The sequence below is a fragment of the Bos taurus genome, chromosome 7 (assembly GCF_002263795.3).
Source record: "Bos taurus isolate L1 Dominette 01449 registration number 42190680 breed Hereford chromosome 7, ARS-UCD2.0, whole genome shotgun sequence".
Taxonomy (NCBI): Eukaryota; Metazoa; Chordata; class Mammalia; order Artiodactyla; family Bovidae; genus Bos; species Bos taurus.
The window spans coordinates 99,060,886-99,132,974 of NC_037334.1; positions in this window are offsets into that span (position 1 = coordinate 99,060,886).

Sequence of the window (72,089 nt, forward strand, 5' to 3'; positions counted from 1 at the left end):
GACACGACTGAAGCGACTTAGCAGCAGCAGCCCTCTGATGCCCTCTTGCAACACCTACCGTCTTACTTGGGTTTCTCTTAACCTTGGCTGTGGGATATCTCTTCACGGCTGCTCCAGCAAAGCGAAGCCACTGCTCCTTACCTTGGAAGAGGGGTATCTCCTCACTGCCGAGCTTCCTGACCTTCAACCTGTGATAGCTCCTCTAGGCCCTCCTGCGCCCACGGAGCCACGGCTCCTTGGATGTGGGATTGCTCCTCCCGGTTACCGCCCCTGTCCTCAGCCATGGGGGCATGGGGTAGCTCCTCCCGGCCGCTGCCCCTGACCTTGGACTTGGGTAGCTCCTCTCAGCCGTTCCTGCGCTGTGGCAGTCTGGCACTCTCGGCCACTGCCCCTGACTTCGGACGTGGGGTAACTCCTCTTGGCCGCCGGCCTTCGGGCATGGGGTCCTCCCAGCTTCTGCCCCTGACCTCGGACGTGGGGTAGCTCCTCTCGGCCGTGCTTAGTGCGCCGGTTGTGGCACTAATGCATGCTTTTGAACTGTGGTGTTGGAGAAGACTCTTGAGAGTCTCTTGGACTGCAAGGAGATCCAACCAGTCCATTCTGAAGGAGATCAGTCCTGGGTGTTCTTTGGAAGGACTGATGCTAAAGCTGAAACTCCAGTACTCTGGCCACTTCATACAAGGAGTTGACTCATTGGAAAAGACTCTGATGCTGGGAGGAATTGGGGGCAGGTGGAGAAGGGGACAACAGAGGATGAGATGGCTGGATGGCATCACGGACTCGATGGACATGAGTTTGGGTGAGTTCCTGGAGTTGGTGATGGACAGGGAGGCCTGGCGTGCTGTGAATCATGGGGTTGCAAAGAGTCGGACACAACTGAGTGACTGAACTGAACTGAATCTTTATTTGGGAAAGACATATTTAGAACCAATAGATATTTACATGATTCAAGAAAAGATAAATATCTTCTTTTCAATGACTTGCAAATACATAAATAAGAGTTACCTTTTAATTCAATATTAACATTACAATTTATGAGGTTTACCTAAAGCATAATTATTGCTGGTAATTAGGACACATGAGATTTCAGTTTTGTAGAAAAATTCATTTCTTGGAAATGTAATGCAATCTGTTGTTTACTCATCATTAAGCATATGTTGTTTTGGTTAATTCAAAGCAAAAATAAAGGCCTGATCTCAAGTATACTTAATTTATTTGCCAAGTTTTAAATATATTTCCCACTTATCTTAGCATGACATTTATTTGTGCATGCTCCTTTTAGCTTATTTTTAGAAGAGGAATAAAGGCCTTAAGCAACTACCTGTGCTTTATATTCCTCTATTTCTTTCAAGATTTTCTTTTTGCTTGAAGCAAGAGGTGATATATTAAGCATTCAACAAAAGAAAGTTAGAAAAAGATAATATCTGTGGAAGGAAGTTGAGCTTGATGATGTTTCATTAAGATTTCTCATTTACATGGGACTCTTTAAAGATGTATATATATATTTTTTAAAATTGCAGAAGAAATTTTAACTGCAATCAATTATAATCATTGTCCCATTTAAGCCCTGTTACCCTTTATGAGGTATTCCCTTCTAAACACAGATATACATAAGCTTGCTTTGATGCTATGCTTTTTACAATTTTAAAAATATTTTTAAAATTGTATTTTAACATGTTAAAAATTCTAAAGTGAAAGTCACTCAGTTGTGTCCAACTCATTGTGACCCGATAGTCCATGGAATTTCCAGGCCAGAATACTGGAGTGGGTAGCCTTTCCCTTCTCCGGGGGATTTCCTAACCCGGGGATCAAACCCAGATCTCGCTCATTGCAGGCAGATTCTTTACCAGCTGAGCCACCAGGGAAGCCCAAGAATAGTGGAGTGGGTAGCCTTTCCCTTCTCCAGGGGATTTCCCAACCCAGGAATTGAACCGGGGTCTCCTGCATTGCAGGCAGATTCTTCACTGAGTTATCAGGGAAGCCCCAATCCTTAGAAATAATTGCACTGTTTCAGGAAAAGGTAAACTTCTCATCAATTAAATCAGAGAATATTCCCAGACTCTGCAGTTTTGCCTCCAGCCTTCATTAGGGGCCCCTTGTTATTACATGCTTTTAGATAAACTACAAGTTGTTAGTTCATCTACAGATCTTTATGCATTGTGATTACAGCTTCAGTATTGCATACGTGTTCCTGCTGAGTTTTTAGATGTCTTTCCACGTGGAAACTCCAGTAGAGATGTTTCTGTATAGCAGATGCTTTTAAGCATCATGGGGGTTGTAACAGAGAGTGACCTAAGTTTTTGAGCTTAACTGGGGTTCTCATTCAGTGAAATATGTTCTTCGTACCTTCCTTTGAGAGATAAGGGGCTGGTCAGGATTATTTGAAAGAAGAGGAGTCTATTTTACTTTCCATGAAATAAGTTCATCTTGGTAGATGAAAACTCTTCCAAAGAAAATGACTGCCGGGAGATTTTCTGGAAACCATTGATTTGCTCTATTTGTGTCGCCTTTCAAGTTGCCTCCTGCTGTTTGGATGATTTCACACACTCTTTTCAATCTGGTAACAGGGATCTGCATATTCGTGATTCTCAGGTCTCAACCCAAGATATTTATCACAGGACGAAACTAGATGAAATTGGAACAAAACTGATACAAAAACTAACTCAAATGTTCATATCTGTTACATTTTTAATCTCATTCATCAAAAATATTCAGGTAATATGCTATTAAAATATCTTGATGTGCAACTGTCTCATTTCATTGGGTCATTAGCAATAAGAAAATGTTTGTTAAATGAATCAAAAACATTCTTATCATCCTGGATAGGAACAGAGGGAAGGTTGTTGGGTTCCTAGTTTCTGTCAGTCTTTTCAATTTTAGCCAATTGAATGGTATAAAATGGTATCTCGTGGAGATTTTCATTAATGTTTTCCTTATGACTAATATTATTAAGAACCTTTTCACGTGTTTATTGACTATTCCTTATTTTCTGTTATACATTGTTTCTTCTAGTCTTTTCTCATATTTAAAACTGGCTGTTTTCTTTGGTTGTGAGATTTCATTATATATTCAGGATAATAACCCTTTTTTAGATATACATATTGCAAAAGTATTCCTTATCTGTGATTCATAACAGGGATTTCTGATGAGTAGAAATTTTAAATTTGAAGAAGTCCAATATATAATTATCTTTTGAGTTTTATAGTTAATGCTTTTTTATCCTTTCTTAAGAAATAGTTACCATTCAAGCTTTTAAAAGACATATTACCTATTCAAGAAATATTTACCTATTCAAGGTCTTCTTCTGTGTTGTCTTCTCAAGCTTTATTTTTTTTAATTTTAAGTTCAGGTGTATAAATCAGTTTTGACATTAAGGTGGGAGGCAGGGGTTGAGATTCAACTTTTCCCACCTATATATCCAAAGAATGTATCTCATTTTTCTCCTGGACTCTCAATTCTGTTCAGTTTATCAAAATATCTAGACTTATGCCAATATCACACTTTCTTGATTATATAGTTTTATAATAAGTCTTTCAAACAGTTAGCTTAAGTCCTCCAATTTTGTTCTTTTTTCTGTAACCTTGCTAAGGCTATTATTTCTCAGCATGCTGGGTGGGTTATTAAGTTCTTGTCTTTTAATTAAGTACTGACCCTTCTCTATCTTTTCTGTGATACTGAAGATTTGATTCTGCAAAAATACATTTCTCCTTTACCTGATAGGTCCCTGTTAAGCTCTGCCAACAGGGTGCTCTAGAGGGAGACTGCAAGGTCAGAGAGGCTATGCATAACTTTGCTTTTGTTTTGATCTCTAAAAAACTTCCTGAAAGCCTGCAGTTCTAGACAGAGCACTGGAGAATCTCCACAGGGGCAGCAGAGGCACTTCGTACCCTTCTCTTTCTGTTCACAGCTCCCTTTCAATTGTGGAGGTCTCACATCCAAGTTTTCCACATCTTATTCTTTGTGGCAACCTCTGCAAAATAGATGTGCCCTTACTTGTGGCACAGCCTGTCTTTAGTATTGTCTGGAGGAGAGATCTGCTTAGATCTTGAAAGTGGGCTTGGGGCAATTTGGACAGAGAACACAGGATCACAGATGATCAGAGCAGAGTCTAGAAGGAGATCTTGGGCTCAGGTCCAGCACTTAACTTCATCACACTTAGTCACATAGATCCCTCACTCCAGGAAGGATTCAGCTAAAAGACAGCAATAGTGAGGCTCCCAGCCACAGAGTTCATAACATTAAAACTCCTGCCTGCATCTAAAGTGATTCTGCTTGCAGTTCATATTAATATATTCAAAGCATGTGGGATAGATTATATATTTTGTCCCTGGCTTTGTATAATATCCTGAGTATTCAATAACCAATAAGAAATAGCCCTATTTTTGAATAAATAGTCAGGAAGAGGCAATTACTTCTTCTCACATTGCTCTATTGTTTGGATTTGTTGTAATGAGTATATACAAGCTGTATAAAAATAGACTGAGAAAAAATATTTGCAATGTCTAAAACTGACAACAGAATACTATAGAGAAAATCCAAAAAACTCCTGTGATTTAACATGAAAAATAGAACTATCACAAAAGAAGTTGGCAAGGGAGATGAGCAATTTAGAGAAGAAAATCAGAGGACTAAAAAACACAGGGAGAAAAATCTCACTATTCTGCATTCAGATCAATGCAAGTTGAAACAAAATTAGCTGTCACTATTTATGATTAGAACACCAAAGTTGAGATTAGTGTTTCCATTTAAACAAACAAAAAGGAAGTCTATATGCTCCATGCTAGATTACAAAAGTATCTCTGAATCATAAACTTCAGGTAATGAATAGAAAATTGATCACTAAATCATAAACTATAAATTTTAAACAAATAACAATCAGTTAACAGTGCTGCATGGAACATATTAATAAAAGAGGGCAAAACTTTGGACATGTCTTATAGGTGTTTACAGATTCATTAAAGAAATATTTAGAAACCATGTAATATGAAAGGAGATATGTGCTAGGATAAAAGTTGTTGTTGTTCAGTGGCTATGTCCTGTCTGACTCTTTATAACCCCACGACTGCAGCACATCAAGCTCCTCTGTTCTCCACCATCTCCCAGAGTTTGCTAAAATTCATATCTGGTGCGTTGGTGATTCTGTCTAACCATCTCATCTTCTGCCACTCCCTTAACCTCTTGTCCTCAATCTTTCCCAGCATCAGGGTCTTTTCTAGTCATCTAGTATAAGGTGTCCAAAGTACTGGAGATTCAGCTTCACCAACAGTATTTCCAATGAATATTCATGATTGATTTCCTTTAAGACTGACTGGTTTGATCTCCTTGCTGTCCAAGGGACTCTTAAGAGTCTTCTCCAAACCACAATTCAAAAATATCAAGTATTCTGTGCTCAGGCTTCTTTATGGTCCAGCTCTCACATCCATACATGACTACTGGAAAAACCATAGCTTTTGCTACATGGACCTTTGTTGGCAAAGTGATATCTCTTCTTTTTTATATCCTGTCTAGGTTTGTCATAGCTTTCCTTTCAGGGAACAAGCATCTTTTGACTTCATGGTGGCAGTCAATGTCTGAAGTGATTTTGGAGCCCAAGAAAATAAAGTCTGTCACTACTTCCATTCTTTCTCCTCCTATTTGCCTGAACCGATGAGACCAGATGCCATGATCTTAGTTTTTTGAACGTTGAGTTTTCAGCCAGCTTTTTCACTGTCCTCTTTCACTTTCATCAAAATGTCTTTGGCTCCTCTTCACTTTCTGCCATTAGAGTGGTATCATCTGCATATCTGAGGTTATTGATATTCTCCCGGTAATCTTGATTCCAGCTTGTGCTTCATCCAGTCTGGCATTCCTCATGATGTACTCTATATATGAGTTAAATAAGCACGATGACTATATACAACTTTGACATACTCCTTTCCCAATTTGGAAGCAGTCTATTGTTCCATGTCTGGTTCTAACTAACTGCTGCTTCTTGACCTGTATACAGGTTACTCAGGAGGCAAGTAAGGTGGCCTGGTACTCTTGTCTCTTTAAGAATTTTCCAGTTTGTTGTGATTCACAGTCAAAGGCTTTAGGCTAGTAAATGAAAGTGAAAGTGAAGTCCTATCCAACTCTTTGCAACCCCGTGGGCTGTAGCCCACCAAGCTCCTCTGTCCATGGGATTCTCCAGGCAAGAATAGTGTAGTGGGTTGCCATTTCCTTCTCCAGGGGATCTTCCTGACCCAGGGATCGAACCCAGGTCTCCCGGATTGCAGGCAGATGCTTTAACCTCTGAGCCACCAGAGAAGCCCCAGGCTAATAAATGAAGCAGAACTAAATGTTTTTTTGGAACCCATTTTGCTTTGCTCCATGAGAACTGGACTGTGAAGAAAGCTGAGTGCCAAAGAATTGATGCTTTTGAACTGTGGTGTTGAAGACTCTTGAGAGTCCCTTGGACTGCAAGGAGATCCAACCAGTCCATTCTGAAGGAGATCAGCCTTGGGATTTCTTTGGAATGATGTTAAAGCTGAAACTCCATTACTTTGGCCACCTCATGCGAAGAGTTGACTCATTGGAAAAGACTCTGATGCTGGGAGGGATTGGTGGCTGGAGGAGAAGGGGACGACAGAGGATGAGATGGCTGGATGGCATCACTGACTCGATGGACGTGAGTCTGAGTGAACTCCAGGAGTTGGTGATGGACCGGGAGGCCTGGCCTGCTGGGATTCATGGGGTCGCAAAGAATGGGACACGACTGAGCGACTGAACTGAACTGAACTGATGATACAACAAATGATCTTTGGTTCCTCTGCCTCTTTGAAACCCAGCTTGTACATCTGGAGATTTTTGGTTCATGTACTACTGAAGCCTAGCTTGAAGGATTTTGAGCATAACCTTGCTAACATGTGAAATGAACACAATTGTACAGTAGTTTGAACATTCTTTGGCATTGCCCTTCTTTAGGGATGGAATGAAAACTGACATTTTCTGGTCCTGTGGCCACTGCTGAGTTTTCCAAATTTGTTGGCATACTGAGTGCAGCACTTTCACAGCATCATCTTTTAGGATTTGAAACAGCTCAGTTGGAATTCCATCACCTCCACTAGCTTTGTTCATAATAATGCTCCCTAAGGTCCTTTTGGGAGAAGGCAATGGCACCCCACTCCAGTACTCTTGCCTGGAAAATCCCATGGGTGGAGGAGCCCGGTAGGCTGCAGTCCATGGGGTCACTAAGAGTCAGACACAACTGAAGTGACTTAGCAGCAGCAGCAAGGCCCTTTTGACTTCACACTGGAGGATGTCTGACTCTAGGTGAGTGACCACAGCATTGTCGTTATCTGAATTATTAAGACTTTTTTTTTTTTTTGTATAATCTTCTGTGTATTCTTGCCACCTCTTCTTAATCTTTCCTGCTTCTGTTAGGTCCCCACCTATCACTTCTGTCTTTATCATGATCAACATTGAATATAACCTTGAAGGAATCTCTAGTCTTTCCCATTCTATTGTTTTCCTCGATTTCTTGGCATTGTTCATTTAAGAAGCCTTTCTTATCTCTCCTTGCTATTCTCTGGAACTCTGCATTCAGTTGGGTATATCTTTCCCTTTTCTCCCTTGTGTTTGGCTTCTCTTCCATCCTCAGCTATCTGTAAAGGCCTCCTCAGGCAACCATTTTGCCTTTTGGCATTCCGTTTTTGGGGGGATAGTATTGGTACTGCCTCCTGTACAACCTTAGGAACCTCCATCCATACTTCTTGAGGCACTCTGTCTACCAGATCTAATCTTTTAAATGCATTGGTCACCTCTACTATATAGTCATAAGGGATTTGATTTAGGTCATATCTGAATGGACTAGTAGTTTTCCATACTTCCCTCAATTTAAGCCTGAATTTTGCTATAAGGAGCTCATGATCTGAGTCACAGTTAACTCTAGGTCTTGTTTTTGCTTACTGTATAGAATCTCCACACAATTGCTCTCATCTCACATGCTAGTAAAGAAATATTCAAAATTCTCCAAGCCAGGCTTCAGCACTACATGAATCGTGAACTTCCAGATGTTCAAGCTGGTTTTAGAAAAGGCAGAGGAACCACAGATCAAATTGCCATCATCTGCTGGATCATCAAAAAAGCAAGAGAGTTCCAGAAAAACATCTATTTCTGCTTTATTGACTATGCCAAAGCCTTTGACTGTGTGCATCAAAATAAACTGTGGAAAAATCTGAAAGAGATGGGAATACCAGACCATCTGACCTGCCTCTTGAGAAATCTATATGCAGGTTAGGAAGCAACAGTTAGAACTGGACATGGAACAACAGACTGGTTCCAAAAAGGAAAAGGAATACATCAAGACTATATATTGTCACCCTGCTTATTTAACTTATATGCAGAGTACATCATGAGAAACGCTGGACTGGAAGAAACACAAGCTGGAATCAAGATTGCCAGGAGAAATATCAATAACCTCAGATATGCAGATGACACCACCCTTATGGCAGAAAGTGAAGAGGAACTAAAAGGCCTCTTCATGAAAGTGAAAGTGGAGAGTGAAAAAGTTGGCTTAAAGCTCAACATTCAGAAAACGAAGATCATGGCATCTGGTCCCATCACTTCATGGGAAATAGATGGGAAAACAGTGGAAACAGTGTCAGACATTTTTTTCCTGGGCTCCAAAATCACTGCAGGTGGTGACTGCAGCCATGAAATTAAAAGACACTTACTCCTTGGAAGGAAAATTATGACCAACCTAGATAGCATATTCAAAAGCAGAGATATTACTTTGCCAACAAAGGCCCATCTAGTCAAGGCTATGGTTTTTCCAGTGGTCATGTATGGATATAAGAGTTGGACTGTGAAGAAAGCTGAGCACTGAAGAATTGATGCTTTTGAACTGTGGTGTTGGAGAAGATTCTTGAGAGTCCCTTGGACTGCAAGGAGATCCAACCAGTCCATTCTAAAGGAGATCAGTCCTGGGTGTTGGAAGGACTGATGCTAAAGCTGAAACTCCAGTCCTTTGGCTACCTCATGCGAAGAGTTGACTCATTGGAAAAGACTCTGATGCTGGGAGGGATTGGGGGCAGGAGGAGAAGGGGATGACAGAGGATGAGATGGCTGGATGGCATCACTGACTTGATGGACGTGAGTTTGAGTGAACTCCAGGAGTTGGTGGTGGACAGGGAGGCCTGGTGTTTTGCGATTCATGGGGTCAGAAAAAGTTGGACACGACTGAGCGACTGAACTGACTGACTGACTGATAGACTTTCCATCTTTGGATGCAATGAACATAATCAGTCTAATTTTAGTGATGACCATCTGGTGGTGAATTTAACTCAGATGATCATTATATTTATTACTGTGGGTAGGAATCCCTTAGAAGAAATGGAGTAGCCATCATGGTCAACAAAAGAGTCTGAAATGCAGTACTTGGATGCAGTCTCAAAAGTGACAGAATGATCTCTATTCATTTCCAAGGCAAACCATTCAATATCACAGTTATCCAAGTCTATGCCCCAACCAGTAACGCTGAAGAAGCTGAAGTTGAATGGTTCTATGAAGACCTACAAGACCTTTTAGAATTAACACACAAAAAAGATGTCCTTTCCATTATAGGGGACTGGAATGCAAAAGTAAGAAGTCAAGAAACACCTGGAATAACAGGCAAATTTGGCCTTGGAATACAAAATGAAGCAGGGCAAAGACTAATAGAGTTTTACCAAGAAAATGCACTGGTCATAACAAACACCCTCTTCCAACAACACAAGAGAAGACTTTACACATGGACATCACCAGATGGTGAACATTGAAATCAGATTGACTATATTCTTTGCAGCCAAAGATGGAGAAGCTCTATACATTCAGCAAAAACAAGACCAGGAGCTGACAGTGGCTCAGACCATGAACTCCTTATTACCACATTCAGACTTAAATTGGGGAAGGTAGGGAAAACCCATAGACCATTCAGGTATGACCTAAATCAAATCCCTTATGATTATACAGTGGAAGTGAGAAATAGATTTAAGGGCCTAGATATGATAGATAGAGTGCCTGATGAACTATGGACGGAGGTTCGTGACATTGTACAGGAGACAGGGATCAAGACAATCCCCATGGAAAAGAAATGCAAAAAAGCAAAATGGCTGTCTGGGGAGGCTTTACAAATAGCTGTGAAAAGAAGAGAAGTGAAAAGCAAAGGAGAAAAGGAAAGATATAAGCATCTGAATACAGAGTTCCTAAGAATAACAAGGAGAGATAAGAAAGCCTTCTTCAGTGATCAATGCAAATAAATAGAGGAAAACGACAGAATGGAAAGACTAGAGATCTCTTCAAGAAAATTAGAGATACCAAGGGAACATTTCATGCAAGATGGGCTTGATAAAGGACAGAAATGGTATGGACCTAACAGAAGCAGAAGATATTAAGAAGAGGAGGCAAGAATACACAGAAGAACTGCACAAAAAAAATCTTCACGACCAAGATAATAATAATGGTGTGATCACTCACCTAGAGCCAGACATCCTGGAATGTGAAGTCAAGTGGGCCTTAGAAAGCATCACTATGAACAAAGCTAGTGGAGGTGATGGAATTCCAGTTGAGCTATTTCAAATCCTGAAAGATGATGCTGTGAAAGTTCTGTACTCAATATGCCAGCAAATTTGGAAAACTCAGCAGTGGCCACAGGATTTGAAAAGGTGCATTTTCATTCCAAACCCAAAGAAAGGCAATGCCAAAGAATGCTCAAACTACTGCACAATTGCACTCATCTGACATGCTAGTAAAGTAATGCTCAAAATTCTCCAAGCCAGGCTTCAGCAATACATGTTCAGCAATACCAGATGTTCAAGCTGGTTTTATAAAAGGCAGAGGAACCAGAGATCAAATTGCCGACATCAACTGGATCATGGAAAAAGCAAGAGACTTCCAGAAAAACATCTATTTCTGCTTTATTTACTATGCCAAAGCCTTTGACTGTGTGCATCACAATAAACTGTGGAAAATTCTGAAAGAGATGGGAATACCAGACCACCTGATCTGCCTCTTGAGAAACCTATATGCAGGTCAGGAAGCAACAGTTGGAACTGGACATGGAACAACAGACTGGTTCCAAACAGGAAAAGGAGTACGTCAAGGCTGTATATTGTCACCCAGCTTCTTTAACTTATATGCAGAGTACATCATGAGAAATGCAGGCTGGAAGAAGCACCAGCTAGAATCAAGATTTCTGGGAGAGATATCAATAACCTCAGATATGCAGATGACACCACCCTTATGGCAGAAAGTGAAGAGGAACTCAAAAGCCTCTTGATGGAAGTGAAAGTGGAGAGTGAAAAAGGTGGCTTAAAGCTCAAAGTTCAGAAAACGAAGATCATGGCATGTGGTTCCATCACTTTATAGGAAATAGATGGGGAAACAGTGGAAACAGTGTCAGACTTTATTTTTGGGGCTCCAAAATCCCTGCAGATGGTGACTGCAGCCATGAAATTAAAAGACACTTACTCCTTGGAAGAAAAGTTATGACCAACCTAGGTAGCATATAGAAAAGCAGAGACATTACTTTGCCAACTAAGATCCGTCTAGTCAAGGCTATGGTTTTTCCAATGGTCATGTATGGATGTGAGAGTTGGACTGTGAAGAAGACTGAGCACCAAAAAATTGATGCTTTTGAACTGTGGTGTTGGAGAAGACTCTTGAGAGTCCCTTGGACTACAAGGAGATCCAACCAGTCCATTCTGAAGGAGATCAGCCCTGGGATTTCTTTGGAAGGAATGATGCTAAAGCTGAAACTCCAGTACTTTGGCCACCTCATGTGAAGAGTTGACTCATTGGAAAAGACTCATTGGAAATCCCTCTGCTGGGAGGGATTGGGGGGTGGACGAGAAGGGGACTACAGAGAATGAGATGGCTGGATGGCATCACTGACTCGATGAATGTGAGTCTGAGTGAACTCTGGGAGTTGGTGATGGACAGGGAGGCCTGGTGTGCTGTGATTCATGCAGTCTCAAAGAGTGGGACACAACTGAGCAACTGAACTGAACTGAACTGAAATGGTGATGTCCATGTGTAGACTCATCTCTTGGGTGGTTGGAAAGGGCTGTTTGCTATGACCAGTCTTTTTCTTGGCAAAACCCTGTTAGCCTTTTCCCTGCTTAATTTTGTACCCCAAGGCCAAACTTGTCTGTTACTACAGGTATCGCTTGACTTTCTACCTTTACATTTCAATCGCCTATAATGTATAGGACACATTTTGGTGTTAATTCTAGAACGTGTTGTAGGTCTTCATAGATATGGTCAACTTCAGCTTTTTCAGTATTAGTGGTTGTGGCATAGACTTTGATTATTGTGAAGTTGAAATGTTTGCCTTGGAAACAAACTGAGATTATTCTATTTTTTTTTTTTTAAGATGGCACCCAAGTACTGCATTTTGCTTTCTTTTGCTGACTATAAGGACTACTCTGTTTCTTCTAAGGGAGTCTTGCCCACAGCAGTAGTTAAAATGATCTTCTGAGCTAAATCCTCCCATTTCCATCCATTTTAGTTCACTGATTCCTAAGATGTTGATGTTCACTCTTGCCATCTCCTGCTTGACCACTTGCAATTTACCTTGATTCATGACCTAACCCTCTAGGTTCTTAGGCACTATTGTTCTTTACAGCATTGGACTTTACTTTCACCACCAGACACATTCACAACTGAGTGTCATTTCTGCTTTAGTTCAGTTGCTTCACTCTTACTGGACCGATTATTAATTACCCTCCACTCCCCAAGTAGCATATTGGACACCTTCCCAGTGGATGACTCATCTTCTGGTGTGATATCTTTTTGCTTTTCATACTATCTATGGGGTTCTCCAGACAAGAATACTGGAGTGGGTTGCCATTTCCTTCTCCAGTGGACCATATATTGTCAGAACTCTTAACTATGACCAGTCTGTCTTTGGTGGCCCTGACTGCATGGCTTAGAGCTTCATTGAGTTATGCAGGCCCATTCATAATGAAGGTTAGGAGAAGAGTAGGTTTTTTTTCAATTTGAGCTGTATCATGAAGAAAAGGGAAGGGAGTCAAGATCAAGGAATGGGGCACACTCAGAAGCCAAGAAAATAGGACCAGATGAGACCAGAGGGAGATGAATGATTCAAGTTAAATACTGGAATCAGTATTTTTTAGTATATTAATAGATTGATATTAAAAAAATATTAATAGATTTGATAATGTTATGGTTAGATTCTAGGATGAGATGCTCTAGATGAGAATGGAGGACAAACTCCAGACATACAGTGAAGTCTTGTAATTACTTAGGAGAACTGTGAATGTCCATTAGCTAATTATAGTCATTTATTTACACAGATTTGGGGAATCCTTTCATTCTTTGAACATTCCTTTGTCTCTTGCTTGGTTCATGTCTGAAGCTTCACTGAGTTAGCTTCACTAACTCTTCACTATGTTGGAGTTAGTCTTACCAACACAGCAGCTGATGCTATATCAAATGAATAAAATATGAGGACACATTATACACAAGACTTTAGGAAGAAAAAATATTAATCCATGCCTATAATATTCAAATCCCTAACAGAAGCATTTGTTTTTCTTTGCTTATTCTTCCTCATATTTCTCTGTTTTATAGGATTGTTTTATACATCCACCATTTGACACACATACACTCTTTCTAAACAAATGTAAATGGATTATCCATTTAAATAGTTTACCTTCTAGAACTCATCAGTTCAGTCACTCAGTCGAGTCCAACTCTGTGAGCCCATGGACTGTAGCATGCCAGACTTCCCTGTCCATCACCAAATCCCGGACCTTACTCAAACTCAGGTCCATTGAGTTGGTGATGCCATCCAACCATCTCATCCTCTGTCGTCCCCTTCTCCTCCTGCTTTCAATCTTTCCCAGCATCAGGGTCTTTTCCAGTGAGTCAGCTCTTTGCATCAGGTGGCCAAAGTATCAGAGGTTCAGCTTCAGCATCAGTCCTTCCAATGAATATTTAGGACAGATTTCTTTTAGGATGGACTGGTTGGATCCCTTTGCAGTCCAAGGGACTCTCAAGAGTCTTATCCAGCGCCACAGTTCAAAAGCATCAATTCTTCGGCACTCAGCTTTCTTTATAGTCCAACTCTCACATCCATACATGACTACTGGAAAAACCATAGCTTTGACAAGATGGACCTTTATCAACAAAGTAACATCTCTGCTTTTCAATATGCTGTCTAGGTTTGTCATAGCTTTTCTTCCAAGGAGAAAGTGTCTTTTATTTTCATGACTGCATCCACAATCAGCAATGATTTTGGAGCCCAAAGAAATAAACTTTTTCACTGTTTCCATTGTTTCCCCATCTATTTGCCATGAAGTGATGGAACTGAGTGCCATGATCTTCATTTTTTGAATTTTGAGTTTTAAGCCAACTTTTTCACTCTTATCTTTCACTTTCAAGAGGCTCTTTCATCAAGAGGCTTTGCTTATCATAAGGGTGTTGTCATCTGCATTTCTGAGGTTACTGATATTTTTCCTGCAATCTTGATTCCAGCTTATCCTTCATCCAGCCTGGCATTTTGCATGATGTACTCTGCATGTAATTTAAATAAGCAGGGTAACAATATACAGCCTTGACCTACTCCTTTCCCAGTTTGGAACCAGTCTGTTGTTCCATGGCTGGTTCTGACAAACTGTTGCTTCTTGACCTGTCTACAGGTTTCTCAGGAGCCAGGTCAGGTGGTCTGATATTCCAATCCCTTTAAGAATTTTCCACTAGACTAGAACTCATAGTTTATTGATTACACACTTTCTATGGGTAGAGTCCTCAAATGTCATTTTATAAAATGACATTTATAAATTTAATAGTCCATATCGTTGGCTCTCGAATTTTATTAGTTCAGTATCAGTTGTTCATGTCTGTCTTCGTTGCTCTGGGAATAAGATGAATAGTACCTTCTATGCTTCTAGAACTTCTCTGAAGCTCTAGAGTATGTATAGATTGGTTTTGCATAGAAATATCTCAGTGTTAATTATGTACATCAAAAATGAGGACGGAGTTGACTATTTGAAGACTTTGATTGACAAGTGGAGATTTACTTAATAGTTTTATAGTTTTCCTAATTTGGGATTAGTTTCCCATTTACTATATCACATATATCTACTTTTAAAATTATGTAACATATGTCAGAGATGCCCAAAGATATTGAAGAGTAGGTTCAGTTATAGGAAATTATTTGAATGAATTATTAATATAGCAAAGGCAAAGCCATCATGACAAGAATCTTTTTGCATTATATTGTCAGTAAGACAATAAAAACAGAAATACAAAATACAAAAAATACAAGAATAAAAATGGAAAGTAATTTTAGGAAAAAAATGAGTATAATCAAACTATGCTTAGAGTCAGTTAGTCAGCAAATAGTGATTTACACTGTATCCAGCAGTGCTTTGCTTGCCAGGGTTTGTGTAGCAAGCACATATGTTTCTAATTATTGTCTTAACATATTACTTGTCTTAAACTGGAGGCAAAATTCTTGATATTAGTCAATATTTCAGGTAACATTTAACCTAGATACTTAATATTATCTTAATTTGTTAACATTTCCAATTGACCAAGAAAAAAAACCTTTCACCTGATTATATTTCACTTAAAGTTATTTTTATCTATATGTTCAGAAAATATTTTCAATTCCATTTCATAACATATATTAAAATTTCAAATATATGTGTGGTAAAGTACAAGTGTGTGTGCTCAGTTGCTCAGTTGGGTCCAACTCTGTGACTCTATGGACTGTAGCCCGCCAGGCTCCTCTGTCCATGGAATTTTCCAGGCAAGAATACTGGAATGGGTTGACATTTCCTTCTTATATGTGTGCTAAAATTGCTCACATAGTAATAATGTCCTTTGGTTAGAAAACTCAGTTCACATTTATTGCATTCATTTTAGTCTCTTGATTGGATCTTAATTGAAACACTTTGAGTTGCTCCAGGCAGAATACTTGGAATGGAAACAATGTCTATAACTTATTTCTCTTTCCATCGTACAACTGGAGAAATACCTAGTTGGATTCGTGTTTCTTGGTACCCGTGGGCAAAACCATACTGGGGACCCTGGGAATTTTGTTGCCCATGAGTCGGTCACCAGCACCAAGTGTGTAAGGTGAAGTCGCTCAGTCGTGTCTGACTCTTTGCGACCCCGTGGACTATAGCCCACCAGGCTTCTCCATCCATGGGATTCTCCAGGCAAGAGTACTGGAGTGGGTTACCATTTCCTTCTCCGGGGGATCTTCCCAAGTGTGTAAACTCTATGACAAAACTGACACTAAGCTTGTCATTCCTCTCTCTCATTTTCTTTTAAATGCTAAAATATGTATCAGTTTTGGTTGTTATTAGCCTTTGAGTTCTTTTACCAACAAAAAAGGACCACTTGGCAAAAATGTTTGGAGTTAGTCCTGTCCCAGATGGTACATTCAACCCAGATTTTGGGCATGAGAAACTTAAGGAATTGTAGTGTAAAACTGTGGATATCAGCTTGAAACGGTTGCCACTGACCACCTATCTCTAACCTTGTGCTGTAGTGATACTTGGCCACCTCTCTTTTTCTGTTATGTCTTCACGGATATGTGCTGATTTCACCTACTGAGCATCACTTTTGTTCTTGGTAGAGATATCCCTGCTTACTTTTGGAAAAAATCTCTTTCCACATTGTTTGCAGTCTCAGTCGACTATATTGATCCCTTATATCTGATCCGTAAGCAAATTCTGTAGGCCTGGTCTTCAAGTTATATCCAGAATTGATCCTTTCTTATTATCTCTACAGCTACCATTGCTTTTTATCTAAATTATTACAAGAAGGTCTGAACTGGTCTCTGGGTTTCTCCGTTTAGCTCTCTACATTCTTTTCTCAATATAGCAGTGAAAATGAATTTATTAAAACTCAAACTAAACTGTCTTACTCCTCTTCAAAATTCTCAACGCTTTCCCCATCCTATTCACAATGAAAATCAAAGTTTCTGCTGGAACTACCATAGTCAGGTCCCCTATTTTTTCTTTGCACTCATCTCTCAATACCCCACCCCACTGTCACCCCGAGCCAGTCACACTGAGCCCTTGCCCTTTGTTCCTTCTGCCTGAAAACCTTCACCTAGATATATCCATGACTTGCTCCCTTAATTTCTTCAAGCATTTAGCCAAATATTTGAACAGTGATCCATACAGAGTAGGAAATCATTAAATATTTGTTGACTGTCTGAATGACTGTCAGTCAGTTTCCCTGCCCTCCTCTGACAGGATTAGTCACCTGTTAAGTCACATTTTTAAACATACTCTAAGAATACCTTTATCAGTCTCTCCTATCCATTCCTCTCACTTGTCTCTTTTTCCTTAAGGAAACCGATTGTGGAGTGTAGTGGATAAAGGTTTAAAAAAAAAAAAAAAAGAAGTAAAACTCATTGTTAATGATAGAAATTCTAAGTTACTTAAAGACTAGAGTCCTAAGCAAGAGCCTCAGTCCTTTCTAGCACAGGGGCCGAGTTTTTAACTGTCACTTACTTGCCTTCAGTATCATCTCCTTTCTAATCCTGGTTACTCACCCAGCTGTGTGAAGAATCCTAGTGTTAGAATCTGTTCTTTCATATTACATTAATTAATGCTCCCTGGACTCTTTAAACCATAAAGACTGTAGCACACCAGTAGCAGAGACAAGCACGCTATATAAAGACACAGTTCACACTAGAACAAACATTTTATCATCGGTTGCATCATATATACAATATGAGTCCTGACAGACTATAAGGAGTAAAAATATGAAAAATATCAAAGACTTAGAAAGCATGTGAAGTTCTTCTGTTATAAATGTACACAGATTTTTTAACCAAACATATTTTTCTGATTGATATTCTTTCTAGTATAAATTGCAATGCAAGGTAGTTACTAACATGATTTACCCCTTCCCCTCCTCAAAACCCCACATTAGAAAATGTGAACTCTTTTTTCATTTTAGTTCACCATTTTAGATGGTCCAAAAGTTCTATAAATAATCTGCAAAACCTCTATCAAGTGAATATTGGCTGCAAGTGAGACATATGATCTTGCAACTCAGAAAAACCAAAGGGCACATATTCATCAGTTCATTAATTTAACAGTTATCTAATAGACCTCTACTATATGCCAGGTACTCTTACAGATGACAAAGTGCAATGATGACTAAGACAGAAATAGTCCATGCTACCATACTGCTTGTTCAGCATTTGCCCATGTGGAATAAAATATCAATTTTCATGACAACTATCTTCAGAGAGATTTTTATATGCTCAATATTTTTACCCACAAATTAAATATTCTCTTGCAATTTATTGTTGCTTCCATATTTTCTATATTCTACCTGAAATAAGTAAATGAATTATATCCTCTTTCAAAATATATATTTGATAAGATAAAAGGGCTGCTTTTGAATCTTATTCCTTTATTTTTTTCCAGAAGAAATATCTGTACTTATTTAAGGGATGTAGAGGAGTTAAATAAATATACACTATTTCTAAAAATAGATGCTCATCTTAGCAGAGGATAATTAAACTGGAATAAATATATTTTAAAAAGAATTTAAATGCAGTGATGGATTATCTGAATTTTTAATGAGTATATATTTATGCATTTTCAATGAACTATGCTACTTATAAACTGACAATACCTTAAACTTAAGACTTATACTCCATAGTAGTTACTAAGTAGAAATCATATACAATAACATGATTCTGCACATAAATATTAAAACTGCTGTATTTAATAACTAAAATACAGCATCCATATTTCCTTAGTTACTATTGCTTTAATTTAGTACGGTGCTTAGTTGACTTTGCCAAAATTTACAATATAATATACTATGAATATCAGTAAATACAATTTGCTTTCAGAAGTCCACTATTATCCAAAGGGAAAACCTTTTTCTTTTTTTAACCCCAAGCAGAGTGTACCCATTTCTAACTGAGTTCACTCCTGAGTCAGAGCTTGCTTTTCCACTAAAAGCAATTCCAACTTCCCCTAACGGCAGCATGAAAATAGTATAGGAACTTGAATAGATTGAATAAGAGAGTTACATGCAACCAGACACAAGTATCATCATGGCCAATCTACCATCCAAAAATAATATTTTCAAGAGATTTAAAATTGCACATCTTGATTCAAAAATTCTTTCATCTCAGAGAAAATAACCACATTTATTTCTCTTAAACTACTTTAAAACTTTTTCTTCAAAAATATATTTTCCAAGTGTAAGTGATTTAAAATGTCAAAAATTTCAAAGTTTCTATAGGTAAAAGTTATGACAAACTAAAAAATGAACTCAGCAGATTAAACAATAAAAAGAAATTAGTTTTTTCTAAGAGGCTAGGTTAATGTTTAACTGATACAATGCATTTTCATGTTTCTCCCCTCCACATTTTTACCACAGGATGTTGATTTGGAATTTTCCCTGATTATTAGCAAACCCATTTGGCTCCTTTTTGCCAATGTAGAAGTATTCCTAATTCTGAAATCTTCAGCATTTTTAATATATCTGTTTCAAGTGAATCTAACTACAACTTTTTTTTTTTGAAGGTAGTTCAACAGCCAATATCCTTTGTGAAATTTTCTTATCGTTCTTTCATTTTCATAGGTATCATCAGCCCTCGTAGTTTCTGATAGACTGGAAAACTCTTATCACATGTGTATTTGAGTCTTTGGAAATTCACCGCACATAAATAACAAAACTAGCCACAACTAACAGCCAAGACTACAGAATTGGCCCCACCATTGGCTTGCTCTTTAACTGTCAGTAACTTGTCTCATCTGTCTTTTAATATATTTCTGGCATTTTGTTGTTCACTCGCTCAGTTGTGTCTGACTCTTTGCTACCCCATGGACTGCAGAAGACTAGGCTTCCCTGTCCTTCTCTATCTCCTGGAGTTTGCTCAAACTCATGTCCATTGAGTCAGTGATGCCATAGAAAGTCATACAGAAGGGTTCTGAATGTTTTGTTCTTTTTTTTTTTTAATTCTGAGAATTCATTAAAGAGTCATTCTATTTTATATTTCCGGTGGATTGGGGCAGGTTTTGTTTCATTTCTTTGCATGTTTTATTTACAGTTTAGACAATGAGCTAGTTTTTGTTGTTATTGTTCAGTCACTAAGTCTTATCCAACTCTTTACAACCCCATGGATTGCAGCATACCAGCCTCTTCTATGTATGTCCCAGAATTTGCTCAAATTCATGTCCATTGAGTCAGTGATGCTACTTAACCATTTCATCCTCTGCCTCCCCTTCTCCTTTTGCCTTCTATCTTTCAGAGCATCAGGGACTATTTAGCTAATAATTAGTAGTATTTGACATTCTCCTCAGTGTCATTCATTTTCATCAGTCTTTGAAGTAAGGCTGTATAATATTTTTCAGTTTAAAAGCTTCTTTGAAAGCTTTATTATTATTTTTGGTGTGTGTGTGTTTGGTATATTTGGATTGATTTTTGGAGCTCACTTAATGTTTTTATATTTTTTCAATTTTGTGCTGTCTACAGCCTTCCTATATTTTTCATTTCTGATTCTACCCCACTTTACTACATATTAAAATAGCTCATATCTCACTGAGTGCCGAATAGTGTCTGCTTGCAAATCTTACAGATTTAACAGAAAAGTTGTTTGGCTTACAGAAGATACACTGTGAAAATCAATAATATCATGGAAGATTAAACATTTATAAAGCATATTGCCATCATGGGCATATAATTGAGGGAATGGTGCTCCTTTTATTGTGCATGAGGGCCTTTAGAAATCTGTAAAAGCTGGACTGAAATAACTGAAAGCTCAGGATCCTCAGAGCACAAGGCATCCATCCCCACTGATAGTTGCAGGGACTCCATGGACACACGTATCAGAGAACTACTCTTGACAGTTTGGAACGTGTGAACGTGCTCCAACTGGCGCTGGAGAGGCATCCCTAGGGGATCATGTACCGGCCTCACTAGGGCCCACGTGCCCATCACCTGTCAGCCTCCTCTCTGATCTCTGTCTTGGGTTCATTTTATTCTGTCTTTGGGACTCCGACACCACATCACCCATGGCATCTGACAGAAACCACAGCAGATTGAGAAAATAAAAATAAATTTTTATAGCTGAACTTTCAGATCTTACTTGCGTTCTTTGAAAAGGCCGTCATTTCTGTTAGATGCCTCTTGAGTAAGTCCCAGATGTGCTGGCTGGTATTCAAAAGGGAGTTGCCATTCAATGCTTGATAAGCAACATGGGTAAGTGATATTTCATTCACTGAGTTGCTTTCCGTTATCAATCTGCTGCGGTAATGTACCCCTGTGACTTTATGGGCAACCTTTTCTAAGGCATATCTCTTTTAGACAAAGGGTATTTATCTCATCACTACATGATAGATAGTGACCCATAACTGATTCAACATAAAATTCCATTGTCGATTTTTCCCTAAGTATGTTTATGTTTTATCTGTAATGTTGGTTCATGGAACATCCTTTGCCTCCTGTTTCTTGTTGCAATGGGCATGAGTATAACAGGATTTCCAATCTAAAAGCAAGATATATAGAAACACAGAAATCTTAATTTTGAGTTCTTTCCTCAAAACTGTGTCATACTTTATTGCACAGTGCTATCTATAAAATAGCACAAATGTAGTTTTCTTAAAATATTTTTCTTTTATAAAGAATGTTTCTGACGCATTTATCCCCTTCCATTCTCTTCATTATGACACATTGTAAGTTTTCTTGCTTGGCTGCTATTGTACATAGATTGCCATGGTTTTCTCAGTGTATGATTTACAGCTAGTGAATCTTATCCTATCAGGTTATTAAAGTCTTAATCACTTATTAGCATTGATTTCTGGAAATGACTATGCAGCATCTTAATTCTCTTTTTGGCATCTAATCCTTCTATAAACTACCAAAATTTTACTTTATTGTAACATTTGGAAGAAGGTCTATATCCAGCAGGAGGTTTATTTCATAGTCCCTAAATGCCCTGCTGCTTTTAAGAACCCAAGTGGTATTATTTCAGTGAACTATGAGAATCGACTTAGTCAACCAACAAGTCTGGGCACCATGTGGGCCACAGGTTAAGTATAAATATGTTTCCTTGCCTTAATCATTCTTAGAGTTTATTGAAGGTGAAAAGGCACAAATAAAGGAATTAAAAAATGAATCAACAGAGGACAAAACATTTAATAGATTGATTAGAGAAAGATGGGAATAAATACCAGAATTTACAGAGACAGACACCTATGCAGAGAAGTTGGAAGTAAGAATAGAGGTGGAATGCCAAGACTGAAGACACAACTGAACTTTAAAGGATGGGTATGTTGAGCTTGATTGATCCTTAGGGTCGAAGCTAGGAAAGATGTGAAAAAAGGCATAGAAGCCAGAAAGCAAATGAAATTTGTGAAAAAAATATATACCATTTTGCTCAATAGTGATGGTTGGTGAATATAACAGGAAGTAAACAAGATGAAAAGTTTGTATTCTGAAGTTGAGAGTATTTTATAGCAGGTTAAGTGGCCTATGACAAAGTATTATTTAGGAAAAAAGTAGTAGGTAGGATGCAAGTGAATTCTAATACCCAAGTTAAAAGCAAGAAGAAAAGAGATTACATCATTGTAACATTCCAGGGGATATACAGGGGCCCACCCCAGTGTGAGCTGTAAGAATATAATAAGAGGAATGGCTGAGAGAGAAGTTACATAAAACCTAAAGATCAGATAATTAAGGTAAGCATGAAATAGGTTTTGTTAGGGAAATTATTAATTCAGTTCTCACAATGCCAGATTTGAGATGAAATGGAATGTCTCAGAATATCTCCTGTATCTAATTATTTTAGATACAGGATCAGAATCCAAGGAGACTAAAGGCCAAGGACAAAGATTTTAGAATTGACCTTTGTACTTTCCATGAAATGTTGAGAGCAAAGCTCTCTTAGTAATTACCAGTGAAGTTCCTGCAGTGTTAAATCCTTTCATGAATGTTTATATTGAGGAAAATCAATTTTCTCTGGCCAAAAGCGGGATTCCAAAACCTCTCCCTGATTCCAGCTGCTGGGGGAAATACATGCCATAGTTCACAAATGCATAACCATCACTGCAAGATCTGCTGACATGGGAATAGCAACAGGGTTTTATGAATTTCCATTTCAAAGGACACCCTCCTGTATGACAAGGATTTGTTACTTTTTTGGAGCACTTTTCTCAATATCGCATATGGTTCATATACTTTCTGTGTTCTTCCATTGGTTATTGAAAGGTTACTTCCATAAGTACCTCGTTATTTACACATGATACATGATCAAGATAAATATTTCACTCTCTCATTCCATTACTTGCTAAGTATCCCGTTATTATGTACTTACTCAGTCCTTAGAACGGAAGCAGGTATACTATTTACTTATATAAAAGCACTTTAAAAGTAATAAAAAGGAATAGACCTGTAATGAAATATATTGCATTTAGATTTAAAATTTATAAACTCTAAAGTGCTGAAGGGAACTATGGTTATTTTACATTCCTTTGTCTTAAAATTATAATATGTATTATTATTATTATTAATACTAAACACCAGTGATACTGGATATATTTCAGAACTGTACAAAAACATTATGTTGCTCAAGCAGTTGAAATTAGATTAAAACTATTTAATAGCCTATTGCAGACCAGGGAGGCCCTTCTTTGTCTATCATCGTCTTTAAAGTTGAGAGTCTCACTTCTCGAGGTCTTGAGAATCCTAGGGTGTCTGGACTCAGCCAGATGATTAGAGCAATGGATGAGATATGAATGCAAACCTTTTTCTCTTCCTGACAGAGAGAAATAGAGTCTTTTTTTCTCTCCCTTTGAAACTGATCTGACCTTGTGACCTATTTGGCCAATAAAGTGTGGAGAGGTGACCTTGTACACCTTCTGAGGCCGCCCCTTAAAAGATAGGCTGCTCTGCCTTTATCCCCTGACATGTTCTGTCTCAGACACCAGCCAACATGGAACATGTCAAACTTTGACACCACCATGCTGTGAAGGTCATTTGTCAGCATGACCCTCCAAAAGTCACTAAGCATGTGCACTCAGAAGTGAGGAGAATAATTTCTTCTCTTGTTTGATAGCCTGAAGGTTAACTAGTGAACATACATGTGTGTGTGTGTGTGTGTATCTTTAGTATATTTATGAGTATATATGTAAAAGTAAAACTTACTTGGTAAACACAGTATGATTCTTTAGTATATAGAATGTGGTACTTCATTTACTTTTACCAAAATTTTTCATATTGGAAATAGAAACGAAGTGAATGGATAACAATAAAAAATGCCACAAGGGGAAAAATTTACATATATCACCAAAAGTGATGACTCTATGTTTTATAGTTTGTGAGTGTGTCTGTACCTCATGTGTTGTGTAAATATCTGTATAAATCCTTTATATCAAAGATTTTAAAAAGACTCTGAAACAAACCAATAGCCCTTAAGATTCTCTCTGAAAACTTTGTTTCTTCTTCTATTTTAGTTATTGTTGTTGTTCAGTCACGGTGTTGTAGTTGTGTCCAACTCTTTGCGGCCCCCATAGCCTGCAGCATGCCCGGCTTCCTTATCCTTCACTCTCTCCTGGAGTTTGCTCAGTCTCATGTCCATTGAGTAGGTGATGCCATCCAACAATCTCATCCTCTGCCATCCCCTTCTCCTCCTGCTCTCAATCTTTCCTGGCATCAGGGGCATTTCCAATGAGCTGGATCTTTGCATCACAAAGTATTGGAGCTTCACCTTCAGTATCAGTCCTTCCAATGAATATTCAGGGTTGATTTCCTTTGGGGTTGACTGGTTTAATCTCCTTGTTGTCCAAGGGACTCTCAAGCGTCTTCTCCAGCATCAGTTCTTTGGCACTCAGCCTTCTTTATAGTCCAGCTCTCACATCTATACATGACTACTGGAAAAACCATAGCTTTGACTAGATGGACCTTTGTCAGTAAAGTAATGTCTCTGCTTTTTAATATGCCATCCAGGTTTGTCCTAGCTTTACTTCCAGGGAGCAAGTGTCTTAATTTCATGGCTGCAGTCACCATCTGCAGTGATTTTGGAGCCCAAGAAAATAAAGTCTCTCACTGTTTCCATTGCTTCTCCTTCTATTTACCATGAAGTGATAGGACCAGATGCCATGAAGCTGGTTTTTTCAAATGTTGAGTTAAGCCAGCTTTTTCACTCTCTTCTTTCACGCTCATCAAGAGTTCTTACTTCCTCTTCACTTTCTGCCACTAGGGTGGTATCATCTGCATATCTGAGGTTGTTAAGGTTATTTCTGCCAGCGGTATTGATTCCAGCTTGTGATTCATCCAGCCTGGCATTTCACATGATGTACTCTGCATAGAATTTAAATAAGCAGGGTGACAATATACAGCTTTGGTGTACTCCTTTCCCAATTTTGAATTTTCTTTTTGCTTCCCTGTATTTCTTTTCTCTGTATTTCAAATACCTGGGTCAGTACAACTTTATTTTAGGCCATTCTATCCTTATACATATCACTTCAGTTTTATACATGTATATCATTCTTTGTCAGGAATTCCCTTTCTCATTTTTTAGGTTGCCAGCTTAAAGATGAATGGTTATATTTTTAAAACTAGAAACAGTCTAATGGTATAATTGAAGATGATCAGCCACTACCTGCCATTTATTACCTCAGAGCTGAGTTCTACTGACACATTTTTACATAAGTGAGTCTATCCAGGGATCTTCCACACCTCCGAGACTGAGGTTAGGCCCTTGTCTTTGAGCTCAGCACAATCCTGACTTGTGTGTTCGTGCAGCCAGATCTGTCCACTCAGGGGAGCAGGGGTGTGGTCATGGGAAGGCAGCCTAGAAGGACACAGGATGGTTTTCAACTGGGTAGTTTTTCTCGCTCCATTCACTTGGTTGTATATTGACGCGTATCATTCCTTTTCTGAACGTTTTCCATTACAAAATTTGAAACACTCTACCTATGAAAGAGTGGATCAGGACAAACGGGGCACTCCCCTGGGTGGCAGTCGTGGTTCTGGCGCAGGTCAGCTGCGAATAGCTTGGCCACCAAGGCTGACTGGATCCATGTCTTCTCGGTGAGCATCGCTGTTGGTGGTTTTGCTCCTCCCCCTGTTGGTCTTCCAGGCAATTTACACAGTTAGGAAGAGGTGGCATTACCTGAATTGAAAAACTATCCAGATAAAGAAGTTAAACTTAGGGGGAAAATAGACACTGGAAAATATTTGCCTTTTGGATAGGATCCTAAAAGGTTCTGACTTAAAAATTCACCTTTTTAAGTTTCCATGTATATGCCATGTTGACCTTGAGAACACATAGCTTTAATGTATTTTAGAGGGCTAGGCTATGTAGCCTAGGATGATAGAATTTTGCACAACCAAATTTGCCAAGTGAATTCATCTCTGACCAAGACTATGCTGGCATAGGTGACATTACTTTTATAGTAATATTACAACTGCTTCTTGAACAATGCAAGTTTGAACTACATGGTCTGATTACAGATGAGTTTTTTTTTGTTTTTCCAACAGAAAATGTTACAGTACTACACAGTCCCAGATTGGTTGAATCTGAGGATTAGAAACAGTGAATATAGAGGAACTTCAACTGTATATACTAAGGATATACTAGCCTTAACTGTGGATTTTTGACTTTGCAGAGGGTCAGCGCCCCTAAATGGCATGTTGCTCAAGGATCAACTATATTTGTAAATGACAGAAACTAACTTGAGTTCAAGAAAAACAAAGACTTTATTCTGAGGATTCAAGGATGCAAAAGCAGAAACATAGCCAGAACTTAAACAGCAACTAGACTAGGAACTAGAAATATACTAAGAACTTAAGATAATCTCATTTAAAGTTTTCAGTGTTTATCTTCTTTATTCTTCTTCTTTTGTAATCTTTGTTTTGGTTTCCATCAGCAAATTTGCCCAAGTACTGGAGGCAAATTGTACTTCAGTGCCCAAGTTTTTAAATCCCCCCCACATATTCTGCACATATTAAAAGATAATCAGTTAGAAATCAGTCACCTAATACAAACTTCAAATCCTGGGAAGTAGATTCTGCTTGTCTTGTGTTAGCTCACCATTTCTTGTGTAGGTATTTGTGTCTGTGGGTGTGGAGCTCATTGTATTGACAACCCCACTGTAAGTTCAACTCTGAATTGGAGGGGAGAGGAATGGATGTAATAGAACCAAAATGTCATTATTGGCTTGGGCTGGGCAGTCAACCTGAAGGTGTCTCCTATTGGTTACCATTGGTAGAGACCTAGAAAATTATCTTGATATGTCCTGTATCAGGATCTGCTTTTGACTATCATTTTCCTAATAATTTTTTCTGATGTGTCTTCCTTTATCATTAAGGTTTCATTCAGAGAGAAGTGACCTATTTGATTTCTAGCTGAGAAAGCATGTAATTAAATAATACCCTTGGGCTCATTCTATTTCCTGCCTTATCATGAAATAAGAAAGAAAGGTCTCCTGAAGGAGAATTAAAGAAAGTGCTGATACATAGCAAATGCTAGTTTAGTTTTGCCTATAAAGACAATTCTCTTTCTCAAAATAAGTGAATATACTGTATTAGAAAACTGCGTTTGTGGGGGGTGGGGTGGGGCGAGGAACTACCCAAGCATTATGAATACTATAATGTAGAATTTTTTCATTGTGTATTCCAAGACAAAAAGTAGAATTATTAGATTATCTTCTGTTGTCCTTGCATCATTATCATCAGCAGGAGCTGCATTTGTGACTTCAATAAAAGCAAAGCTTATAAACTAAATATGTACTAAATTCTTTGACTTAGTAAAGAAATGAAGACTTTTAAAAAGACATTTATTTTAAACTTCTAACAAGGATATACTAGCCTTAACACAGAAAAATGTGTAAAATAAAAAATTAGGAGTAAACAATTTAAATATAAGTTGAAAATTCTAAGTTCTTACTATACACCAAATGCAAACTATATTTTAATTTTTAAATTTCATTTCTTCTCATATTCCCTTACCTTTTATATATACTTTAAGGAGATCTAAAACATTAAAGAGAATATCAGCACAGAAATAAAGAGGCAATTTATTATTAAAAAGAAAATAAAGCCACTTTAAGAAAATACGTAGCAGCATCTTACAAGTAAGCATTACAATTTCTATTTGTTCAAAGTATCAGATACATAAATATCACAGAGATATACTGATTCAATTAGTTTTATTTATAAGTACATGTAAGTACATGCAAGGCAGTGAAAAAAAATTTTAAGTATAAGCAAGCAGAAATACCCCAAAGAAACCCAGAGTATGTAGTTCAAAACATCTGGAAAGTAAAAGCGTTAAGGTTAAAATTGAGGATAACTCCAATTGTAATGATCATGTTATCAACAGGGCAGGTAGTTAGTTAATTTTAGGAAATGATTCAATTTATCAAAAGGGCAGGTGGTTAGTTAATTTTAGAAAATGATTCAATTTATATATTTGATAATTTTCAAATTATCTACCTCAGTGAAATCAATGAAATTGATAACTTCCAACTGAAAATATAAAATAATTAAAAAAAAATCTTTTATAAACCAATGACAGCTTGCAATTTAGTTTTATTAGGATATTACCATAACTACCTTGTATATCACAAAATTAATAATCAATAAGACAAACAATACATCAGTTTGTCATATTTACTGAGCTACTGCTGCTGCTGCTGCAAAGTCACTTCAGTCGTGTCCGACTCTGTGCGACCCCAGAGACGGCAGCCCACCAGGCTCCCTTGTCCCTGGGATTCTCCAGGCAAGAGCATTGGAGTGAGTTGCCATTTTCTTCCCCAATGCATGAAAGTGAAAAGTGAAAGTGAAGTCGCTCAGTCGTGTCTAACTCTTCACGACCCCATGGACTGCAGCCCACCAGGCTCCTCCGTCCATGGGGTTTTCCAGGCAAGAGTACTGGAGTGGGGTGCCATCGCCTTCTCCGATTTACTGAACGCTTAATACTTAAAAATCAAGTGATAGATCCTGCAAAGTAATCAAAAAGATAAAAAAGCATATATGAAACACTATAAAATATTAAAATAGTAAATCTATGCAGTACACAGGATTAGAGAAGACCAGCAACTAAGTGCAAATGCACTTAACCAAAAGCTCTGGTCCAAAGCACAGGCTGATATGCCAGTAAAGAAGCATGTGGGAGTTTCAAAGCTGTGTGCTTGTTTTTGGCTTTCTCCAGCTGGTCCTAGATTGGAAGTGGGGGTAAAAATTAGAGAAGCTGTCAGTTACTGATTTAGTACTAAGTGGTTTGTGCCTAATGCTACGCTGCTTGTGGTTGAGTTTCCTGGATTGGTTTCTCCAGATTGTGGGTCAGTTCTATTTTTGTATATGGTCTGGGTGTTATATCTTTGTATATTAAGTCTCTTGTTACTTAGGCAAGACAAATTTATCTGTAGCTATATAGTTATGTCTATAGATATCCCAAATAACATTTCAGATTAGATTAATTATTTGTTGCTTAGATGGCTGAATTTCCAGATATGGACATCTGTTTTATGGGGAGGGAAATCCCCTCCCCAAAATTAATCTTAAAAAGACATTTAGTTCAATTCAGGTCACTAGGATGTATAAGAGTGAAAAAACATATAGAGGACATTGATAGAATTGTGAAATGGTTTGCATTCATTTGACGAAATAAGTGAGATGAGTCAATAAGAGAATGGAAATTTACTTAGACAATGCTAGGCTAAGATACAAGGAAAAGTTTAACATGCAATGTACCCCTGCCTTCGTCCTTAGTTTATGATGATGAGCAAACAAAGTAACCAGAATATATAGTCAGAATCACTTTTCATCTCTCTAACTCTGTGACAACTTTATAGAAAATTTTGAGAAACTGTGTGGATAAAGACAATGTGGCCTTAATAAATAATGCAATTGAATCAAATAAAGAAATTAATTTTAGTTGAGAGTATAATTACTTCAAGCTTTATGTCTGTGAGATTTTCTGCATTTTGAGAATCTGTTCTTTTCCCCACAAATTCTGGTTATGTTAATGTAGTTATGGTTGCACATATGCGTTGTTGTTCCTCTTTATTTATTGGCTCCTGCTGCTGCTAAGTCGCTTCAGTCGCGTCCGACTCTGTGACCCCATAGACGGAAGCCCACCAGGCTTCCCCGTCCCTGGGATTCTCCAGGCAAGAACACTGGAGTGGGTTGCCATTTCCTTCTCCAATGCATGAAAGTGAAAAGTGAAAAGGAAGTCGCTCAGTCATGTCCGACTCTTAGCGACCCCATGGACTACAGCCCACCAGGCTCCTCCATCCATGGGATTTTCCAGGCAGGAGTACTGGAGTGGGGTGCCATTGCCTTCTCCGTATTTATTGGCAGTTGTGCCTAAAATAAAACCCTTAAACTGAGAAACAGAGGAGGCTCCTTCTCTTTGTTCACCAGGTAACTTGACCTGTGGTCTGGAAAATTAAAATAGCCAACTACTTAGATTGCCCTCTGTGCTTACCATCTCTTGGATTTCAGTACAGGTAGGGAGAGTTGAAGAGAGGTCCCTTCCTTGTGGGTCTCAGTTCTTGGTCAGGACCCAAAAAAGAATCTGAGGTTTTCCCTGTGGCAAAAACGAGTTCATTGAAGAAATAACAGAAAGAACCCCTCCATCAGGGGAGAGGTGGGCCAAGACAAGAAAGGTACAGGCACTGGAATGATGAGGTATGGAGTTTTCAAGACAGGGCTTTTAGATATTCATCTAGGTGGGTGTGGACTAGTAGTTTTGATCGACATTTGCAAGTTACATGACAACAATTATGTTATGGAGCAATTATGCTCTATTGAGCCTGTCTTTCCCTTAACTCAGTCTGTTGTAATCAGATGTATCTATGTGTATATAGAATATTTATGAACTCTAATAGACTCCTAGCTGTCTTAAGTCATTTAAGGACACAGCTGTCCATAAAGGGTGCCTGTGCCCAACGTGGACCTCCCTACGGTTAGTCTGTCGCCACGATGCACCTTGGGCTCATGTGCCATGGTTGGAAAAGTCTCTGTGTTTATTTTGTAGCATATCTGTGAGCTCTCTTGGGCAGCACTAGGACAGGTCTGGGCTGGGTTTAGAGGTCAGCTTGAATCTTTTTCAACTGGGCTGGCTACCCCCTGTTGCTCACGCCTAACTTCCTACCTAACAATAATAGTAGAACATAGTCAGATTTACTGTTAAGTGCTTTTTAAATCTATATAGTATTAAGTAGTCCTTGAATAATTCAATATAAAGTATTCTACAAGAGTTAAGTACTATCAAGTACCTACTATCATGACATATAAGACCTGATTCCTATCCTTATTACAGAAAAGTAGGCATGTGCATACATAACTCACATAAAGTATTAAATGTGATATCACAGAGGTACTGTAAAGTCGTATGATTCTTTACAGTAGATAGCATGTGCTTTCATTTGAAGTATTAATAAAAAAGTTCATGGATCAAAGATGGCTTTCTGGAGGGAGAAAGATTGAACTGGAAGTTGAAGGGTAGAATAAATTTACACCTGGGAAATAGAAGAATGAGCTGCAGAAGAGTTTTTTTTTAATAAAGGAAAGCATGTGATCAAAACATAGAAGCTAGAAACTTATTTGGCAGAAATTTAGAGTTTTCTGGAGTACAGTGATAATATTTCTGGAAAGATAAAAGAAGATTGAAACATGGATGCCCTAATGAAGATTACTGATGGCCTCTACACTATTGAATTGACCTGAGTTTTACACAACTTTCCTGTGTATAAACAGACTTACATGACACCCATCTCTACATGTCTAAAGTCTGACTTGCGGGATGATAAAGTAGGTGCACAGAAAACCATGCGATGAGCAGGCTAGCACCTGTTCTAAGAAACACACACTTCACTGATAAATTCATGCTTTTATTGTCACAAAACTGTTGGAGACTAATACTTCCCTACTTTAGATTTAACTTCCCATTAACAAATTCTGTTCTCTACCGTGTAATTGTATAACTCTTATTGATTTAACAGTGCTTTAAAAATTAGCATTGTTTCATAGCAAAGCTGGCAGAAATACAAAAGGTCTTGTATCCTTGATGACCAGAAACTGTGTATTGTCTCATTCCTAAAAGACAAACAGTGGGAAGTACTTCCAGCTGTCATGAAATAATTATGTTTTTGGAGGTACTGTTGTCAAGGTGAGGTTGTCTAGAACTATTCTGCTAGGTTCTCATTTTGAGTGAATCGCTTTAATAACCATCATTATGGAAGCAAATATAATTACAAATAATGATTGTTTTGGAAGTACAAATTGAGCAGAATCAGCTAATGGCCAGTTTCTATTCAACTTGCAGTTTGCATTTCTCATTTTATGACAAAATATTACTGGAAAGAGAATGAAAAGCAAACACTGCATTTCTACATTTTTATATTTTAAGTAAAAAGTAAAAATTGTAGACCGGCCGAATGAGATTTTTAACTAATAGCTGTCCAGAAGCAAAGATGTACCCTAAGAGAATTATCACATTAAGTATGGAGTGAATGACAATTTTTGAAATGTTGACATATACAACTGTCTGGATTATAATTGCTTAACATTTCATGTTACAACTAAAAATAATTGAGGAAAATAAAGTTAAGATTTTTACTAACTAGTCCTAGTTTCTTGTCTTTCATTAGCTCCAAATGAGTCAACCTCCCTTCATCACCTTCTGTCCATCTGTCTTTCATATTTTAAAGACGTCTTGCCAAGTCTCCATACTTCATATGTTATGGCTGACTCTTCTTTTTTTGGAACATATCGAATCTTTGTTTATCTTGCAGGAAAGATATTTTATTTACCACCGGCCCAGCATCAGTGTAGACAGAGTGCAGCCGAGGGTGTCAACAGTTCTAGTCTAGTATCAGGGGTCTCAGGAGAAGCCCTTCACAGTGGGCCTGTGGACAGAGTCACCCCGCCTCAGGTGCCCCTCCTGCTCTGTTTCTATCTCTGGTTCAGCCTTCTAACCCCCACCATTCATTCTCCTAATAACACCTGCTCTGAGAACTTCTGAGACAGAAATGAGCTAATTTGATAAATGTTCACTTCCTCCTAAGTTAAGAATATAAAGAAACTTCCTGGCTCATACCCAATAAAGTATTCTTTTGTTTTTGAATCACTCCTGACAAACTATATTTTTCAGCTCAATTAGCCCCATTATTGCAATTCATAATTTTTTTTTCCTCAGAGAGAACTTATGTTCACATGTTTTTCCAATCGATATGTTTTAATTTTATTTCAGTAGAATATACATGATATAAAATTGAACTTTTAATCTGTTTTAAGCATAGCAATCTATTTTTAAGGAATATCTGTGATGGGAGTTTAGGGAAGGTGAATCATCTTAAAATCCCATAATGAGCAGGTTTCAGAGGAAGAATCTGCAGCAATTAAGTGGCTCAATTTTTCAGCCTTTTTTTTCCCTTTCTCTGATTTTTTTTTTTCTTGCTATCATCCAAATTTTGGGGTGTGTACAGGTAGGTGTGACTCTTCCACGGCCCCCATGTTCTTCTTCCATTTCATATTTGCTTAGCTTACAGATCTGAGTTCCTCCAAATTTGGAAACACAGGCTTTCTTTGGTTCTGCTTTGGCTTATGGAGCTTCTGCCTCCTAAACCCCAGTCATGAATGTAATTTCATGAGGGAATGGGGGTCGGGGGGTGATTTACTTCAGATTGTGACAACACTCTGCCTCCTGGCGCTCGGGAATATTGGTAAAGCCATAAAGATTAGTCAGTCAGGATAATGTGGTTGATCATTATGTTCAGATGTGATATGTGTTTTAATTTTGGCATTTATCAGTGTGTGATAATTCATTTTCCATTTTTTCTCTGTCTTAATTTCCTCATCTACAAAATAAGCATAATCATGACTGATCTCATTTTATAGAGAAGGTTATTCATCTCTGCTGCTGCTGCTGCTGTCGCTTCAGTCGTGTCTGACTCTGTGCAACCCCAGAGATGGCAGCTCACCAGGCTCCCCCAACCTGGAGATTCTCTAGGCAAGAACATTGGAGTGGATTGCCATTTCCTTCTCCAATGCATGAAAGTGAAAACTGAGAGTGAAGTCACTCATTCGTGCCCTACTCTTCACGACCCCATGGACTGCAGCCTACAAGGCTCCTCCGCCCCTGGGATTTTCCAGGCAAGAGTACTGGAGTGGGGTGCCATTGCCTTCTCCTACAGTTCCTTAATCCTGTCTACCAGTCACGATACATTTCTCTGGCTCATTTGGTTTTCCACACTTCTAGATGACTATTTCGTTCTCTTATTTTTCTTGTCAAACATCCAGCACTTTCTCCCTCATCTGCATTAACTCTCATCTTTGCTTCCTACTTTGCCAAGAACAAAGAGAAGAAAATTTCGACACCTCCCACCATCATGTAAGCTCTCCCTCACTGATATCTGTGCTCTTGTACTTTGCCTTCTCACCTCTGAATGTGTAAGAATTATCTGCTCTTCATAGAGGCCAACTCTTTCATTTCTGCACCAAATCCTTTCCCTCTCTGCTACTGAAGGACATCACATCAGATTTTTTCCCTTTTATTACATAATTATGCATTTATTTCTCCCTTATCGACTGAAACATTCCCATCAATAAACACACAGGCTGTATTTCTTCTACTTTAATAAAATCCTCTCCTGAACCACTGTCTCTCTCCAGCCACTATCCTATTTCTTTCCTTCTTAAAAGAGTTTTCTATAGTTACTCTCTCCATAAATTGCCTCCTGTTTACTGAGCCAATGTACCAAAACTATGCTCACAAAGCTACCATAAGAAATCTATCAGTCGGTTTCTCTTCTATATTCTCTGGTTTTCCCTCTACTCCACTGGTTTCCTTCGTTGAGTATTCTGCTTATTCCTCTCTATCCTTCCAAAACTGGCCAAGGTAAAATCCTTGGACCTTTTCCCTTTTCTATATATAAACAATCCCTGTTGCACTCATCCAGTTTCATGGTTCATTAAGAATCATCTATTTACTAACAACTTCCAAATTTACATCTTCAGCTTTGATCTCCCCCCGAAAATCTAGGCTTATGTCTGCAGCTGCTTACTTGATATTACACTTGGCTGCTTAACTGGCATCCCAAACTTTACACGTCAAAAAATAAACTTCTGATAGTCTCGCTGTAGTCTTTCCATTTCAATAAATGTTAATTCCGTCTTTCCAGGTGCTCAGGCTAAATTCAACTCCTTTCTTTCCTTTACATCTGACATTCAAAAGCTCATTAAAATCTTACTGTCTCCGCCTTCCATCCAGTAAAAGACCACATCTCAGCACCCCCATCGTCGTGAGGCCACTGGCCCAAGCCACCATCTGCCCTCAGATGAATCATCACAATAGCTCCCTACCTCATCTCCCTGCTTCCATCTCTTTAGTGATTATGATGAGAAATCTTTGCTTCTCATCATAATCAAAATACTCTACAATGAGTAGAGTCAAAAATACTCTACAATGAATGTGATGTTTAGCTGTCACCTTAAGAGAAAAAGTAACATTGTCTAATTTTCACTCAAATAGCTCTTCTTATACAGACTATTTGAAGCAGTTATTATCAGTTTTTAAAATATATATGTATTTATTTATTTATGAAATGAGAAGTAAGACTTTATTTCTTTTTTCAATTTTTCCTTTTAATGCTTTTAACTACATGTAATATTGCATGAATAATTATGCCAATATGTATTTTCAAGTTGTTGCTGATGTTTATTCAGTCAAAATTCACAGAGGTGAATCTGCTGGGTCAAAAGTTAAAGGTTAATGTACTTTTGTTAGATATTGCCAAAATCCTCTTTAGTTTGAAATGTGAATGAGTACCCAATACCCACACATTCAGACACAGAATATGCTGTCCTATAGTTTAACATTTCAAGCCGTTGAGGAGGTAGAAATTGAGAAACTGAAACACAGAAGAGGGGAGCCTGGTGGGCTACAGTTCAAAGGGTCACAAAGAGTCAGACATGACTAAGCATGCATGCATATGTAGTTTAACTTGCATTTATCTGATTATGAATTATAGCTGCTTGTTAATTATAGTACTAGTTTTTTTAATTTTTTTTTTTAAATACCTTTGGGAGTCAGCCTAAAAGATGAATTCCAATAATATTACTTTTTTGGTATTTTGTCCTTATGTAGTACCCCTTCTTTACTGAAACAAAGCTTACCCTTACTATCAAAAGAATACTAGATATGGAATAGTAGTTCTGAGAATAAGCTATAAAAGGCGTGCCTGTTTCTATCTCGAATCCCTGCTGTTTTCACTCTGGGAGAATCCGACAGCCATGCTACGAAAAGACCCAACTGGTATATCAAGAACGACTGAGGTCTCCCATCAATAATTAACAAAATAGCAACCCACTCCAGTGTTCTTGCCTGGAGAATCCCAGGGACAGGGCAGCCTGGTGGGCTGCCGTCTATGGTGTCACACAGAGTTGGACATGACTGAAGCGACTTAGCGGCAGCACAAGCCCATGGAAGTGAGTCACCCAGAATCAACTCATTCAGCCTTCAGATAACTGCAGCCCTGATATCTGAACATAACCTCATGAAAGATTCAAGTCAGAAATGTCCAGCCACTTTTTCCTAGTGTTGGTTCCCTATAGAGTGTTTTCCCCCAGTTTCTGTTTGAAAATCTTTCATTTGTCAATATCCTGAAGGGTATTTCCCACCGCAAATATTAATATTATATTGGCAGTTACTTTTAGCATTTAGCAGATAAGATCCATTTTGTTTCTTGTGAATGCAACTCATTTTGTTGTTCCTTTCAACATGAACTGTAGTTTGTTATGTTTAAGACTTTTCTTTATTTTTTTCTTAACAGTTGCACTGTGTTTTTCTTCAGCTCTTTCCTGTTGGGTTTCGTAGAACTTCTGAAATTGCGTAAATGGATGTATTTTGTCCATTGTTTTTTAGTTTTATCATTATAAACTATTTTATCTATCATCACCTCTGATGAGATTGGCCTCATTCACGCTGGTATGGCCATAGACAACCCATCATCTCTTCTCATATCTTGCCCCATTTCTCTCTCCTTTTCTTCTGACTCAAACATTAAATATTTTCATCTATGAGCACCATAACTCTTATTCTGTTATATGTATTTTCAGACTACTTTTTGTCTCTGACCTATCATTCTATTTAAATATTGTCTCTTGATTTGTGTCTAATTTGTTCTTATTTCCATATATTAAATACATAAATTCAGCTATTATACTTTTCAGTTTTAGAAGTGCCAGTTACTCTTTTTATGAACTTCAGTTTATATCTGAAATTTTATTTCTGACTTATGTTTTTGAACTTGTTATTAGTAGTTAAAACAATTTTTGATAATGTTGATATTTGGATCATCCAGGTATTTCTATTTTTTGTTGTTTCTCTTGGTCTTATTTCCTTGATATAACTCTAATGTTTCATTGAATGCAGATGTTGTATGTGAGGCTCTGGATAAGGCCATCTTTCTGGAAAAAGTGTACAGTTTGGTTCTGAACATATTAAAGAAAGGATAGATGATCTGAATCAGTCTTGGAATGAGGTGATTTTAAGGTGTTTTCTATTTTATTTTGATCAGTTGGTTTCCAGACTATCTCCCTTTATGATCTATACTAAAATCCTACCATTTGTCTCTTCCTTTTGTGCATAACAATCTTGACAACAATCTGCCAAAAGCTGTGTTTAGTTTCTAAGACTCTTGCTGCTGCTGCTAAGTCGCTTAGCTACTATTTTTTGCTGAATCGTCAGTCTTTTTCACTGCTGCATTCAAATAACAAAAATACATTGAGATGAAAAAGGTATTGATTTGCATTTTTATTTTTCCTGAGATCTCATTCACTTAATTCCTGAATGCCAATATTTGTCTCTTCAACTCTGATAGCATTGTTGTTGCTTAGTCACTAAGTTGTGTTCAACTCTTTGTTGTCCCATGGATTGTAGCCTGCCAAGCTCCCTGTCCATGAGATTTGCCAGGCAAGAATACTGGAGTGGGTTGCTATTTCCTTCTCCAGAGGATCTTCCCAACCCAGGGATCAAACTTGCATCTCCTGCATTGGTGGTGAATTCTTTACCACTGAGCAACTTGGGAAGCCCTCTGATAGCCTAAACCTCGCTTTTTCTCACTCTTTTTTTTAAATTTTATTTTATTTTTAAACTTTACAATATTGTATTAGTTTTGCCCAACATCGAAATGAATCTGCCACAGGTATACCCGTGCTCCCCATCCTGAACCCTTCTCCCTCCTTCCTCCCCATACTCTCCCTCTGGGCCGTCCCAGTGCACCAGCCTCAAGCATCCAGCATCGTGCATCGAACCTGGACTGGACTCGTCTCATACATGAAGCTTTCTACTCAGCTCCTCAGCATCTTCACTTGAGCTACTTATGTCTCTTGGGAAAAGTAGCAAAAAAGTTGAAGTTCATCTCATTTTGTTTCCTCCTCCTCACTAGACAGTAAAACCTAATTCCAATTAAATTGCATCAAGATGTTTCCTTTTATAGCATAAGAGTTGTTGTTTACTCACTCATTCTGTCTGACTCTTTGTGAACCCTTGGACTGCAGCACTCCAGGCTTCCCTGTCCTTCACCATCTCCCGGAGTTTGCTTACACTCAAGTCCATTGAATCATTAATGCCATCCAACCATCTCATCCTCTGTCATCCCCTTCTCCTCCCACCTTCAATCTTTCCCAGCATCAGAATCCTTTCCAGAGAGTCAGCTCTTTGAATCAGGTGGCCAAAGTATTGGAGTTTCAGCATCAGTCCTTCCAATGAATATTTATGGTTGATTTCCTTTAGGATTGACTGATCTGATCTCCTTGCTGTCCAAGGGATTCTCAAGAGTCTTCTCCAGCACCACAGTTTGAAGGCATCAATTCTTGGGCACTCAGCCTTTTTTCATTGTCCAGCTCTCACATCCGTACATGACTACTGGAAAAACCATAGCTTTAACTATATGGAACCTTTGTAGGCAAAGTAATGTCTCTGCTTTTTAATACACTGTCTAGTTCCTGTCCTATAAGATAGTCATACATACCTAGAAATGGAAATTTTCTTGCTGCTTTGTCTTTAAGATTCATAATATTTTATTGTACTTATAATTTTCTTCTTAATATTGTGAATATATATATTAGTTAGTTTTGTGGGTTCTTCCTAACTTTTTTATAATTATACTTAAAGACTGGTGAGAGAGATCTTGGTATCTTTCTTCTAGATTCTTAATCAATAATTCATTAAGATTTTACTTTCCAAATCATTTTGGATCATTGTCTTCCTCGATTTCCTTTCATTATAAATTCAGTTAGTCATTTTCTCCTAACTGTTGAGGCACACTGAAAAGTGTTTTTCTTTTTGTTTGTACTTGGATATTTAATTATGATTGTAATGGGTTTATATTGTTAAACTGTTTAGGGGTTATAATTGTCCCAAATGCGATTAGATAAACAATCTCTATCTAATAGAACAGAATACTAGTGTACACTGTAATCCACTAACTAGTGACACTGTTGATTACTGATACTGACATACCTTTACTTGTAAAGTTGATCCATTGAATTGGAGTTAGCACTACATGGGTGTCAGGAGTTCTGTCTGTGCTTCTTATTGACTTTATAACTTTGTCCACATTACTCTAGTATTTCTTAAACTCAATTTACATCCTTTTCTGAAATTATTTTAAAGTCAGACACTGGATTTTTTCAATAGTAACTATAGAGTTGAAAACCTGAATTAGAACAAAACAGAACATTTTGGATGCTATTACATTTATACATAATTCTTTCTAAATAGATGTCCTGAAAAATATGTAAGAATGTAAAGAATATCTTTGTGACCCCATGGACTGCAGCCTGCCAGGCCCCTTTGCCCATAGTATTCTCCAGGCAGGAATATTGGAGTGGGTAGTATTCCTTTCTCAAGAGGATCTTCGCAACCCAGGGACTGAACCCAGGTCACCTGCATTGCAGGCAGATTCTTTACTGTCTGAGCCACCAAGTAAGGAATATAAATAGCAATTAGAATTGAAAATTTGATTTAAAAATGAATTTGAATTAAAACAGTTTTTTCGGTCCCATTATCAGGAGAGCTGGGTTCAATCCCTGGGTTGGGAAGATCCACTGGAGGAGGGCATGGCAACCCACTCCAGTATTCTTACCTGGAGAATCCCCATGGAGAGAGGAGCCTGGTGGGCTAGAGTCCATGGGGTCGCAAAGAGTCGGACACGACTGAGGGACTAAGTGCATCTTTACACATGGGCATCACAGGTTGTTCCCGAGCAACATTAGAATTTTAGATGAGACTAGAAGCAGATTCTTTGAGAGTATGTGCACTTGTGAATCTGAAAAGAATACCAAAAAAATGAAAGAAGCAATACTTGTGAAATTTTTTTCCTCTGAAATGTAATGTAGCAAATGTAGCAAAACTAGTGGGAAAGCACCTGCTTGCCAATATGGGAGACATAAGAGATGCGGGTTTGATCCCTGGGTTGGGAAGATGCCCTGGAGAAGGGCATGGCATCCCACTCCAGTATTATTGCCTGGAGAATCCCATGGACAGAGGAACCTGGTAGGCTACAGTACATAATTTTTTTTTTAAGTACATAGTCTGAAAAATATGTAGGGATATAAAGAATATCATAAAAAATCTGCAAAATTTATTTTACTAGGTTTTTTATATATGGATTTTTATTTTGGATTCTGTAAGCATCACTATTGCAACTTTTCTTTTATAATTACAGTGTTTAATATTTTGCTTGTAGTCAGTGTTTCCAGAGCAGAAAATTGTATTTGTTCATGTGCCTGCTCATTCAGTCTTACTCAACTAGAAGAGAAGCAACTTCCTCTCTGTTCTGCTCTGACAGACACAGTTTGGCAAGTGTTTTTCAACAAGCTTCACCTTCCTCAAAGAATCAAGTGTTCTCTAGGCAGGCAAAAGCTAGTAAATCAGCTGTAGTGTTAATCAGTAAAAGTAATCAGCCTCTGAAGCAAAACCTGTCTATTACAATATGTAGCAACTAGCTCTCCAATGGACTTTAAAACACAAGTTAAAGAGTGAACACAGAGTTGTTCTGCTACCCTATTTTTTCCACTTTATTTCAAGCAACATTAGAATTTTAGATGAGACTAGAAGCAGATTCTTTGAGAGTATGAGCACTTGTGAATCTGAAAAGAATATAAAAAGAATGAAAGAAGCAATACTTGTGAAAAATTTTTCTCTGAAATGTAATGTAGCAAATGAAAATAAGCTCTGTTGTATAATTTCAAATATGACTTTGTATGTGAAATAATTTATTTTTGTAGTTTATGTATGCCATTCAAAATTTTTGTCTAATGTCAGGTCAGTTTCTTTGTATAGCTTCTCACCCTATAATCAATCTTAGATTTAATGACATAATTCTCTTTTTAAAAAGTATTTGGTTGAATTCTCTGCAGTTTATGCTTTGATGGCATAGGTTTTCAAATTAAATGATTACATAAGGTACTTAATGTAGTAGAAGCCCTAGAACATAAAAGTAATTTATTACTGTCCATGGAATTCTCCAGGCAAGAATACTAGAGTGGGTTGCCATTCCCTTCTTCAGGAAGTCTTCCTGACTCACGGATCAAACCTGGGTCTCCTGCATGGCAGGCAGATTCTTTACCCTCTGAGCCACCAGGGAAGCTCCGATAGTTAAACCACTAAAACAATTAATTATTAAAGAAATTGTTAAATAAGGCTTAAACAGGTATGTTCGGGGGTGTAGAGGGGAAGAAATGAAAACCAAGAATAAGAACATCTACATTGAATTCGTATAATAAAGAATGAAGGAAAGTTTAGTTGGGACATATGTTATTTTTGTTCGTTCTTTTTAAACCTTTTATCATTAAAAAATAAATGTTTTTAATCAGTTTTTAATAAAATAATCTTCCCAATTCTATTAAATATAAAAATGTTAATGAAGATTTATAAATGTTCAAGTCCATGATAATACTTATTATTTTACCAGAAATTTCTAATAATATTCACTTATTAAAATAACATTAAGTAATACTTAAATATTTCTAAATATTAGATGTCTAAGTATTACTAAGCCAGCACGGAGTAAAAAAAAAAAAAAAAAACTGTGACAAAAACAATGAACAACATCATTTACTACATATAACTAGTATATCCTGCTGCTGCTGCTAAGTCGCTTCAATTGTGTCCGACTCTGTGCGACCCCATAGATGGCAGCCCAACAGGCTCCCCCAATCCCTGGGATTCACCAGGCAAGAACACTGGAGTGGGTTGCCATTGCTTTCTTCCTAACTAATATATAGTTTTTGACTAATGTTATAGAATCTATGATGGCTCAGTGGTAAAGTATCCATGGCAGAGTCTTCTGCCAATGCAGGAGACACAAGAAATGTGGGTTCAATCCTTGGGTAGGGAAGATACCCTGGAAGAGCGCATGGCAACCCACTCCAGTGTTCTCTACTGGGAGATCCCATGGACAGAGGAGCCTGGCAAGCTACAGTGCCTGGGGTCGCAGAGTCGGACGTGACTGAGAGACGGAGCATACACGCATAGAGTCTATATGCCAAGTCTGTAAGTAGCCCTCTTATATTTGGAAAAGAAAACGTAACTTTAAATTAGGGTATATTTGGTAATGTTCCCATGTCTGAGCTTCACCTTATATGTCTATATCCTCTAGGGAACTGCAAAATATGTTTCAGGCTAAAGCATTCAATGAGCAACACATAGTTTGGGGAATACGTGATGTAAAAGATGAACATTTCTGCAGTGAAGCCCTTGCATTATTAGCTGCTGAAATAGCAGGCAGAGAGAGGCACTGGAAGTGGCAAATACTAGTACTGATCTGTGTGGCTGTTTCACCACATGAGACCCTGGAAGGCATGACTCACCTGCTGGGACTTCATTACCTGCCTTATTATCTAGACTTAGCCAGAGTAAAGCTGCTAACCTGTATTACCTCTAACTGGCAAGAAAATGGAATGTCAACGGCAAAACCATGTATGTGACATGTAAGATTACGATCTGATGATGGCTAAGTTCAGGAGTTGTACAGTAGAAGTAGTTTTTCAGTTAGCAATGATATTCCTCCAGTAAGGATTTAATTGTTATTTATTTTTATAATCAAAGTATATGTGTAAAAGTTGATGATCTATGTGTATAGACTTTCATGTTCAGTGTTTAACAATCCATATCCATCATTTATATCAGATTTCAAAGAGGTTCACTTTCCTGGTCTTTTCCCACCATATGTGACAGCCACAGGCTCTTAGAAAAATGGTCTGTAATAGATGGGGAAACTGTGGAAAAAGTGGCTGATTTTATTTTTCTGGGCTCCAAAATCACTGAAGATGGTGATTGCAGCCATGAAATTAAAAGATGCTTACTCCTTGGAAGGAAAATTATGACTAACCTAGTTATTATTATTATTATTTTATTACGGACGCGTCAGTCGTGTCCGACTCTGTGCAACCCCATAGACGGCAGCCCACCAGGCTTCCCCATCCCTGGGATTCTCCAAGCAAGAACGCTGTAGTGGACAGCATACTAAAAAGCAGAGACATTACTTTGTCAACAAAGGTCTGTCTAGTCAAGATTGTGGTTTTTCCAGTGGTCATGTATGGATGTGACAGTTGGACTATAAAGAAAGCTGAGTGCCGAAGAATTGATGCTTTTGAACTGTGGTGTTGGAGAAGATTCTTGAGAGTCCCTTGGAATGCAAGGAGATCCAACCAGTCCATTCTGAAGGAGATAAGTCCTGGGTGTTCATTGGAGGACTGATGCTAAAGCTGAAACTCCAATACTTTGGCCATCTGATATGAAGAGCTGACTCATTTGAAAAGACCCTGATGCTGGGAAAGATTGAGGGCAGGAGGAGAAGGGGACAACGGAGCATAAGATGGTTGGATGGCATCACCAACTGGATGGACATGGGTTTGGGTGGACTCTGGGTGTTGGTGATGGACAGGGAGGCCTGGCGTGCTGCGGTTCATGGAGTCACAAAGAGTCAGACACAACTGAGTGACTGAACTGAACTGAACTGAAACATCTTCCAAAGAGACTGAAGTTCATCAAAAAAGTATTTGCAAGTCAGATTGCCAAGTGTTTGTTTAATGATCTTATACTTCTTAAAAACTTTAAAAGTATGTTCATTTACTCCTTAATATGATATAAAGCTTTTTGTGAAATAAGTGTTATAGAGTTTAATTCTTCATCTTTGCTAAAGTAATTGTAAACTTTCACTTCATATCACTTCAACATTTTCTGGTAATCTCCAGTGTTTTAGAAACTGGCCCAGATAATAGTCTACTCATAATCATTTTTCTTACTATAATTCTTTTCACACATTAATCATTTAGAAGCCATGAATCATTCATTTATGTTAGTGTATAGTTTTTAATACCCTGAAATAGGCAGAGTCCTTTAGCAGTTTCCACTGTATCAGTCTACTCTGTGCCACCAGGAACTTAGGAATCTGCAGCTACTTTCATCAATTTGATAAGGTCACAGGGTGATAAGCTTAATTATAAGACTTAAACTTCCATCATGAGACCAATATTTTTGTCTTGATTGTTAAACTCTGCAAAAATAACCTGTCTTCTCTCTCTCATAAATTGAGTTAGTTATTTACTGTTTCAACTTGCATCACTGACTGACGAACCCTGGGGGCTTCTTCAAAGTCTATAATACAAGTGTTAATAATCATGCTTTAAACTTCTAACAGGAGTGTAAGATGCCCATAAACGATGATAAATCTCAGTCTGCAATGTGACCGATTTATAGTGTCAAAGCACAGCCTTCTAAGGCTGAATTCTATCTGTCATGTATTTAAAAAATCAAAGCTCTCAAAACTCCAGTGTGTGAAATGAAACTTTATAAAAGGTCTATATCATGAAAATCCCCTTGGACCTTACGAAAATAATTTGCAACTTTAGATTTTATTCCTTATTTTTTCAACAGCAATTAAAACAGCTTAAGTGAAACAGTAAAATTTGCTAACACTTTCATATCAAATCTGTTAGAAATCTCTTTCCAAATGACTTAAATTTGAATAGCCTGATATTCACATTCTTTATGGACAATATTATTTAATTTCTACATCTTTTATTCTTTCATATGTAGCTAGAATAACTTGATCATGAATATCAAATAAAAATCAAGATACTCTTGAATGGAAAACTAATTGGAATGTTCATTTTATGTGTTTTATAATTATTTTTTGATTCACACTATTTAAGTAAAATGAAAATAAACAAGAAAATTAAATTGAACAAGTAGTAGAAGTCAAAATTAAAATTCTTCCTACATAGATTAGAATTAGTACCTCCAGAAAACAGAATTTTAAAAAGTTAGAATAAACATTATTAATGACCTCAGCAGAATATGAGACTGAACCTATATCACTAATAATTATAAAACTTAGGTTAAAAATAAACAATGAACTTTGAAGGCACCAGAAAACATCAAAGACGGAACTCAAGGGGCTGACGTCTCAGAAAACAGATAAGGATGCTAAGGAAGCCCCACATTCACCACTGCTGGTCCTCCTCAGAGAATCTGATCACTTGCTGACGTCTGAAAAAGATTTAAAGAGAAAGTAACCAAGAGCCTCCTAAATTCTCCTTGGGCAAGGGAGAAAATAATTATATATAGTTCCGCACAACCAAACTGCCAGGAATTTTAGACATTATAATCCTATAGAGAAATAAAAGAAACATAAAAGCATGGCTGTGTCTAATATTTTATGTGCAATATGCCCATAAGTCATTGAACAACCCCTAAAGGGCAAGTGCAGGGTGCAGTAAGTAGAGAAACACAGCAAAAGCAGCCATTCTAGGGCTGAAGAGTTACTTAGAAAATTCTGCAATATTGAGATACTTTAAACACACTCTATTGGTTCTGTTTCTCTGAAGAACCCTGACTGACAGTATTATCTATTTTTAGCCTGGTGTTATGGGAAGAATGTACTCTATATTTCTGATTTAACCTAAGTCTTAGACAAGCACCAAATCCCTGAGTCTCAGCTATTTATTCTTCTCAGGTCCCTGCCCCTCCCTGGATGTATTTCTGGGTCTACCTTACATTTCTTCTCCTTCTCCAGGGACAGTTTTGTTTTCTGTTCTTTGCCTTCACATGTTCACTTCAGTGCCCAAGGATGACGGTGTTTGCTGTTCTTACCTCCAGTATGAAGGTTTTAATTCCTTAGGGGAGAGAGTAGAGAAAAGAACAAGTGCACTTGCATGCCCTTCATACCAGAGCCACAAGTGTTCTTCCTAGGTCTAAGATAAGAATATTTTCTTTGTAACTTCACCCAGTAATGTCTCTGAGCACCCACTGGGGTTCAATGAGAAAACGCTGAAAAGAAGGTACTCCGTTAATTTCTGTGGACCCATGGGTGTCACACTCCATCACCAATGTGCTGCTGATGACCACATCACACACCAGACTAAATACATTCTTCCTGGTACCCAACTGCTTCATAAGGTATTGCCGGTGTCCAGTCTTTCCCTGGAGGCATCTCCTTAGATTTTAGGTTAGTCTGTTGCCCTGCAACCTCAGTGCTTAAGTAAGCTCAAGGAAAGTTCTGTATTTGTACTTGGTCTGGCTTTTTTCCTCTAAAAGCTTAGAAGTGAAGAAGTGAAGTCACTCAGTCATGTCCGACTCTTTGCGACCCGGTGGACTGTAGTCTATCAGGCTGCTCTGTCCATGGGATACTCCAGGCAAGAATACTGGAGTGGGTTGCCATTTCCTTCTCCAGGGGATCTTCCCAACCCAGGGATCAAACCCAGGTCTCCCACATTGCAGGCAGATGCTTTACCCCCTGGGCCACCAGGGAAGCCCAAAAGCTTGGAAGCAGCACTCATTTCAGGTGTCTCATCTCTGAGCAGAAACTAGATGTCAACAAACAGACGTTTAATTAAAATTTTTGACGCCTTGGTTGTCATTTGTAAATAGGAAAAAAAATCCATATTTTGCACAAAGAAAGAAGTTCTATTAGATTAGGGATACAAATGTAAAAAATAAAGCTATACAAGTTTGAGAGGAAACATGGGTGAAATTCTCTTAAATCTTGGTGAAGGGAAAGACTTTTTAACTATAACTCAAATACAGAGGCAACAAAATGAAAAGATTAATGAATTTAAACATGTAAAACTTTTTCTGTCTTTTAAAGATTTGTATTATGAAAATCAACCATTAAAATAATAAAAAACTATTAAAATGGGAAGAAATGTTTGCAGTATATAAAACAAAGAACTAACATTCCTATACCAAGAAACTTAAAATTGTTGCATTAAGAAGCAAATTTCTGATAATGAGAGAAAAAATATATGAACAGGCAATTCAACAAAAAAAAAAACATATAAATGGATTTTGAAAATGTAGAAAAAATTTCAAACTCATTTTTACAGAAATACAGTAAAGAACAAGAGATACTATTTCCTACTAGTAAAACTGGGAAAAAAAAATATCTGTTGGTGAAGCTGTGCTATCAGGCATTCTCATTGCTGCTGGTGGAAATGCAAACAGGTCCACTCCTTCTGGAAGGCATTTGACAATACCACGGAAGAATTGATGCTTTTGAACTGTGGTGCTGGAGAAGACTCTTGAGAGTCCCTTGGACTGCAAGGAGATCCAACCAGTCCATCCTAAAGGAGACCAGTCCTGGGTGTTCATTGGAAGGACTCATGCTAAAGCTGAAATTCCAATACTTTGGCCACCTCATGGGAAATGTTGATTCATTGGAAAAGACCCTGAAGCTGGGAGGGATTGGGGGCAGGAGGAGAAGGGGACAACAGAGGATGAAATGGCTGGATGGCATCACTGACTCGATGCACATGAGTTTGGGTGATCTCTGGGAGTTGGTGATGGACAGGGATGCCTGGCGTGCTGCAATTCATGGGGTTGCAAAGAGTCAGACATGACTGAGTGACTGAACTGAACTGAACTGAGCTGAACAAAATTATACATGAACTTAACTTTTGACTCATAAATCTTAAATGTAGGAATCTACCCTGAAGATGAATCTCTTACATAGTAAGGATACATTTGAGCAAGGTTATCTCTGTAACATTTCTTATAATTGCCAATATTGGAAATAATATAATGTAAATAGAAAAGAAGCTGAATAAGCTATGATAGCTTATGGTAGTTTAAGCTTTAAATCTAGAGACCATCACGTGCCCATACTAATAATTCATTCTATGTGAAATGTCCTCACTTGAAACATGGCTCTTAGAAACAGTTTCAGTTACATCTCAATCAACACTATAAGCCTTATATAATTAAAATCATAAATGATGTAAGAGTTACATTTAGTGAAAACTGTGGCTTGCTGTACTGATCAGAGTGAGAATGGGCTTTTTGGACATACAAAGTCCAGACTTTGTATGAAGAGGATGTAAAGATTTAATGAGGCCTTTAAAAAATATCACCTTCAGTATTTTAAAAATATTCCTTACAAATCCCTGGACAAATAATAGAATAATAGGAATCCTGTGAGATTTGCAGTCCTGCTGGGTAAAGTTGACATCTCAGTTTTGATTCCTAAATGACTATTTGTGTGTGCATGAAAGTCACCCAGTCCTGTCCGACTCTTTGCAACTCCATGGACTATAGCTTGCCAGACTCCTCAGTCCATGGAATTCTCTGGGCCAGAATACTGGAGTGGGTAGCCTTTCCCTTCTCCAGGGGATCTTCCCACCCCAGGGATCAAGACCAGGTCTCCCGCATTGCAGGCAGGTTCTTTACTGTCTGAGTCACCAGGGAAGCCCAAATAACTGTTTAGCCATGAGTATCTTAGGACATTTCTTCTCTGATGTCAGTTATAAGGAAATAGAACCTGATCTCTGTTACTGTGTCATTTGTGCTTTAAGTAAAACTTCCCTTAGCTAGTAACCAAGATTTTTTTCAAAAATTTTATTGAAGTATAGTTGATTTAAAACACTGTGTTAATTTCAGCGGTAATGCAAAGTGATTTGGATATATATATATTCTTTTTCATATTCTTTTCCATTATGGTTTATCACAGAATATTGAATATAGTACACTGTTATACTATATGACCTTCTTGCCTATTCGTTCTATGTGTAATAATTTGCATCTGGTAATCCAAATTCGCAATTTTTCCCTCCCCCACCCATCCTAACTCTTGACAATTACGAGTTTGTTCACTATGTCTGAAAGTCTGCTTCTGTTTTATAGATATGTTCATTTGTGTTCGATTCTTCATATAAGTGATATTATATAGTATCCGGCTTTCTCTGGCTTACTTCGCTTAGTATGATGATCTCTAGGTCCATCCATATTGTTGTAAGTGGCATTATTTCTTTTTTTTTATGGCTGAGTAATATTACCTTGCTTAGATATACCATACTTTCTTTATCTATCCATTGAGGGGCAATAGGGCATTCCCATGTCCTATTTTAAATAGTGCTGCTGTAAAATAGGAGTACATGTATTTTTTTAATTATAGTTTTATCTGGGTATATGCCCAGGAATGGGATTGCTGGATCATATGGTAGTTTAGCTTCTTGAAGAATCTCCACAGTGTTTTCCATAGCAGCTCTACCCATTTACATTCCCACTAACAGTGTGGGAGGGGTCCCTTTTCTCCACACCCTCGCCAGCATTTATTACTTACAGATATTTTAGTGATAGACATTCTGACTGGTGTGAGGTGGTACTTCAGGGTAGTTTTGATTTGCATTTTTCTAATAATTGTCGGTGATGAGCATCTGTTCATGTGCCTATTGACCATCTGGTAGTCTTCTTTGGAGAAATGTCTAACTCTTCTGTCCATTTTTTTTTTTTTTTTTGGCTTGGGTTGTTTGTTATTGAATTAGATGAGCTCTTTGCGTATTTTGGAAATTAAACCCTTGATGGTCACATCATTTGCAAATATTTTATCCTGGTCCAAGTTTGTCTTTTCATTTTGTGTATGGTTTCCCTTTCTGTACAATACTTGTGAATTTGATTAGGTCTCATTTGTTTATTTTTGGTTTTATTTCTATTGTCTTGGGAGACTGCCCTGAGAAAACATTGATTTGATTGTGTCAGAGAATGCTTTGCCTATGTTCTCTTCTAGTTTTATGATGTACTAACTTATATTTAACTCTTTAAGGCATTTTGAGATTATTATATGGTATGAGGGTGTGTTCTAACTTCATTGATTAGCATTTTGGGGGGAAGCCAAATGTAAGTAATGTAGAGGAACTTTCTCATTGTTTCCCTCCTTAAACACATCAATTTGCCTTCTGAAGAAGAAAGGAATCTGCTGAATTTTACCTTTATCTCTAGTTTATGTAGTCATATTTTTACTACTTTTATATCTTCCTTCAGCAGCATACAGCAGGAAATCCATTAACTGGTCACTGAGTAAGCTATTCACCAGTTTAGCAGATAGTTTTTCTCACCTCTGTAAAATATATTATTTCCATAGGATATTGAATTTTCATAGTTCATAATGTACTCCCTAACAATGGATTGCGTGTTTATCAAGGCTTTGAAGGGTTTATTCTAAGTCTATTTATTCCACATATACTTCATTTAACTTATATAATTTAATTATTATGCAATGCAGGAAACCAAATAAATAATAATTTTGCTACAACTAAGTTTGCTGCTTTGAAAATTACAAAAAATTATCAAACATTAGCATGAGAAAGAGAGATGCATCAATTTGGGGGAACATAGGCAATTCTAGAAGAATTTTATACCTGAATTGATGTGGAAATATTTTAAAATTCTTGCTCTAGAGAAAATAAATTAAGCATTGCTTAAAATGCTACATCCTAAAGCAAACTAATTATGAATGAATAGACATTTATATATTTTGAAAGAAAATCAAATATAAATTTTAATGATGCTCTACTTTACCCTTTATTTTTCAATTAAGCAACAAACTATGGGTATAAGTTAATTTGAATGAGTCCTTCTACATAATTTTACTGATTTGATACAGATTCATAATATGGATATTTAAAAATATTTTTGTGATAATTATGTTTTTAACATCTATTCTTTTTCAATGTACTGATTGAATTTTTATCAAATACATACATTCTTCTTCTTCTGCTGTATATTAGCCATTTATTTGTTTCCCTATGAAAGAAATGGAAAAGGAAATGGCCACCCACAGCAGTATTCTTGACAAGATAATCTCATGGACAAAGGAGCCTGGAGGGCTATAGTTCATGGGATTGCAAAGAGTTAAACACAACTGAGCCACTAAGCATAGACGAATATTTAGTATATTTATCTTTGTACTCACACACAAAAGTTTCTCAGGTGCTGCTATTCTTGTTCTGACTTGGACATTAATTAATTTTCTTTTTAGAATTTCTAAATTAGGTATCATATTTGCTGAAGTTTTTGACGATATTTTTTCTGGTAGGGAGATTAAGATATTATTATTAAGATAGTCTCTTCCATTTCCCCCCAAAGACTGAAGTGTTCTTGCATTTCTGAACTAACTTCCAATTGGAGTGGATTATTTTTGTTTCAAATGGCTGGATTTGGGGAGGGGGGTCTACTATTTTAGTTTTTATTTAAAAATCAATAGCATTAAGTGAGCCCTATATTTTTCCTTATATTGGAAGCTACCAGTTTATGACAGTCATATCAGCCTTAGAAAATTACTTGGGTGCCTTTATATCTATTTCTATTTTGTCTTACTGAAACTGAGTCCCCTAAAATCAAGTTGCTGTACTGAGTTTATGATTAATCTCTCTCTAAAACTTTATTCGCTTTCTTTCCTATCCCGGTTCATTTTAGGATCAAAGAGGTATCAAAGACAAAGGGGGCCTGAAGTCAAGCAGGACACGGTGGGGCCTTCCTAGGCACAAAAGTACCTCTGTGGCTGCTCAAAAGCACCCTTTCTTATTTGTGGACAAAAAGGCTTAACCTCCTAGGCCTTTCCCAAGTCCCAAAGAGCAGACTCAAGCAATTAATGATTACAACGATGGAGTCACAAGACTCATAGATCCTCCTGAAAAGATACTGATAATAATCTGAAGTATAGCTTTCAATTGTTCTGTAGAACGCAGGTTTGAATGATGACTATAGGCTGACCACAAGCACTAGACTCCAGACTGGTTAGAACAAAAATATTATGATTCCTGAAACATCACTCTGTTTTCTCACCACCAACCAGTCATTGGAAGATTCTCTTTGAACAACGGATTTAGATATTGACACTCCAAATGGTTCTTTATGTGGAGTATATGGTAGCATCTTGTCAGCTATTTTACATTTGTTTCTGTTTCTTTTTCTTCCTGCCTTCTCTGGTTTCAACTTAGTTTTTTAATGGTTCCATTTTACCCCATTCATTGATTATATTATTGTTAGTGGTTGCTAATAATAACATTCTAGGGTCTACAACATACTTTAAAAAACAATCTAAAACCTCTTTCACACACTATACCACCTCATGTGGAGCGTAAGATATTTTTAATTATGTAAAATCAGTTTCTCCCTCCCATTTTTTTCTGCCCTTGTTGTCATGGATTTTATGCTGTTAAGACCCAAAATATTGTTGGTATGTTTTTCCTCAGTTATCTTTAAGAAAAAGTGAAGAGTAAAGGTAAAATACAATTATTTTTTTTCATTTTCAACCTTCTTTATTTCTTTCTGCCAGTTTAACTTTCTGATTGATCATATCCTTTTTTCCCCAAAAACTATTCTGTAGCATTTCTTCTGGAGTAGGTCTAATGGCAACAAGTTAATTCATTTTTTTCTGTTTCACTGAGAAATTATTTATTTCCCCTTTAACTTTGAAGGATTTTTTTTCATGGAATCTAAAATTCTATATAGACATTTTCCTTTCAGCACAGTAAAGATATAATTCTCTGTCTTATTTGCATAGTTTCTGATGAGAAGAGCTGCTGTACTCTTATTCTTCTTTTTGTAAGTAATACTTTTTTGTTCTTGCTGCTTTCAAGATTTTCTTTGTCATTGGTTTTCAACAGTTTGAATATAATATGTATAGGTTTGTTTTTTCTTGGTGTTTATACTGCTTGATGTTCTCAGTTTCTTGGATTTATGGTTTAGTGTCTCTGATTAACTTCAGAAATTTTTCAGCATTCCTTTCTTAAGTACTGTTCCTTTATTCTACTTCTGAGTTTCTCGTACACATACAATGACTCTAATATTGTCACTTAGCTCTAGGATGGTCTTTAGTGGTGCTTGTTTCATTTTCTTTTTTTTCCTTTGCATTTCAGTTTTAATACTTCCAACTGATAGATTTCCATTCTGACTTATTCTTTCCTCTGCTTATTGGTTCTATTGAGGCAGTCAGAGATGCTCTCCATTTCTGTCACCACCTTTTAAAAATTTTCTAGCGTTTACATTTCATTCTTTCTTGTAGATCCTATCACCCATGTGATCTTTCTATGATACCTCCTAGCCTGATGGGAAGTGAAAATGACTGCTAGAGAGGGGGAGGTGAAAGTTAGTTTCATCGGGTAGGTAATACCCATCAGTAGCCCTGAAAGAATAAGCCACATTCCTGGTATCAGAGGAAGCCATAGAAGCTTTATTTCCAAAGAATAGTGATTACTCGAGCTGTCTGGTGTTTCCCTAGAAGACTGTACTCAATTGGCTTCTTTTTGTAGGACCTCACTTGAACTTGCTCAGTGCTAAGAGCAATACCCAAGAGCTAAGTAAAATCTAAGGGCATAAGCATTTACTGAAGAAATAAACGAAGAGTCAGGTGAGGAGAAGAATCGCTAGGCATCCTGAAAGAGAGGACCTGAAACATCCCTGAAATCTCATGAGGAAAGGTGAAGGTTCCTGTCTAGATCAGTGTCAGCAGGCATCTTAGATCAGGAATTCCTGCTCATGATCCAACTTCCTAATCAGTCTAGCCTTTGTGATGAGTCCAGCACTCCTGAGGTTTGAAGGGGAGGGGTTCTATGACGTGCAGTCCTATCAGAAGCAAGTTATCAACAAAGGGAAGTTTTCAAGAAATGAAATTTAGTCCAAAAACAAGCATATACTGGATCATCACATCTCTCACTGTGGTCCTTGCATGCGTGTTCAATTGCTCAGTCGTGTCTGACTCTTTGCAACCCTGTGGACTGTAGCCCACCAGGCTCCTCTGTTCATGGGATTCTCCAGGCAAGAATAATGGAGTGGTTTGCCATTTTCTCCTCCAGGGTATCTTCTTGACCCAGGGATGGAACCCACGTCTCTTTCATTAGCAAGTAGATTCTTTACCACTGTGCCACTTGGGAAGCCCCTCTCTGTGGTAGGTCATATGAATTATTTATTCAGAATTTTATAAAAGTGGTTGCCTAAAGAAATTCTATATTTACTCATGATTTCCTATATTAATCTAGATTTGCTGATGCCAGGAATCAACCACATTAACCCTTATCAGTTGGTCCCATTTTTTTAAGTTGGTTTTTCTTGTAAGACTCTCGAATCGTTTTTAGAAAGAGAGAGTTTATAAATGTGTTTCAATATGTACTTCACTATGACTACTTCAAAATCAAGGAATGAATTGTTTGAAATTAACAGGGATATTTTCTATTATATATAAGAAGATGCTACTATAATGAAAACAGTTATCTCAAACTGTGTTTGGTAAATATAAGTGCTGCCAGCCCACCAAAACTGTTTTTATCAATGTTAATTTACCCAAAGAAACACTGCACTTCAAAAACAAAAAATACCCTAAGACAATATAGTCAACTATTTTCCAGTTACAGATGCAACACTTTAGTTCAGGAGAGAGATAATATTTTTAACATGCCAAGAAAGATAATTTATACTTGAGGGGGTCTAATGTGGCTTGGGATAAACCTATCATCTTAATTTACATTTCAAAAAGTAGTGAAATAAAGTAAGAACATATTTTTTGCCATGAATATTAACTCACATGGATGTAGTACTTGGTTGAATAAAATGCAACTAAGATAGAGTTGGAACAACACATTGATTCCAAATTAGGAAAGGAGTGTGTCAAGACTGTATATTGTTGTCCTGCTTATTTAACTTCTATGGAGAGTACATGCTGGGCTGGATGACGCACAAGCTGAAATCAAGATTGCTGGGAATAATATATATATAAACTCAGATATACAGATGACACCACCCTTATGGCAGAAAGTGAAGAGAAACTAAAGATCCTCTTAATGAAAGTGAAAGAGGAGAGTGAAAAAGTTGACTTAAAACTCAGTCTTCAGAAACAAAGATCATGGCATCTGGTCCCATCACTTCATGGGAAATAGAAGGGGAAACAGTGGAAACAGTGACAGACTTTATTTTGGGGGACTCCAAAATCACTGCAGATGGTGACTGCATCCCTGAAATTAAAAGATGCTTGCTACTAGGAAGGAAAGCTATGACCAACCTAGACAGCATATTAAAAAGCAGAGACATTACTTTGCCAACAAAGGTCTGTCTATTCAAAGCTATGGTTTTTCCAGTAGTCACGTATGAACGTGAGAGTTGGACCTTAGAAGGCTGAGCGCCAAAGAATTGATGTTTTTGAACTGTGGTGTTGGAGAAGACTCTTGAGAGTCCCTTGGACTGCAGGGATCTCCAACCAGTCCATCCTACAGGAAATCAGTCCTGAATATTCATTGAAATGGCTAATGGCAAAGCTCCAATATGTTGGTTGCCGGATGCAAAGAACCAACTCACTGAAAAAGACCCTGATGCTGGGAAAGATTGAAAGCAGGAGAAGAGGGGAATGACAGAGGAGGAGATGGGGATGACACAGGATAAGATGGTTGGATGGAATCACCAACTTGATGAACATTAGTTTGAGCCAGCTCCAGGAGTTGGTGATGGACAGGGAAACCTGGCTTGGTTTTGAACTGAACTGAAGATAGAGTATCTCCTTATGTTATTGTGGAAAGTTCAGTTCAGTTCAGTTGCTGAGTCGTGTCTGATTCTTTGCAACCACATAAATCGCAGCATGCCAGGCCTCCCTGTCCATCACCAACTCCCAGAGTTCACCCAAACTCATGTGCATCAAGTCAGTGATGCTATCCAGCCATCTCATGCTCTGTCATCCCCTTCTCCTCCTGCCCCCAATCCCTCCCAGCATCAGGGTCTTTTCCAATGAATCAACTCTTCGCATGAGGTGGCCAAAGAATTGGAGTTTCAGCCTCAGCATCAGTCCTTTCAATGAACATCCAGGACTGGTATCCTTTAGGATGGACTGGTTGGCTCTCCTTCAGTACAAGGGACTCTCAAGAGTCTTCTCCAGTACCACAGTTCAAAAACATCAAAGTTATTTTATTACAAATATAGTAAGCTTATATGTTTTATATGGTAGCTATATTGTTTTATATATTAGCAATATAGTTTTATATGTTAGCAATAGTTAATTGAAATTTGATACTTATTTTAAGATTTAGAACAAAGAAATCTATGTTGTGTTACCTCTTTGGAATTAAGTTAGAGTTCATCATAGGCCTTTATTTTTTACTTTTCAAATGGTAGAGAAGAGAATAATCTCACTTCAGATATTAAAATCATATAAAAATTACATCTTTCTCATGGTATCTTTGCTCTCAAAACAAGCTTCCAATCAGATGCCCAAAAAAGAAATCAAAGAAAAATGTATCACTCTCAGTAATTGAAAAATGTCATTAAACCAAGTAGAGAGCCATAATTTTATTTATTATCAACATATTATAGAAATATAAACTGAGTATTTTAGGTTTCTAAAATGAATATAGGTACATGGTAAAAGTACAGATGGTCCCTGTTTTGAACGTTTGACTTAACAATGCTGTAAAAGCCATATACGTTCAGCAGAAACTGTATATCAAATTTCGATCATTCTTGGGCTAGTAATATTCAGTAAGATATTCTCTGTGATGCCAGGCCAGCAGCAGCCACAGATGTCAGCCAGCCCATCACAAGGGTAAATAACCACTATTCTTATAAACATGCAGTAGCCAGATAACCATACTGTTGTTTACTAGTCAGTAGACTGCATGAGATATTCAACACTACAGTATAATATAGGCTTTGCAGTAGATGATTTTGCCCAAGTATAGGCGGTTATAATTGTTCTGAGCACATTTAAGGTTGGCTTTTTCACTTTCATGCATTGGAAAAGGAAATGGCAACACACTCCAGTGTTCTTGCCTGGAGAATCCCAGAGACGGGGGAGCCTTGTGGGCTGCCATCTATGGGGTTGCACAGAGTCGGACACGACTGAAGAGACTTAGCAGCAGCAGCAGCAGGCCAGGCTATAATGTTTGGTAGACTAGGTACATTAAATACATTTTCCACTTAAAATGGAATTATCAGGATGTATTCCTATGTAAGTCAAGAAAGATCTGTAAAAAATATATTTGTTTAAAATCATAAAATCATTAATAATCACATTAAGATTAAATCTTTGTTGATATAAATTCAAAATTCCTTAGTCTTTTACTCCCTAATTCCAAAGCAGTATGATATGTAAACTCACTTGATGTATTTTTGAAGTGCTATTAAGTAGCATCATTAATTCAAATTTCAAAATTTCAAAATTAAAATTTCATTATTCTAAGAACTTGATAATGAAAGAAATGTTTAGTAAACTTTTTAAGCCAATACATGTTCTATGCTTCTGGAAGAAATTTATAAAATACTGAAATTCTTTGCTCAACTAACAAATGAGAGCCAATAATTTTGAGCTTATTATTATTTACATATTTTATAGAATAAATATATTTTTCATGATTAATTTGTAGAAAAGTCAGTATATTATAAAGGAATACTTATTATTTAATCTCAAAGATATCTGATATATGTAATCTAACAGACTTTAACATTACTGAAAATTTGTGTATTAGAGAACTGAACAGAATTATTTGAGAAGTGACTTAAAACATGAATATATATAACCTATATAACTGAAAGTATCATTTAAAGAAATAGGAAAATATAGTAACATTGCACAGAAAATTTAGGAAAATTTCTTTTGAATAAAATCTTCATACTATTTCTGCATTTCAAATGTGTGAACATTATCAATAGACTTGGATACTGCCATGCAGATAAGCATAACTAACTTAATCATCAATCCTTATTTGAATGCCTACCATGTTCTAAGCTTCATAACAAGTAACCATATTGAAAGGAACAAAATGTCTAAGAACACTTTGACTAGCAGAGGTGACAGACAAATAAATAGTTTCAGTATAATTTTATGAATTCTAGGACAGAATAATCTGTAGACTTTTATGACAATACATGAAAAGTATCCTTTTTTTAATAAAAGAAATAATGACTGAAGCCTTCTGGAATGAGTCATCCCCTAAACTGAAACTTCAAGTTGGATGGGAACTGGCTATGTGAAAGTGGAAGGAGTCTGTTTTCCAAAGATGGACCAATACGTGAAGTATCAGATCAGATCAGATCAGTTCAGTCACTCAGTCATGTCCGACTCTTTGCGACCCCATGAATCGCAGCACGCCAGGCCTCCCTGTCCATCACCAACTCCCAGAGTTCACTCAGACTCACATCCATCGAGTCAGTGATGCCATCCAGCCATCTCATCCTCTGTTGTCCCCTTCTCCTCCTGCCCCCAATCCCTCCCAGCATCAGAGTCTTTTCCAATGAGTCAACTCTTCGCATGAGGTGGCCAAAGTACTGGAGTTTCAGCTTTAGCATCATTCCTTCCAAAGAAATCCCAGGGCTGATCTCCTTCAGAATGGACTGGTTGGATCTCCTTGCAGTCCAAGGGACTCTCAAGAGTCTTCTCCAACACCACAGTTCAAAAGCATCAATTCTTCGGCGCTTAGCCTTCTTCACAGTCCAAATCTCACATCCATACATGACCACTGGAAAACCCATAGCCTTGACTAGACGAACCTTTGTTGGCAAAGTAATGTCTCTGCTTTTCAATATGCTATCTAGGTTGGTCATAACTTTCCTTCCAAGGAGTAAGCATCTTTTAATTTCATGGCTACAGTCACCATCTGCAGTGATTTTGGAGCCCAGAAAAATAAAGTCTGACACTGTTTCCACTGTTTCCCCATCTATTTCCCATGAAGTGATGGGACTGGATGCCTCTGATACGTGAAGCACACATTTAGAAGGGGAAAGACATCTGTGCGTGATGGCCAAGAAAGAAAAGGACAAGAAAAAGTCCTGAACAAGTAGACCTGTTAAATGTTTTCAGGGGTCACAACTATAGTCATTTCTCAGAAACTGTCACTGTGTACGTGTCTGAAACTCCAGCTTTCTCCTTGTTATATGCCAGTTGGGTCAGAGGACCAGATTTATTAACCATTTAATAAGTAGGCTAGTGTGTGAGCCAATGAACAGCTGCCCTGAAAATATATCAAAGGATGAGGCCAAGAACCATATCCCACTATGAAAGCCCAGAGGCCACAACTGATAACAAGCAGTTCTAAAACCACCCAGAACATCATCCTGTTATCTGCAGAACATTATTCCTTGACTGTGCATCAGTCCTCAAAGAGCTTCTAATATATTCAGGAGGTAGACGTCTGATTGCAGATGTTTGACACGACTATCTATGTCGTTATGTACAACTACTTATCGTCTACAGAACACTGACCTAAATGAAAGCAGGGGATATTTCCATTGTTTTAAACTAAATATATGTCCAGAGTAAAATGTAATACTCTCCATTATTTGTAAATAATAAAGAGGAACACTGATATATTTAAATAGATGAAGATATTGAATGGATATTAGAACTGAATTTGAAGTTTTGAATTTGTCCTAGGTATGCTATTGTGTGTGTTTAAGTAGAGGAAGAGTCATAGGAGCATTTTCATGAAATGGCCAAATAGTCAAATGATCAACTGCTTCTGAATGGAGTTTTGCTCCAGTGGATACACAGAAATTTCAAAGAAAGTGAAGTTGTTCAGTCTTATCTGACTCTTTGCAATTCCAAGGACTGTAGCTCACCAGACTCCTCCATCCATGGAATTTTTTAGGCAAGGGTACTGGGGTGGGTTGTCATTCCCTTCTGCAGGGGGTCTTCCCAACACAGGGATAGAACCTGGGTCTCCCACATTATGGGCAGATACTTTACCATCTGAGCCACCAGGGAATCCTAAAAAATTTCAAAGCCATCAACATTAAACAGCAAAATAGTCCTTCTACACTGGACTGGGCACTGTAACCATCTACAGAATTGCCAAAAGCACAGATTCCTAACAGAGTGCCTGAAGATAATGATGGATCTAACTGGGTAGAGGCTTTTTGCATTTTAGTGAATATCCCTGATGAGCTGATACTGCATGTATAGGGATTGTCATTTGAGAAACAGAGCTACAGGGCTTGCCTTCTCAGCTCAGATTTGAACTAGGAAATGAGTTTTATACTTCAATATAGATTTTATATTCAATGTATGCATTGAAGCTTTCATTTAGTTTCAATTAGAAATAAGAACTGGGTATATTCAGAATGTAGAGATAAGGGGAGAAACAGGGAGTTCTCCAAATAGAACTCTTTGTAGGCTGATAACTAATTAGTCATAGGCATTTTTCAAGAACTTAGAGAGAGTGAATATTTTTGGATGAGACATATGAACTACAGCAGAATGTTAATATGGAATCTCTACAACTATTTTGGCTAAGCTTCAAAGTGTAAGAAATATACCTAACATTACAAATGTCCTCTTATCTAAAGGAAAGGGAAATGACCCTTATGCTTTTTATAAATCAACTCTTCCTACATTACTGATTACCCAAGTCCAGATATAAAATGAAGGGGCTGAACCTTGAAAGGGAAGATTTTGCCATGGAGAGTTGTGAGCATAAAATATTTTTTCTCATGATCATGAGAAAGGAAAAGAGGTTCTTCCCCTTTCACCTTATGCCAAGATAAAGGGGCTTATGAAATCACTAAAATAGTTAGATATTTATGACAGGGGATTCAGCAAATGAAATATCCACATGGGAAAGGCAGCTGGCAATGATTATCAGGATAAAAAAACAAAAACAAAACATGAAGCAAAAGTGAGGCAAAAAGTTTAGTGGCAGATCCTTTTGATATTACAAAGGTGGCAAGAAAATAACCTAATGAAAGGCTAAAGTAATTTATTTACTTTACTTTTTACTGTTGATTAATAGTCTCAAACTAAGTAAAGTTTTTTTCTTAACTTGCAGATTTTTACATGGAGTGATACAAGAAATTCTGTCTGGTGTAATTGATTATTCCAAAGAATTATGGCCTGTTGAGCATTAGCCAGTTTTATATCTAACCCAACAATATTATTGTAATATTTCTTTGTTAAATTTACTAGAGGTAGTCTATTTTATGAGATGTTCACTGGACCAGTCATAATGACTTAATTTTCCCATATTAATTAATGGGTTAAATAAAATCTTTGATATATGCTTTTATGTTTGGAAATCATGAATGTCATGCTTTTACATTTTTGAACTTCATACCTTTTCAAGGCTATGGCTTGGGTTGAGTTTTTGGTGAAATAATGAAGAGGAAAAACTGTTAAACATCAAAATAATCTGCCCACCGCACTGAGGATGTTGTGCTAAACGAGATTTGGGGGTCATCTTGAATTCATCTCTCATGGCTACTGCCTGGAAATTCAATGTGACTCTGTTATAGAGTTGTGCACAGTGGATTGCCTAACGCCCTCATTAATCACGAGTCAAATAAAAACATGTGATGCATGTTCATTTTATATTTTGAGAGTAAAAAATTTTTGATAACTATACTTTTATGTGTTGAGGGTCATTTGCTGAGATTCCCAAATAGGTTCACCTAACAATTGATAAACTCAGTGTTTGAAGAATCATATCATGTATTCTCTTTAAATTTAAACAAGTCCTTGAAGACTCCCACAGTATATCTGAATCAATAACTAGAACTTTGCCTATGCTGACTCTTTCCCTCATTTACTCTGCACTTTTTTTTTAAACTGACTTTGAGGTTTGTTTTTGTTTTTCTAGTTTACAAAAGAAGTTATTCTTCATTGGTGCCAGCATTCTCTTTAGACTGAGAATCCAATTAGTTAATTTTTAGATTTGTTTCCCAGGCTCTACCTGAGTTTTCCTCTTGATGAAGTTATAGCAAAACAAATAGCAATTCTATTTACCTTTGTATCCCAAATGCCTACCAAATAGTCTTGCAACCTATAGATCAGATCAGATCAGTCACTCAGTCCTGTTCGACTCTTTGTGACCCCATGAATCGCAGCACACCAGGCCTCCCTGCCCATCACCAACTCCCGGAATTCACTCAGACTCACGTCCATCGAATAAGTGATACCATCCAGCCATCTCATCCTCTGTCGTCCCCTTCTCCTCCTTCCCCCAATCCCTCCCAGCATCAGAGTCTTTTCCAATGAGTCAACTCTTTGCATGAGGTGGCCAAAGTACTGGAGTTTCAGCTTTAGCATCAGTCCTTCCAAAGAAATCCCAGGGTTGATCTCCTTCAGAATGGACTGGTTGGATCTCCTTGCAGTCCAAGGGACTCTCAAGAGTCTTCTCCAACACCACAGTTCAAAAACATCAATTCTTTGGCACTCAGCCTTCTTCACAGTCCTATAGGCACTAAGTAAATACTTGTTGAAAAGTAATATTGTTGCTGCTATGAGTCTGTTCAGTTTTTTTTTTTTTTTTTTTCCCTTGCTACATTCATTACATTAATAGGTAGCAGTAATTCTGCCAGGGGCAGGAGAGCCTGGTGGGCTGCCGTCTATGGGGTTGCACAGAGTCAGACATGACTGAAGTGACTTAGCAGTAGCAGTAGCAGTAGCAGCAATTCTGCCAGTCAACTCTTCCCTCTTTGTCTTCCTCACTGCAGAGTTTCCGGTAACTTATACTTGGAATCATGAGGATTAACTCTTGAAATTCCATTCCATATGACCTCACTGAACTCTTATATGCCACTAAATTCTATTAGTGGCATAAAGAGATGGGAATACCACATCATCTCACCTGCCTCCTGAGAAACCTGTATGCAGGTCAAGAAGCAACAGTTGGAACCGGACATGGAACAACACACTGGTTCCAAATTGGGAAAGTACATCGAGGCTCTATATTGTCACTTTGCTTAAACTTCTTTGTAGAGTACATCATGTGAAATCCCAGGCTGGATGAAGCACAAACTGGAATCAAGATTGGTGTGAGAAATATCAATGATCTCAGATTTGCAGATGACACCACCCTTATGGCAGAAAGTAAAGCAGAACTAAAGAGCCTCTTAATGAAGGTGAAAGAGGAGAGTGAAAATGCTGGCTTAAAACTCGGCCTTCAAGAAATGAAGATCATGGCATCTGGTCCCATCACTTCATAGCAAATAGATGGGAAAACAATGGAAACAGTGACAAACTTTATTTCCTTGGGCTTCAAAATCACTGCAAATGGTGACTATAGCCCTGAAATTAAAAGATGCTTGCTCCTTGGAAGAAAAGCTATGACAAACCTAGACAGCATATTAAAAAGCAGAGATACTACTTTGCTGACAAATGTCTATATAATCAAAGGTATGGTTTTTCCATGGTCATCTATGGATGTGAGAGTTCGACCATAAAGAAGGCTGAGCATTGAAGAATTGATGCTGTTGAACTGTAGTGTTGGAGACGACTCTTGAGTGTCCCTTGGACTGCAAGGAGATTGAACCAGTCCATCCTAAAGGGAATCAACCCTGAATATTCATTGGAAGGACTGATGCTGAAGCACCAATACTTTGGCCATCTGATATGAAAAGCTGTCTCATTAGAAAAGACCCTGATACTGGGAAAGATAGAAGACAGGAGGAGAAGGGGACGACAGAGGATGAGATGGTTGGATGGCATCACAGACTCAATGGACATGAGTTTGAGCAAGCTCTGGGAGATGGTGAAGGACAGAGAGGCCTGGTATGCTTCAGCCCATGGGGTCTCAAAGAGTCAGACCCAACTGAGTGGCTGAACAATAAAAATCATATTTAGTGAAAGACAACCATTTCAAAATTGCAAATATATATTCAGTAAAAATAAAGAAAAAATAGCTAAAGATGGGACCAGAATATATTTTGTTTTTTTCTGAAAGGTTCTTATCAAAGCCTGAATATAGTTATGTTTAATTCTGGACTAGAAATGTAGATCAATCAATTTGTTTCCACATTGCTAGGATATATTGAGACATTAGAATACTGGCAAGATTTGTAATAATATTTCCTTCATACCCTCATTTTTATACAAATCAATATAGGGTCAAGGAAGGATTAACTCACAAACATAACAAAATATAAAGGTTTAGGAATGGTAACTGGTATAAAAATCTCTGGCTCATTATCAGGTTTATATTCCAAAGCCTTAGTAGTGTCCTACATTTCTAATTTCTCCAAATTGTAAGCCTAACTCTTCCCTAAATCCTTAATCCTTAATCCTTGAAATCCTCACTTTTTAAGTTTTGTCAAAAACTTACAAACCATTCAAAGAGGTGTTTTCCATGATTGTACATATCCATACTTAGCAGTAAGATGTACCCTGGGATTCACATAGGAAAGACCATCTTAGAACATTTCCTCTCATTTATATATCCCTCTCACTTAATATTTAATCAAGTCATTTTCTTGATAAGGCAAGATGACGTTATCTATTAACATAATATTGTGTCCCATGAAAATTAAATGAACTGACTACAGTAAACACAAGTATTGGTTAATCCATACCTGTGAGTGCTCAATCGCTTCAGTCATGTCTGACTCTGTGTGACCCCATGGACTGCAGCCCACCAGGTTCCTCTGTCCATGGGATTCTCCATGCAAGAATACAGGAGTGGGTCGCCATGCCCTCCTCCATGGTATCTTCCCCACCCAGGGATTGAACTTGCATCTCTTATGTCTATTGCATTGGCCGGTGGGTTTTTTACCACTAGCACCACCTGAATTTACACCTATAGGAGTCACCAATGTCCTGACTACTCTAATGAGGTGGGAGTGATCCATCTAGACCTAAAACCTCCTAACCCTTCAAATTTTGCATCTCAGGAATTAACTTCCTACTTTTCCTTGAAAACCTGTTCTTCCTTTTTGGACTAATGCTAACTTGAAAATATATTTGCACCCCAATGTTCATAGCAGCCTTAGATACAGAGAACAAATTAAATTATTGGTTGCCAGAGTGGTGGGATTAGGGCGAAGGGAAGGGGAAAAATGGGTGCAGAATGTGAAAATATACAAACTTCCAGTTACAAAATAAACCAGGCATGGGAAGTAACATACAGTGTGGTGACTATCGCTAGTAATACTGCATTGGCATATTTTAAAGTTGTCAGGTGTAGATCCTAAAATCCTTATCACAAGAAAAAAAATTGTGACTGCGTGGTAATGGATGTTAACGAGACTTATTGTGGTGGTTATTTCACAATATACACAAACATCAAGTCATTATTTTGTATACCTGAAACTAATGTAATATTTCAATTATATCTCAGTATAAAAAAAGACTAATAGATACACTGAATTGAAATAGCCCTCTTTATACCATCTCTAAAGTAAGTTCAATGAAACAAGTAGGCCATATTCTTTTCCAAGACATTAAGTGCACATAGAGATATAAGTGGAATTATTTTGAAAATCATTTAAAATGAAAATTTTTGTACATTTAGGAAGAAATTAATTGCATAATCTTGCAAATATTTAATGGAAAACTAAATACCCTTAACCTATGTAAAGATTTCTTCTCCTGAATTCCATGTAGTGGTCAACTGAACTTAAATTCAACAGACACACAAAATGCCAAGTATACTACCTCATAATCATTAAACCCTGAAGGAAACATTAAGTGATAATACTTAGGATTATTGTTGTTTTTAAGGACAAAGTGAAAGTGTTAGCCGCTCAGTCAGGTCTAACTCTTTGTGACTCCGTGGACTGAGGAGCCTGGCAGGCTACAGTCCACGGAATTCTCCAGGCAAGAATACTGGAGTGGGTAGCCATTCCCTTCTCCAAGGGATATTCCAGACCCAGGGATTGAACCCAGGTCTCCTGTAATGTAGATTCTTTACTGTGACAAGGTCTTTTTGAACTGGGTGATCATCCACAAACAAAACCAGAAGATATTGTTTGACAGAATTTTAAAGCCCTTTAAAGAATCACTGGAGTTAAATAAATGCACAAATCTTCAAGCTGCTTAAAGGTGAATTTATCCCTATCTTGGCATTTATTCTAAGTTCTAAAGTTAAGAAAACCATTTTATCGTAAGTTTGTATGTCATAGCAGACCAAGTGTTTGGGGGGTTATTTAAGTAAAATTCTAGTAGTAGAGATATTTCTTGTGTTTTCCATGATTCTACAGATTTAATTAAGAATATTAAATAATTATGTTGTCACCTAATATAAATTCTGAAAAGTGACAAGGTTAGCAATATATTCTACCCTCTGTTCTCTTTAATGAGTCTTTATTTCCAAGCATCCCTGTCTTCATTTTTAGCATTTGAATTTGCAAAAGCCACCAAAGGAGTACTGTGTACAGAGAGACTGTGTCCTTCTATAATGTTGACATTATACTTTGAATTTTTAATGGAGGTTCGCAGTAACTCAGTTTGAAAATTAGATGAAATCAACACTCTCACAAAACTAATCTTTCATTATGTCAGTGGAAAGCCTAATAATGTCAATGGTTGGCAATACACAGTTGCATTTTCCTATTTATCTACTCAACAGTCCCAGAAAAGATCAGGTTGAATTTATAATAGTGGTTGGGCTGCTGTAGGTATATCACTCAAGAGATAAAGTGCAGGTTTTGAAATGATTTTACCACCAGGTAAGAAAAACAATAAAAAATATTAATTGTGACAGAAACAGTGACTACCGTTAGATGATACACTTTAAAAAGTTGTGCAGTCCTAATTTTACTGAGGGAAAAAAGGAAAAAAGGCAGACAGCAAATAATACTATTGTTAACTATAGACACAGTGTTGTACAGCAGATCTCTTTAACTTACTCATCTTGCAAAAGTGAAACTTCTTATCTGTTAAACAGCAACTCCCCAATTTGCCCTTCCCCTTCAAAATTGGGAAAGTAAAACAAGGTTATATACTGTCATCCTGCTTAAATGTCTATGCAGAGTATATCATGTGAAATGCCGGGCTGGAGGAAGCACAAGCTGGAATCAAGATTGCTGGGAGAAATAGTGACAGTATCAGATATGCAATGATACCACCATAATGGCAGAAAGCAAAGAGGAACTAAAGAGCCTCTTGATGAAGGTGAAAAAGGAGAGAAAAGCTGGCTTAAGACTCAACATTCAAAAATTGAAGATTACAACATCAGTTCAGTTCAGTCGCTCAGTCCTGTCCGACTCTTTGCGAAGGAATCGTAGCATGCCAGGCCTCCTTGTCCATCACCAACTCCCGGACTTCACTCAGACTCACGTCCATCGAGTCAGTGATACCATCTAACCATCTCATCCTCTGTCCTCCCCTTCTCCTTCTGCCCCCAGTCCCTCCCAACATCAGAGTCTTTTCCTATGAGTCAACTCTTCCCATGAGGTGGCCAAAGTACTGGAGTTTCAGCTTTAGTATCATTCCTTCCAAAGAAATCCCAGGACTGATCTCCTCTAGAATGGACTGGTTGGATCTCCTTGCATTCCAAGGGACTCTCAAGAGTCTTCTTCAACACCACAGTTCAAAAGCATCAATTCTGTGGTGCTCAGCTTTCTTCACAGTCCAACTCTTATATCCATACATGACCACTGGAAAAACCATAGCCTTGACTAGATAGACCTTTGTTGGCAAAGTAATGTCTCTGCTTTACAATATTCCATCTAGGTTGGTCATAACTTTTCTTCCAAGGAGTAAGCGTCTTTTAATTTCATGGCTGCAGTCACCATCTGCAGTGATTTTGGAGCCCCCAAAAAATAAAGTCTGACACTGTTTCCCCATCTATTTCCCATGAAGTGATGGGACAAGATGCCATGATCTTCGTTTTCTGAATGTTGAGCTTTAAGCCAACTTTTTCACTCTCCACTTTCACTTTCATCAAGAGGCTTTTTCGTTCCTCTTCACTTTCTGCAGTAAGGGTGGTGTCATTTGCATATCTGAGGTTATTGATACTTCTCCCAGCAATCTTGATTCCAGATTGAGCTTCTTCCAGCCCACTGTTTCTCATGATATACTCTGCATATAAGATAAATAAGCAGGGTGACAATATACAACCTTGATGTACTCCTTTTCCTATTTGGAACCAGTCTTTTGTTCCATGTCCAGTTTTAACTCTTGCTTCCTGACCTGCATATAGGTTTCTCAAGAGGCAGATAAGGTGGTCTGGTATTCCCATCTCTTTCAGAATTTGCCATAGTTTATTGTGATCCACACAGTCCAAGGCTTTGGCATAGTCAATAAAGCAGAAATAGATGTTTTTCTGGAACTCTCTTGCTTTTTCCATGATCCAGCAGATATTGGCAATTTGATCTCTAGTTCCTCTGCCTTTTCTAAAACCAGCTTGAACATCTGGAAGTTCACGGTTTACATATTGCTAAAGCCTGGCTTAGAGAATTTTGAGCATTACTTTACTAGCGTGTGAGATGAGTGCAATTGTGCGGTAGTTTGAGCATTCTTTGGCGTTGCCTTTCTTTGGGATTGGAATGAAAACTGACCTTTTCCAGTCCTGTGGCCACTGCTGAGTTTTCCAAATTTGCTGGCCTATTGAGTGCAGCACTTTCACAGCATCATCTTTTAGGATTTGAAATAGCTCAACTGGTATTCCATCACCTCCACTAGCTTTGTTCGTGGTGATGCTTTCTCAGGCCCACTTGACTTCACATTCCAGGATGTCTGGCTCTAGGTCAGTGATCACACCATCATGATTATCTTGGTCATAGTGATTATGGCATCACTTCATGGCAAATAAATGGGAAAACAATGGAAAGTGAGAGACTATTTTCTTGGGCTCCAAAATCACTGTGGATGGTGACTGCAGCCATGAAATTAAAAGACCTTGCTCCTTGGAAGAAAAACTGTGACAAAACTAGACAGGATACTAAAAAGCAGAGCTATCATTTTGCTGACAAAGATCTGTCTAGTTAAAGCTATGGTTTTTCCAGTAGTGAGAGTTAGTCATGTACATATATGAGAGAAGGCTGAGCACCAAAGAACTGATGTTTTCAAAATGTGGTGCTGGTGAAGACTCTTGAGAGTCCCTTGGACAGCAAGGAGATGAGACCAGTCAACCCTAAAGGAGACCAGTCCTGAATATTCATTGGAAGGATTGATGCTGAAGCTGAAGTTCCAATACTTTGGTCACCTTATGGGAAGAGTGGACTCATTGGAAAAGACCCTGATGCTGGGGAAGTTTGAAGGTAGGAGGAGAAGGTGGTTACAGAGGATGAGATGGTTGGATGGAATTATTGACTTAATGGACATGAGTTGAGCAAACTCTGGGAGATGGTGAAGGACAAGGAAGCCTAGCATGCTGCAGTCCATTGCGTTACAAAGAGTCAGACATGGCTTAGCGAATAAACAACAGGCCTTGGCAACTGCCATTCTATGCTCTGTTTCTATTATTATGAGTTTGACTACTTTAGGTTTAGGTACCTCATATGGCCGGACTCCTTACTAACTAGTTTCATGTAGCACAATGTCTTTGAGGCTAATACCTCCTGTTGCATATGGCAGGATTTCCCTCTTTAAGACCAATTAAGTTAAGAATAGTATTTGATTGCATGTATATACCAAACATTTTTTATTGATAAATCTGTTGAAAAACCTTTAGCTTGTTTCCATATCTTAGGTATTGTGGATAATACTGCAATGAACATCAGAGTGTATTTCATTCTCTTGGATATATATACACAGAACTGAGATGTCTGGATCATATTATAGTTCTAGTTTAAAGTTTTTGATTAACACCATTTTCCGTAGTGACTGCACCATTTGCATTCCCACCAACTGTGCACAGGGCTGCCTTTTCTCCACATATTTGCCAACACTTGTTATTTCTTTTTCTAATAGCCATCCTAAGAGGTGTGATGTGGTGTCTCATTGTGGTTTCTATTTATATTCCTTTGAAGATTAGTGATGTTAAGAATCTTTTCATGGACCTCTTGGCCATTTATATGTCTTCTTTGTAAAAATGTTTACTCAGTTCTACCCATTTTTTAACTGAATTGTTTGGTTTCTTTGATATTGAGTTATCTGAGCCTTTTATGTATTTTGCAATATTAACTCTTCTCAGATATATAATTTACAGATATTTTCTTCCATTTGGCAGGTTGTCTTTTCATTTTCTTGATGGTTTCCTCTGCTGTGCAGAAGCTTTCTAGTTTGAGGTAGTTTCACTTCATTTATTTCTGCTTCTGTTGCTTTTGCTTCTGGTAATAAACTCAAAAAATTATTGCCAAGACTGATTTCAGGAGTGTACAGCCTATGCTTTCCTCTAAGGGTTTTATGGTTTTAGGTTTTATGTTCAAGTCTTTAATTCACTTTTTGTTGATTTTTGTGTATAGTATATGACAGTAGGCCAGTTTCAATTTTTTGCATGTGGTTTATTTTCCCAAGGCCATTTATTCAAGACACTGTCCTTTCTCTATTGTATATTCTTGGCTCCTTTGTAGTAAATTAATTGACCATTTATGCATAGGTTTATTTCATGTCTCTCTTCTGTTTCATTGATCTATGCATCTGTTTTTATGCCAGTCCTATATTCTTAATGACAATAGCTTTGTAATGTAGCTTGAAATCAGGAAGTGAATGCCTCCAGCTTTGTTCTTTTTTCTCAAGATTGCTTTGTCTATCCAGGGGTCTTTTGTGGTACCCTACACATTTTAGGATTGGTTATTCTATTCCTGTGAAAAATACCATTGGAACTTGTATCAGGGTTGCATTGACTCAGTAGGTGATTTTGGGTGATATGGGCATTTTAACAATATTAATTCTTCCAATTCACAAGCAATGTAACTGCTGATACTTTACGAGTGACAGTATGATCTTCTTATGTATATGCATGTCTTTGATAAATAGTATCAAATGACTTGTCTTTGAATCACTGATTCCTTCTGTTCCATCAAGTTGGTTGTTGAAACTCTCTATTGATTGTTTCAGTTCATTTATTGTATTCTTTGGTTCAAGAATCTGTTTGGTTTTGTTTCTGGTTTTTGAGTCTTTATTCATAGTCTTACTTTGGCCATGTATCATTTTCTTGATTTTGTCTAGTTTTCCAGCTGTGTTCTCTTACAACTCCCTGAGCTTTTTCAAGAGTAATTTGCATTGTTTTCAGGCAATTCGTGGATGTCCATTTCTTTAGAGTAGGTCACTGGAGATCACTTTGCTCCTTAGCTTTTGCCATATTCCCCTCATTTCTCATGTTCCTTGCTCTGCATTTTGTGTCTGTGTATTTGAAAAGACTGCCATCTCTCTTGGACTCCATGGATTGTCAAAAGAGAGAGACCTTCAGTACTTACCTTGCTGGAATTTGGGGAGCCTCTCAAACCTCTTTTATGAGAAAAGGAGTATGCTATACTGTCTCTCTGGAGGAGTTTCATGGTCATGAACCTTCTTCCAATCTCACACAGCCATGGTAGCCACAGTAAGCAACCGGCCCATTTTCCCTAGCGCAGTACACCTGATGTCCAGAACACTGGAGGCAAACCTGCCTCCCTCTCTTCTTTCAGGAGAAGAAGTCTCCGGGTTGTGTGCCTATCTCCCACCTGTGGAACAGCACCTGCTGCAAGACACCCTCCCTTTACTTTGTTCTTAGCTGCCTACAAGCATTCAAGCTACACTGGTTTCCTCCGTGTTCCCAGTGAGGCAAGGCATTCAAGCTACACTGGTTTCCTCCGTGTTCCCAGTGAGGCAAGACAGTAACAGCTACTGCAGACCAAGGTGTTCTCTCTTAGAGCTGAGCTCTGCTGGATTGGGGAAGGGCCTGATGGTAGTCAAATGAACTTGCTTCTTTTACCCATTTCAGTGCAGCTCTTTTGGTTTTTAAGCCTTTCTGTGGGAGTACTGCAACTTCTTAAATGGATTCTGGTCAGTCAAGGTATTTTGATCCCTACATCATTTTTAAATTGGTGTTTCTGCAGGGAACTTCCTATTCCACCATTGTGTTGACATCTCTAAGCAACAATATACATAATCATGAAAGACGAAGGCTATCTCACTAGGTTCAGAATGACTTCATGGACACTTGTTCATACCATCTCCATTTTGTGGTGATAGTATAAGCTTGTTAGGCAAGCAAAAAACGTTTAAAAGGAA